The following is a 72,089-nucleotide window of genomic DNA, read 5'->3' as shown; positions in this document are numbered from 1 at the left end:
TTGGAAACCCATGGTTGGGATCATGATGTTGGTTATGAAGGTATAAATGCAGAAAGACTCTTTGTTGTTAAAAACAAAATTCCCATATCATTTTCTGGTCAGGTTACAAAGGATAAAAAGGATGCCAATGTTCAAATGGAAGTAGTCAGTTCTCTAAAGCATGGGGAAGGGAAAGCAACATCATTAGGTTTTGATATGCAGACTGTCGGCAAAGACTTGGCTTATACACTGCGCAGTGAGACAAGGTTTAGTAATTTTAGAAAGAATAAGGCAATGGCTGGTCTCTCAGTTACTCACTTGGGTGATTCGTTATCAGCTGGGGTGAAAGTTGAAGACAAATTGATCGTGAATAAAAGATTCAGAGTAGTTATGACTGGTGGTGCAATGACCAGTCGTAGTGATGTTGCTTATGGTGGCAGTTTGGAGGCTCAGTTAAGAGATGCAGACTATCCTCTTGGTCGTTCGCTGACAACTCTTGGGCTCTCTGTCATGGATTGGCATGGAGATCTGGCCATTGGGTGCAATATACAGTCCCAGGTACCGATTGGACGGTCAACAAATATGATTGGCCGCGCCAATTTGAATAATAGAGGGGCAGGGCAAGTCAGTATTCGTGTAAATAGCTCAGAGCAGCTTCAGTTAGCTTTAATTGGCCTCATTCCCCTATTGAAAAAGTTGCTGGGTTATTCACAACAAATGCAGCTTGGACAATGATGAAAGCTAGTAGGTTGTATAATGTCTTGCTGTAGCCTTATGGTGATAGGATAAAATGTTTGACACAGCCATTTCTTATGGTCAGTGAGTGAAAGTAAGAATCTGACTTCCTATTTTATTTTTTCTTTTTTATTTGTCTTTTATGGTTATAGTGATTGTAGTTTCTTTGTTAGATATTTGCATATGGTAATTTTTGTTCTCATCAAGCCATTGACTGAGAAATGCTTCTATCTATTAAGTCATGCCTCTTTTCAGTTTACTGTTTTTACCACTTTTATATGGATTCGGAAATTTATTCATGTGTTAGAAGTGCTAATCACTTGCTCCCAGTTTTTCTGTACTTGGTTTATAATAAATTCTGTTTACACATATAAACTGAAAGTCGCAGCTTATTTGATTCCCGTCACATTTTTTCGCATTACCTGCATCTACTCTGCTTTTATTGTTTCTGAGAGATCTTACAGTCCAGAGGTTTTGGATTTTGCCTCAATGCTCCTACTTCAGTTCTCTGTTTATGGTCCTGCTTTATCCTTTCAAATGTTCACAGAACTGTGACCTCCAGCTCTTTCCATGTGATGTAGGGACACATTGAACATATGCTTGAAATTTCATTTATAATCTTGAATATGTGGTTTGCTATCACAAGAGATTCATGTAGTGTGTGCATCTCAAGCTGTGCTTAACAGAAACCCCTTTTTTGTTCATTTATTTTCTGGTTATTGAAGAATACTTCATGCAGCCAAGTGGGATGGGTCTAGTCATAGATTGTCTGAATGTGGACTGTGGAGAAGTTGACTGTCAGGAGGGAAGCTTGTGGAGTCTAATGTGTGGCAGTTATTAGAATGCATGTGGCAATTAGTTACCTGGATTCTAGTGTTTATTTCTGTTGATTTTTTTTTTGAATTAGATTTCTGTTGATTAGTTTTGGCTATTATTAGGAATAATTGTGTTGCTGTTCAGCCTAGGTATATACTAAATTCACTGTTGTTGCTGAGTAATTTTTTAATTTTCATTTTGACAAGGTAGGCAGAGTCTTTAAAACTGAGATGCCTGTGCACAATGGTCTCTTGGTAGTTAAAAGATGAAGCTTTGATTGTGTTCAAAGACATTGACAATTGCTTGACTTGAAGTAGTTTTCCTTAGCATGTGATAAGTGCCTGGAAATCCATTTGCACTGTCTTTTAGCTTGTGTCCTTTTATGCTTTTGACAAGTGCCTAGAAATCCATGTGCAGTGTCTCTGAATCTCAAAAGTTGGTTTTCTATTTGTATCTTCTAATAATTAGATACTACCATTAGTTAATTTCTTCCTACTAAATGCCAACAATTTTTCTATTAAGAGTTTTACCATGCTTTGAACTATTGAACTTGCCTGTCTGACCTGTAAATTATGTATGAAAGAATAGGAGTTGCTGGTACTGGTGCTGAAATTTGCTTGACAAAATCCAACTTGAGAGTATACTATGTCAAACAGAAGACTTCAAGTACATGCCATCTGGGTAACAAATTTACGGCATGTTAGGCTTGGAAGCAAATTAGTTGAAGCGTATCATATTCGTGTGTGTGTGTGTGTGTGTGTGTGTGTGATAAGCGTCCGAAAGCACAAGCAGCCAACTAATGATTCAAAATACAATATATATTATAAACCACAAAATCGAAGTTCGATGAGATGGTTGAGGACAAGGGCGTTAAGTTGAACAAAAGGGCAAGTTTGCAATTACTGCAAACGATCAACAAAAAAATTCCTAGGTCAAAATTATACATCCACCTTAAACCAGGGACGGATGATGGTCCGCTTAATTGTACTTCTAAACACCACTTAAAAAAGCAAACATCTATTAACAACATCCTTTGGACTATCACATTAATTACAAAAATTTCATCCTGATTCGTCACCATCGGCATCAGAATCTGGATCCACATCTACAATATCAGGAAATGAATCCATCGATGAGTCATCATCCAAATCCCAAACAGGTTTCTTGCCTTTCTCAGCATATGATGCTGTGGGAGCATTTCCGCCTACCTTAGCAAACCCATCACCCTTGCCTGCTATGAAATCTTTACTAGATGCTGTTTCATGACTCTTGCCATCTAAACCACCTTCTGGTACTGCTACCTCAGTTTCCCTTTCAGCCTCAGTTTCCCTTTCAGGGAGTTTTAGATCACCTGCAACCGTAGAATCTATGACACCTTTTGAATATGGAAGTTCCTGAAAATGTTGTGACTCGACCATAGCTTCATCCTCATTGTTTCTCAGCCCAACACCTGCTTGCTCCTCATTGTTTCTCTCTGAAACTTTTGTACCAGGTGAACCAGCCACATTCTCGCCAGGGCCATGCACTGGAATCTCAGTGGGATGGCCATCACCAAACCATGTCTCATACAAGTCATCGTCGAAAGAGTCAGAAGCACGCTGTCCTGTTCCATGCATGCCACTAGTGCTTTGCTTCTGACCACCAGAGTGTATATTTTCTAGAATTCTGCAAGGAAAACGTTCCAGTGGAAGGAATCTAGGATGTATAAGCACCTCCAAGGCTAGTAGAGCACTGGCACAAAATCCAGCAAGCATTCTACCAGCTTGTTGCTTGCCTGCAGAAACCAATAACAAACAATTTGTGCTAAGAAAACTATGTTGCATATGGTAAACCCAAGAGAACGGAGCATGTGTAAATTGCCATTGTTGTTCCCATCATGATGAAGTGACGTTACCACATGTAAATTTCCAGAAAAAATTACCTTTTCCGAAAAGCTCAAGGGCTCTGCCAAAATGTGGGGGACGCATTCGAGCTGAGGAAAGGAGGGATGCCAAAAGTGCACGTAATGCTGAAAGCTGCAAATCCGCTAAGCTTATGATTGGATCATCGGGCAAGGCAGTACTATGACTCTCCTCATTGCCCCACCCCTCTTTACAATAATCTGTTGCTATGGTAATCAAAAGGAGATCAACAGTTGGTCGCCAGGATGCTGATCCCAAATCACCAGCCTGTGAAACATTAAAAAGTTCTTTAACTAATTAATACTTATGTTAGGTCAGAAACATACAAAAAAATGCAAAGTGCTTCATAAGGAATTTGATAATTTCCTTGTGTGGAGATAAGAGCAAAAATGATTATTTGAAATAATGCATTATTTTTCTAAGTTCATGCATAAATGACCAAGCTAAGACATAATCTAGATTATGCCACATTGCTTATTCTACTGGATCTTACAAAGCCTGCGAACAGACGACTGCAGCTTTTAGATGAGTGTATTATTGAGCTTTGATTGAGCTGCGCTCAATTCAATGATCATCATTCTATTACAAGATGTAAGGTAGCCTGAACACATACTTGGAACTGGTATTAATGTTGAGAAAAACCAAATTCCATATTTTTTGTCACTTCAAAGAAAGAAAACTCGTAGTTTGGAGTGAGAACAATGCATAATCCAACAAGATCAATCTTATATAAAATAATTCCATTTTACTACTGCTCATTAAATATGAGACTTTTTCTTTAAATTTATTTTATTATTATCATTATTATTATTATTATTTTGGGATAAGAAGAGGGTGGCTTAAATCTCAAGCAAAATTGATACATGAAGGCAAGAAATTCTCTATATCTATGCCTACTATATACATACCACAGTGAGAAGAGTTTCTAATGCCTCCAGTGCAGCTATCTTCAAAGATATTGGAGATGCAGGATGGTTTTTTGATACTCCCATGCCCAAACCAGTTATTTCAAGTTGCCCCTCAGAAGAACCAAGAGTAGCACCATGCTTCCTTTTCCTCCTAGATTGCATAGGTACCAACGAAGCAGCTTTCAAGGTTGGACTGGAAGTTGTGCAGCCATTCTCATCAGCAACTGGATTCAAATCAGCACATGCATCATCCACAACTACCTCTGCAAGGGGTAGTGCCACTCCTGATCAGAATACGAATGGGTTAGTAAGACCACCAGCTCCAATTTGCATGAGATGTAAGGAATAACAGGTAAAAGAAGTTCTATGCTCAAACAAAAGCAAGCTCAAATTAAACAGAAAGAGTAGGGTGCAAAGCTTTCGAATGAAAACAATAAGATAAGCATAACCATACAGCATATTATAAGTGAAGGAACAAGAAAACAGTCAGAATATATTTGTTTCGAAGAGAGAGAATTAAATATCACAGGTGGAGTGCTGCTATAAATCAAATGACCAAAAAGCTCATTTACAAACATGCACGAGCACCAACGTCAACAGAGGCCCAGACTTCCATTTTTTGACATGCAGCAAAAGAAAATAGATGCCAACACGATTACAAGTAGACCCAGCCAAAAACAAGAGGCTTATAAGTTAGAGCTCCCCATATCAAGTAAAATGAATAAACACACCATTTTCCAATTGACTTAACATTTGGTTCAGTGTGCTGATGAAATCATGGATTTTCAGCTTAGGTTAATCCCTCATCTGTTTGGCTTGACATGTGTGAACAAATTATTATTTTTTTTTTGGCCTCTTGAAAATGTGGTATTTGTTCAGATAATCAGCGCCCATTCGTCAAATACATAGAAAAACAGAGCTTCTAAACCAATATTCAAGTTAAAAAAGATCATACTCTTTTATGGTTAGAACCACTCCAAATAGTAACTTTTTCATAATTTAGTAGCTGTGTGCGAAAAGTAATAGTGATTTGTTCAATTACTATTATTATTTTGTCCATATTTTCCACTAAAAATGCACTTGTGAGTAAACCGCTGCAAAAATATTTAAAGAGATGCTTACATACCAGCACCCATGAATAAGAGCAAAAGTTTTGTAATTGAGTATAGCTTTCTCCTTAGCTCTGGCAACGCACATCTCTTAAAAAATTGTTTGACTAATCTAAGGATAAAAGCACCGTGTGGTAATAGTTGACTGCAAAAGTAAAACAAAGAATTTGGGTGAAGGTGAACCATCAAACTCTTTCAGCAAATTAACAAATAGAAGTGAAATATTAAACATTAGTCAATGATCAATAACCTCTATCTGATCCATTGTTATATTCATCAGTTAGAGATTAATCAATGACCACAAAGAGAGATTAATCAATGACCACAAAGTTCTCTGTTTAAGTCAATTGGTAATCAAGAAATGAACAATGAATTCAAGAGGGAGCACATGCAACGAGCAAACTTGAAATGCAACGTCACAACACTGAATTGCCGAATTAAAAAAATTATGTTTAGGCAAAACTGATCAAGAACAATGCTTGCAGAAAGCCTCAATAAAAGAATCTGGATCAATTTGTGCAATAAGAACAGGCTTCTGCAAAGAGACAATGAGAAACAATGGAAAACAAATACGTAAATAAGGAAACATGCTATAGCTTACCTGTGCATACCCTCTATAATTGCTGCCAGTAACTCCAAACTGTACAAGTGTAAAACTGGAAGTTCTACACAAGCAGATTGTTGTTGCATCACAGTCATAAAGGGCGACAAGGAACGAGGTACAGAACCATCAACCATCAACATCCTGTCAACAAGGGCTAATAATGGGCGAATAGGGATGTTCACCTATTAGTTGACCATTTAATATTCTCAGATATGTTAGGTTCCATTCACATTCTAAATATTTCGAAATATAAAAGAAAGGAAAATTCGGTAATTACATCAACAAATTAATAAAATATTCTCATTTATTTGGAAACACCAGTCATTACCCGAACAGGATATGAACTTGTAAGCATTGTAGAACAGCAAAATATCAGCATGGAGATACTGGAAGTTGTCAGCCGCTCAGACCTCTTTGCTGCATCATCTACAGCCTCTCCTAGCAACATATGGTCTCCCAAGGGAGGTGGAGGATCTTTACCAGGTGGGACCAATGCTCTAACAGCTTCAGTAACTTTATTTTCTGCAAGAATCGCAAACCGAGTTTCTAAGTAATTTATACATACACATATATATTTTCCTTCAAAAAAAACTGTAAGATGAATGTTGAATAAAAGAAAAGGACGTATAACGGTGGACCAAATTACTTGAAAGCATCCCCAGAAACAAGTATTAAAAGTTGTAGAAAACAAACAAAAAGTTTCAGCTCATTTTAGAGAATTTAAGACAGCCCAACCAAAACAGATCCAGAATAACCATTGACCTGATATTCCTTCCCACTTAATATGGATAAAGATAGAGATTTGCATCACAAATTTCAATTTTAAGGCTGAGAACCAAACTGAGACAGAAAGATGAATCAAAATGCAAACAGAGTTTTTACTGATTTAAATAAATGACAAGTTGTGATAAAATCATCAATATTAAATAAATCTTTACAATTATAACATAATTTCTGTTGTCTATTTTTTTTTTAAAAAAATCAAAATGAACAAAATTTTCAAAATATTAATCCATGAACTATATGCTTTCAATCTGAAAACGTTATAAACAATACAATGATAGGATCTATTAGATCCTTTGTCAATAAGTAACTAATATCACATACGAAGTTCAGATTATCAACATATATAAAATGCTAGCATATAAGTTGTGAGACAGTTATATTATCATGAAGAATTTTAAACTATTATGTACAAATGGATTGCAACAAAATAAGTTATTATTTAATGTAAAAGCAATTCAATCTAATAGTTTTTTAGAGTAGAATCACATAGGCAATTTCCAATAATAAATGAATTCTCTTGAGACTTAAGCATCAAAAAGACATATTAGTACAAGTTACATAACACTAATGGAAGCAAATAAAGTACCAACTACTATGTACCTTCTTCTAAACCTTGGAACCTATCATTCAGGTTACTGTTTATTAATAACAAGATTTTCTGCATCATCAAACACCAGCTTTCCTCATCTCCTTTGGCTTTTGGAAGCAATGCTAGGCAATAAACAAGTTTCTGAACATAGAACACCAAGCAGGAGACAGGACAAATTCAGCAAAGGTTCATATCCGCAGCATTCACTTGTTAGTTTTATGCCAGAAAGCTAGACCAGAAGAAGGAGAAGAAGAAGAAAAACACGTTACCTTCATCATATTTTCGCTGCATTTTCCTGATAAAAGTTTTGAAGCAATGGTAGCTTCAGCCTGTGAATAAGATGCCTTTGTCATTAACTAACAACCCAGAAGCCATCCAATCTAATGTGATAAAAGTTTTGAAGCAATGATAACTTCAGCCTGTGAATAAGATGCTTTGTCATAAAATTAGAAACCAATCTGAGGTTTCTAGAACAAGTGTCCAGTCAAACAACAAACCAAGCTTTTTAGGCATTTTGTTAGGCTTGTTTCTTATAGAGCAGAGTCAAATATGCCTCTGATGGAACACAAATGAAATATGTCCAGGGAACCATTGGTGATTAACCATTCAATTTTGATGATTTCCATGTGCTTCTATAATGATAAGCTACTCCAACAAATTTTACTTTCTGGGTACAGTGGTATTGTAGTCATTATTCAGCCCATGATGCCTTTTTTTTTTTTAAATTGCTTTCGTTAATCAAGGTTTTCTTTATAAGGTGCATAAAAACGATCCATTAAGAGGTAAAAATTCAACTATGGTGGAACCATGAATAATTTTTTGGAACTAAATATCATAACAAATTCTTCTTGTCGGCAACACTAGTTCATTGTTTGAAGAGATGTATAAAATCATACACTGTCAAGATACTGACGAACTGAAGCTGGAAAAGAATTTAAAATGGTGCAAAATAAATGAGCTGCTCCTTCCTGCAAGGCCAAAAGGTGGACCTGTTAGGCAATAAACTAGGCCATGAAAGAGATAAACAAAGCAGCAACAGTGAAAAATCTATCTTCATCCTATTTTGGACACCAATAGAGAAAACAATTGACTAACAACTGCATTGCACATTAAATTCGGCATGATACAAAAGATTGAAAAACCCTTCCAAAATCTGAAAGATAACACATATGTCCTAACCCTACCAATTTAAAAAGGGTACACATGGTTAGTCAAATGTGGAGTCGACATCATGCATTCACAATTGTGATTGTCTTTTTTCATATCTGTGTCTGAGAAAAAGAAAGTAAGGCAATTGGATGAAAAAAAGAAGGCAAGGCAATTGATTTATCCAATTGCGTTTCCATCAACGTAACAATATGATGCTCAACATATTTTTACAGCATCAAGAGCAGGTCAATAAAGGCCTCAAATAAAAATGAACTTGCCCTTTAGAATCATAATCTTCCAACAGAAAGTCATCAATCCATTTGCGGCAGCAATATGGAAAAACATGAATATGAAGAAAACACAAACTACTAGGAAGCAATGCGACTTTTAGATCTCCTAACAAAGTACTTTAGCATAGGACTTCAAGCCTGAATGTCCAAAAGTCATGCAAAATGACTGACAACATGAATTTCTATAATGTGAATGATAGAAAGCCATATTAGCAGTCATTTTTCCTTCAAGTATAGATTGATGGCCCGAGCAAAAAGTACACAAAAAAATCCTAATGAAAAATTTTATCAAACAAATATAAAAAATTGGAAATTACCCATACAGCTTCTGAATTATCCTCATTTAACAGCTTCAAAAGTGGTTGAATCAGTTTTCCAGCAAGAGAACTCCCATCTTTCTTCCCATTTGGTAATTTTTCCAATCTATTTCATGAATGAAATAATCCCAGGAGTCAAGTAATTAGATGTAACAGATGAAAACAGACTTAAATATTGGAAGGAAACTTTGAGCATTGCAAGCCATAATCCATTTGAAAGGAAGCAAATAGTATATTATATTCAAAATTAAGCAAATAGTATATTATATTGAAAATGAAGCAAACAAGAGTGGACCTGGTGTTCACAAAAGAATGCAAAATCAGTCCCTGCTTAGTGTCTAGATCTATCCCAAATATCTTTCTGGATACCCAGCTTCCATATTTACCTGTGCGGTGCATCAAGGAAGTTCCCGGACCTCCACATCTAATATGGCTTCCAAGAGTACATTTTGCCTTCAATCCTCAGTTGACATATTAGAGTTCAAATGCTAACACTAGGTCCTCACCTGTCATCTAAAATTTTTATTTTTTTTCCCTTTTTTTTAAGTAAATTGTCAAATCCAGTTGGGCCAAATGGAGCTCTAATTGAATCTCCTCATTATGATAATCTATTTATTATTTTAAGTCATGAGCAATGGATGAAAGAAAGAGCTTGAAATACTTTGAAACATAAGCCCAAAAGGATGCCGTGTAAATGTAAATCTCGTGTGAATGAATGCATTGAGAAGAACAAAGCAATCTAACCTTGTAAGCAGATCTGATATTGAGTGACAAGAAGCCACCTTCACAAATTGAGATTCTGATGATTGCTGATTGAGACAAATGACATCATAATGCCAGTCATGAGTTAAAGATTAGAATCGACATAACAATATTTCTTCGAAACAAACAAAGACACATCAAATTCTTTAATGCAAGCAAATTTTCATTAATAAATTGGTCTCATAAATAAGGTCCAATTTCTTACATCTAGCATTATTCAAACATTTACAGGTTCTAATATCCAGAAATCAAAAACTTCACCAGTTACAGGTTCTCATATCTAGAAATCAAAAACTTCACTAGTGGCATTTGACTTGTAGAAGGATAAAATAAGAGGTTCACATACCATAATGATACATAATAAAGGCAGAAGATGAGAACTACCCTATGTTTAATATTTCATAAACCATCTTAGAAGTTAGTGCCATAGTCAACGATGTTAATGGTTTATACAGTTTTGAGACTAGAACTATAGTATCTCATCAAATGTTGTCACTTCATACATTTACAATATTCTTAAAATTTAAATGCGAATAAATAAAGAGAATTTCAACTATTAAAAGTAAAAGGAACAATTATCTTTTTCCTCCATAAATAAGAAGTAAAGTCAATAGAATATACTTATCAAGGATATATCCTAAAAAAGCAAAGCAATTTTGCTGAAAGTTTATTTCTTTCACTAAATTAGGTCAGCACAAATCAAAGAAGGAAATTTGGTCCAATGAAATGTTAATTATCAAGTGATTTTCAATCATCATACTCTAGGACAGCCAATTACATACATAAAAAAAGAAGATCATTTATCATGCACAACAAGAAAAAAATAAATAAATTATATCACTTACCTGAATATGTAAGTAAAGCTTGTTAAACCAAACTGAGTACGATGCCAAGAAACGATCATAATTGCACTCTTGACAAGTCAATCCAAGCAAACAGATTCCAGTCCAACATTTATCAGGCTACGAAGACGTACAGATAAGCATTCAACAGAAGATTTTAAAGACAGAGAAACATTCAAGTTGCATTTGAATAATATTAAATTCAAAATAAATTCCCTGGTGCAACTCCAAAAATGGATTTAAAAGTAGAATAGCATCCCACTAAAAATGCTAACTAGAAATTGCAAAATTATAATAATCAGTGTATCCCTCTGCACAATATTAATTTTGCTGAATACAATGATCAGAAACTGTAGATAGTTAACTAACTCAGTGAAAATCAGTGTGGTTTTTGAAATTCTCATTTTTCATCTTAAAAACATATGATGAAGCGAACAAAAAAAAGATTTTAAGTATATAATAAAACAAAACAATGATTTTTACCATATTAGATGAAACAAGACTTGAAACTCGAACGACCCATTCATCAACAGCTGATTTCCAGCTATCAACAAGCTTCTTCTCCATCGAATCATTAGCAGATTCTGATAACAATTTGTGAGTTCTTATAAGAAATGCAATTTTTGACAGCTCGTATCGGATCCTAGTGGGTTGAGTTTCTTCAGGAAAATGCTCTTCGATCAAATTTCTGAGCATACGAGGCTTCAATTTGACATCGTACACATTCTTGAAATGATCCATGGCCGGCAATGTTGAAACTGAAGCACAGTCCCAGTTAGGGTTTTAGGGTTCTTTTGTTAAGCCCCATACCAAAGAAATTAACGGATCATCAATTTAGTTCAAACTAGAAAAAGGCGAATCATCAATTTAATAACTTATTTTAGGGTTATTTTATAGGGATACCCCTGTATTTGATTAATTATCATAAAAAGCCACGAAGTTTTGAAACTAATAAAGTGCTTAAAGGATGTGGATCTACGTGAGTATTTTTAAAACTAAAAGAGTCCATGTGATGATTGAAGTAAACATTATATGTCGTAGTGTCTTTTAAGGATATTTACATGGATACTCCTGTGCTTGATTAATTATCATAAAAACCCATCAAGTTTCGAAACTAATAAAGTAATTAAAGGATATGGATCTATGTGATTATTTCTAAAACTAAAAGAGTGGATGTGATGATTCAAGTAAATCTTATAGGTCCTAGTGTCTTTTTCCCTTTATTTATTTTTTAAGATATTCATTCAATTTATGGCTTGATTTTAATTAATTTGATTGGATTAGCATTGTCCTATTCGGAATTAATAATCTATCTCCATAAAATCAAGCTATCTTTTGGCTATTTTGGTAATACTATAACTTTTAAAATAATCGTAGAGAATTAATTAAATATTTAATAAAATTTATTTTTAAAAATATTATAAACTTTAAAAATAATCGAATTTATTTGATAAATGATGTAGGATGATTACATGAGACAAGTAAGATATTTTTTGGAGGTCATAACTTAGGTGTATGATATATTGTTTCGGAGCTTGCGATGAGATAAATCAAATCTAAAATCACTTACACTATTCCACCCCAAGGTTGAGATAAAAATTCTACTTCTTTCCTAGTCAATTTTAAGTCTTAAAATATTTTCTTATTTTTCCTATTTCTTTTAGGATTTTTATTTTTTATTTTTTAGATATCGAATTTAGGCACTGCTTTTTTTTGAATTTCTTATTTACATTAAGAGAATTTTATTCTTAAAATTATACTTTGAATTTGCCTATTTTGATAAATTTACGTTATTATAAAGGGCCCAAACCCTAGTTTTGGTAATTCAAACTTTTCTAACAAAATTTTCAATATTCAGAAACTTAGTTTCTTCTATCAATCAAATTTTAATGTTTTTTGCATCATCAATTGGTATCAAAGTAGTTCTATGCGGATTGCAAAGCTTTCTGAGATACCCATATCCATCCTCAGCAAATTCATCCCTGAAAAAAAAAAGCAAATTAAGAAATCCTAGTTGTCGCCACACCCATCACCATTGCTGCTGCCACAATTAAGTAACCGCTACCACTAACTGCTGCCGTTACCAGACTCACCATCATCCAACAACCAAAATCCAGCCACTACTGTTAGAAACCACTGCAATAAATCTTATTGTTAAACTATTATAAGAATATAAATGACTGAAATTGACATATTATTGAATAAAATTTATTTACACATTTATAAATAAATATATATATAAATAATATTTTTTACTGTATTTATAACAATTAATAAATAAATTAGATATTTTTATTTTATTAATTTGTTTTTTTATCTCACTTTTTGATTTCTCAAAAACAATCTCAAACGGGTCTTCTATCTATTGTGGTCAAACTACTATTTTTATAATAACTACATGCAATTGCAACCGAAGACTTCATCTGTAACACCCCAGCTCGAACTCTGAGGGCAAATCTAACCACAACTCACATATGAATTTAAATAACTCTTACAACCGATAAAATTCAAGCCTCAAATACAAAAGCCAGCATAATAACTTAAAAATTTAGCCAAACCATCTACCATCCTCAATTCAAATCCATCTTCTCACTCATCACGAATCAATCCTAACTTCTCGAAACTGAATCACAAGAAACTATAATGAGTACAAGACCCAGTAAGCAAATTAATTTTTCTTATACCAAAATATATACATATTTATACATAATGCAAATGGATGATATGTCATAATCTTTTGGAAATACTGTAAACAAATTCATAAAAATCTCTTTCTGTCGCTTTCAAATTTTCTCATTTTCTTTCAATGAAATACATATTATGCAGTTGTGGCACTTTGCGCTGTGCGTGGTACTTTGCAGCGCTGTGGCCCTCAAGAGGTAGCCCCCGCATAGTCTCAAGAGGTGGCCCCACACAACTTCAAGAGGTGACCCCCAATGCAAAATCTCATAAAACCGAAATTCAATTTGCTAAAACCCACTTTCTCATTCATAGAAAACTCAATGTATTTTCATGCTTATGCCAATGAACTATCACACATACATATGCCCATGTACATAATCACGCCCAACACATAACAACACATCACATAAACACATAAACAGATACATAGAAATCCATATATGTAAATATCAAAAATAGATTTTTTACAAAAGTCAAACATATATATTGTTTATTGTGATTCATTTAAAAGTCTAGTTTACTTACCTCTTGGCATCCTCATGTAACAAATGCATACTGATATCATCAACCTAAAATCATCAATAAATTTCTCATAAGATATAATCGAGTCTCAATCATAAACTCTAATGTCCTCAAATATCTACATCAATGTTCTCAATAATCGACCTTCAAAACATAACAGTCCATATTCTCCCATTTTTTTTAATAAATTATTCCTGCATTGGAAAAATCTTAAATTTTACAGACCTTATGCTGACACATTGAAAGTTCATTGATAAAAATTTCATAACATAATTCCTTCAAAAACTATTGAAAATAATTGACGTTTCAGACATCATCAATACAGTCAAACAGTTTTATGTTTTGAACACACTTACTTTACAAATACAAAACAATTTATTGCTTCATCATAAAATCATGAAAATTTACAGAATCATACTAGACATATATAAAAAGCATTGGTCCAAATTTCATAATTTTGGAAGAAGTCTAGCTATGGTAAATATAATTTCGTAATTCACGTTATTCACTGAAATCATAAATTTCCAGGTTATCAGACTTGACTTTGACAAATCATAATTAATTGAAATCTTATCCGATTAACTTGAAACAAGTTTCAATTCTAGACGATGTCTAGTTTAACATACCAAAAATCAGAATCAAAATTAATTTGTACAAATTACTATGATTTTCGTAATAATTCACTGTCAGCATATTTATGCAAAATCTTAGTTTTCTACTTTTATTGCAATCGTGCTTCCCCACAACAATTTAATAAAAACTAATAATTAAAACTTACCTCCAAAACTTCTCTTAACAATTACAACTTGATCCCATGTGTTGCCTATGGAAGAACTAATAATTTTTCTTTCCTTTTCTCTCTTTTCCCTCTATCTCTCTCTCTCTCTCTCTCTCTCTTTTTCTTTTCTTTTCTATTGTTTTTTTTTTCAACCGATCTCTCTTTCCCTCTCTCTCTTATAATGGAAAAGATATCTTATTCTATTTATACTAGGGTAAAAAAGATCACTAAAAACTAAAAAGACTTAAATACCATTGGGAGAATTGGGGTATTACATCATCTAACTTACCAATCCTTGACTCGCTTGACTCAAACTCAATTCATAGACTTATTATTAAAAAAAAAAGATGTATTGAAAAAACAACATAAAAGGCACGAAACAAAATACAGCTTACAAGGTTATTACAAGTGAATGAAAGCTACAAATTTTATTTCAAAACTAAGTTCGAATAATTAATTCAAGAGTAAATGTTTAATTTTCTGGACTAAAATGCCCTTTGTAATTTCTATAAATTGGCTTCCAATTTTATTTGGAAAACACACCAAAATTCAAGCGATATTTTTGCTCTTCTCTCTCAAATAAATTCTCTCTAACTTGAGACATCAGTGTGATAGAGTCCCAGCATTAGTTTGAAATTCTTCGGAATAGTAAGGTTATGCTACCAAGACTATTCGACCTTGTTATATCTTGGGAAACAAACGTCAATAGAACCTAAGTATTATTGAGAAAGTGGCGAATCTATTTTAAGGATTAATTAGATCTATAGATGCCTACTTTAGTTAAGTTCAAATTGATACCTGTGTTCAGAACGAAGGTCCTTTGTCATTGATTTCTTGTTCCACAACTCGACTAACGACATTAGAAAAGTCTTTTATTTATGCAATGAGAAGAGTTGTTAGCTCTTTAAGTTCTCTAATCTCTTCTGAATCGTCATTTCTTCCCCTTTTTCTTGATGAACTGTTTAAAGTTTTGGATGCTTTGATGAAGCAAGTGAGAAAGACACACTATCATCAACATCATCTCTCATATTTAATTTTCTCGTTGAGATTCATTCTATCCTTTTAACTTCCTCCACAACATCTACATGAGCTTTTGTATTTTTTCTAATTGCATGATCTTTACCATAGATCATACATTAATCCTCATAATACGGGAATGCTTTATTCTTGAAGTTTGTTGCCTCTTTATGACTCTGTAACAATAGATGAAATAGTGGAAAACAACAATAATAAACATAACCAGTGTTGTAAAAAATTTTAATATACTCGCAAGTGCACGAATTTAGAAATAGAATAGTAGTAACGAGGTCGAACCCACATGGATTGTTATAAATTGAAAAGTCTAATTTAAATATAACCTAGTTGACCAAATTGAGTTTTAAAGAAAATTAAACCAATTAAACTAAGAAAGCAATTAAAACAAAGGAGAATTTAATAGGACAAAAATTACCAAGGTTTCAGAATCCACCACTATTCAACTAGTAATTATCTAATTATTAACTAATCCCCAATTTTAGAGTGACAACTCGAAATCAATCTATGTCATCTCATAAATATCACAATTAAGCCCAAATAAAATTAATCTTGTGTAGGTTCTTTTTCTAATTAACAATATGATATCTAAGAATACCATGTAAATATATTGAATAACAAAGAGTCAAAGTTTTCCTAAGCACTCTGTGTAAACAATTTAATGAAAGACACAAAATCAAAGATAATTATATAAAAACTTTATAGATTCGAGCATAGATTTAGTCAAATATCAATCATAACAACCAATAATACATGATAGAATTGGTGAAAATATTTAATAACACCCAACTAATTATGCGAAACAAAAATCATAATCATCAAAGAACATATATAGGGAATTAATTAAATAAAAAGATAATTATTTCATTGAATAGGACTTCATTCTTAACCTCAGTATAAAAAAATTAGCTAGATATACTTGAATTAGGAGCAACAAAATAAATAAATTCAGCCATGGGAAGCCAAGGCGAACTGCGGCTGCTATTTTTCTTCTCTCCCAGCCTTGCGTTTGCACTTTTTGCCTTCTCTGGCGGCTGCCCTCCCCAAAAGCCAAAGTTTAGCTTTCTTATATAGGATCCACCTATGTTGCAACAGTTGCAACATACCACACTTTTTGTCTTTATTCTAAATTACCGTTGGATGTAAACTAAATGAATCTAATGGTTGAAATTAGAAAGTAGGTAAAGGTCTATGGCTGGTTGTTGAAAGAAATCATAAAAAAAATTATTAAATAAAGAAAGTGTACAAAAAATATGTTAAATAAGGGTCCATGTATATACTGACTTTGACTTTGTTTTGGGAGGCCGTCGTTGAAAAATTTTTCACACCTTAGAATTTGAGATCATCAAAATCTTTTCAACCCCCAGAAAATCCGATCATCGAACTGTTTTCCACCCCAGAATTTGTGATTAATTTCCCATAGAAATAGCTATCATCAAGTTTCAGATGTAACTGATAGCATATTGCAGGAGACCTTTTCTAGTGAGTAACCATCTGTAAAAGGAGCCAAATTTATCATCGACTCGAATACTGGCCATACTAAAGGTTACGGTTTTGTTAGATTTGGTGATGAAAATGAGAGGTCAAGGGCCATGATCGAAATGAATGGTGTGTATTGTTCAAGTAGGCCCCAAAAAGGCTTCTGGATATCAACAACAATATTCTTCACAAGCTCTTGTATTGGCTGGTGGACCTGCGTCAAATGGTGCTAGGGTCCAAGGATCTGATGGCGAGTCCAATAATGCGACTATATTTGTTGGGGCACTTGATTCTAATGTCAGTGATAAGGATCTCAGAGAGCTTTTTTCTCATTTTGGTGAGATTCTCTCTGTTAAAATACCCGTTGGTAAAGGATGTGGTTTTGTGCAATTTGCAAACAGAAAGGATGCTGAGGTTGCATTGTAGAAGTTACAAGGCACCGCTATAGGCAAGCAAACAGTCCGTCTTTCTTGGGGTCACAATCCTAGGAACAAACAGTGGAGAGGAGATCACATTAACCACTGGAATAGGGCACACTATGGAGGTCAGGGCTATAGTGGCAATGGATATGCTTTTCCACCAAATCAAGATCCAAACATGTATGCTGCAACAACGGTTCCCGGTGCTTCTTAAGAAGTATAAGGGTAGTACGACACCGTGTAATTTGAACTTGCTGAACTGGCTGAAATTTTACCCAATGAGATCTATGAACTAAAGTAGGATGGATTTTACTGCTGAATATGTAACTAAATCTGTAGTTTGTAGAATTTTGCAGCTGGAATATACTTAATAGCTTGGAGATGTGTGAGACTTGTATTATTATTTTTCATTCTTGAGGAGTCTGTTTGAGAGGGATTGTTATGTTTGTGTTTCTAAACTAAACTCAAGAGGAGAATGCCAAGAATAGAACCATTGAATGGCTCCACAGTATTTGTCAAATGAAATCAATTACACCTACTGCACAAACAAATTCACCATTTAATTGCTATGCCTTACAGCCCCAGCCCAAGATGCAACATACGTGAATAATCGAAATTTTCTCCCCAAGAAATTGGGACAAATTTTGTTCGATTTAGTTGTCTCCAGATTGATTCTCAACCACAATCCATTAAAACCTAATTTCTATTTTTCATACATAAAACATAACTGGTTTAATCAGATGAATTTTGAGCAATCGGTATCAACGGTTCCCGGTGTATACCTCATTTATCAACCATCTAATTTCAACCTTTCGATTCATTTAATTTATATCCAACGGTAGTTTAGAATGAAGACAAAAAGTGTGGTATGTTGCAACTGTTGGTGGATCCTCTTATAACGTTTTAAAATAGGCTCCACCGACTTTTTCCAACTCATAAGCCAAAGGCCAAGCCTTTTAATTTGCTTTGGCTTCACTCGTGCTGGGCACTTAGAATTGCTATAGGATTCATTTTCCATTTATCAAAGCCAAGTGCGGGTCCCTTCTTAAAGCTAAAATCAATTTCTTTCCTTTGTTTGCATGTGCATGATGAATAAACTTGTTGAATTCAGTTCCTTGGCTTGATTTCCACATGCAGGTATGTCTAATTGCTTCTAAAAATCAATTAATCTTTAATGTTTCTAAAATTGAGCTCTTTTATGTCATTTTTATCCATAATATTAAATTAATTCTCTATTTAATAAAATAATACAATTAATTAAAAATAAGAAATAAAAATAACTAACAATTAAATAATTAAGGATAAAATATATATATAAATTATGCTTATCAACTAGCGTGTATAACAGCAGCAAATGGCAAGTGAAACAACAAAAAATAGTAGTAAAAATCAACAGTAAAAAATAACATGTAAAACGAAAGCAAAAAGTAGTAATGAACAACAGAAATAACAAGTAAAATAGCAGCAACTAGGGAGTAAAATAGTGGCAAACAACAAGTAAAACAGCAAAAACGGTATTAAAAATCAGCAACAAAAGATAACAGGTAAAACAACAGTAAACAATAGTAATAAACAACAAAAATAGCAAGTAAAGCAACAGTAACCAATAAGTGTAACAACAACAAATAGCAAGTAAAACAACAAAATATAGTAGTAAAAATCAGAGGAAAACAATAACAAGTAAAACAACAGAAAACAGCAGTAATAAACAACAAAAATAGCAAGTAAAACAGCAGTAACCAACAAGAAAAATAGTAGCAAATAGTGAGTTAAACAGTGACTAAAACCGCAGCAACCAACAAGTAAAATAGGGAGTAAAACAACAAAAAATAACAGCAAATAGCAAGTGAAACAATGGCTGAAAATAGCAAAAATCTACAGCAATAGCAGTAAAAAATAGCAAATAAAACAGTGAAGAACAGTAGTACAAAACTCACATACTAGAATATAAGTATCCCGCACAGCCTTTTCTGCAGTTACAATTTTCTTTTCTGGCTCCCAACTAAAGCCACTACAATTAGGTCCTATTTACATTTCATGTCCTGATCGAATAATAAAATAAAAAATTGGGAACCTACCAAAAAAGCATTTGTTTTGTATTTACATATAACCGAAAATCAAATGCTGAAATGCTTTCTCATCACTCATATTCCAATATATGAGTTTTTTACAAATTCCCTGTCACAGTTACTAAATTCCGCAAGTACACATATGGCCCCTTATTAATTGTATAGTTATAAGAAATATAGATGGCCGGATTTGAATGAGTACATAGGGATGGCAAAAATCCCCACGGGGACGGATACCCTTGGGGATTTTCCCCATTCGGACAGAGTATGTGGATAATTTCATACCCAATTTCTTATTCGGGGAAGGGACGGGGAAATTATTTTACCCAATTTCTTATTCGGGGAGGGGATGGGGATGAGGTGGAATCCTCATCCCCTACCAATTTCCCCATTTTAATTTTTAATTTTATTTTAATTTTTTAAAATTACTAGTAAATAAATAATAAAATTTAAATTATAAATATTGGTAAAAACAAAAAATATCAAAATATTTATATTATTAAACTTTTAGGCATAATTAACTAATTAAAGTCCTAAATTTTTATTTAGGACATTAAAAAGATCGAGTAGATTCTATTAGCCCAATTGTTTTTAATTTTAATATTCTTTAAATATTTTAAACTTAAATCTATTTTTTATTTATTTTTAAATGTTATAATTGCCCATAGCGAATCACAATTTTAATATCTAATCTAATTTAATCTAATATTTGCTCTTGATTTGCTCCAATTTAACTATTGTGTTGTAAAGGGAATAGTCCACATTTATAAAGTGTCCACGCCACCATTAAAAAAGTTAATTTTGAATCTAAATTCGATTTTATTTATAACAATTTTGTACTAGACTACTAATTTATTCATGATAGTTTGTAAAAGAAGTTTGTATCCCTTGCATGTTGCGTTACTTACTAATTTAATATATGTGATTTTTGTAATGGATATTAATGTAAGATATATTTCGAACTTTACTTTATTTAAATTTTTTATTTTAATATGATTAACTCAAAATCGAAAACAAAAAAAATATTAGTTATTCAGGGATCGGGGACCCTCGGGGATCCCCTATTATTATTCGGGGAGGTGATGGGGATTCTCTCAAGTAATTCTGACGGGGACGGGGACATACGCAAAATATCGGGGATGGGTACGAGGAGATTGGTCCCCTCCCCTCCCCTCCCCATTGCCATCCCTATGAGTACATGCTAACTTTTTTTTTTTTATGAGTACATGCTAACTTAAGGGAAATAAGATACTCTCCTAATTTGAGCAAGTTTTTTTAAAGATTTACTGCCATGCTTAACAAAAAAAAAAAATCCTGACATGTACCTTTTAGTAATAATATATAAGTAAGATTTAATTTTTTATTTTATATTTATTAATTATCAGTGAGCACTTATAAATAAGATTTAGTTTTATTTATTTATTAAATACCGATTTAGCACTTATATCATATCTTTGAATTTAAGAACCAGCCAATCTGCTTATGCTGCGACGGCCTCTCGAAGTTGTACACACCGTAGCAAATAAACAAGTTGACGCCTCATTGTTGACGAGCCTACATGTACATGATGATGAAAATTGTATGGGAAAACCAACTTTGTGCCAATACAGAAGTACATTTCCATATGGACAAATAACGACCATTGCAATTTTGTTGGTTCTTTTTTTCCCCAAATCAATTTTCAATACTATGCATCAGCCTATGTTAGTGGCACAACTTCAATTTTCAATAAAATTTATTTTATCAATCTTTTCAAGGAAAAAAAGTTTAATGCTTTTATTATCTTAAAAAAATTATTCTATTAAATTATTAATATTAAAATTGACTTTTAGTAATCTTTTAAACTTTAATTAAAACCTCAAAATCAATAGACATTGAATCAACAATAATCTCCACTATAAATTTTTTTGATCTCTTTTCTATAATGAAAATCATTCTCTACAAAATTCATTTTCATCATCTAATAATCATATTCATCTCAACGAGTCAACTTCTTAGGTGCTATTATTAGAATTATTATATTTTAACTTATTATTTTTCTTTTTTTAACAAATTTAATTTTTTTAATTTTTTTTCTATCATTATATACTTTAGAAAAAGTTAAATTTTGAGATATTTTACTTTCCTTTGATAGTAGATGTTGTTGAATGGATGGATTTCTTAAAAAAAAGTTCATCTAGGCCCTTGAATACTTTAGGGTCGGTACTAATATAGTAAACTGTGTATTTTTAAAGTTAGATTAATTTGATCTTATACTTGTACAATGAAAAACCTATAATATTTTTATTGAATCAAATTTATAATTTAAAAGTCATATTTAGCACATATAATCTGTTTTAATTCATAAGCATTATTATTATTATTATTATTATTATTATTATTATTATTATTATTATTATTATTTTGTTACCTTCATAAAACAAGCCTAATTTTTAAGGGAGAACCTAGTTGGGTTGTCTTTTGAAGGAAATGTATTCAATTAACTTTTTGAAGCAACAAGAAGGCTTGAAAAATTTTCAGGTTGGATTTTGTTACCTTCATGTGGATATTCTTTCTTTTCGGGTAGTTTTGACCTTTAGCTCGCTAGCTCTGCTTTTGGTTTTAAACCTTATCAATTGAGGGATGCTTTGGATACTCAAATTAGGAAGAGTTTGCAGATTATTTGGCCTCCCTGTGGGCCAATTCATTTGGTTTCTTGGTTGAGGCTGCCACTTGGGGTGGTAAAGTTGAGTGTAGATGGCTAACCATCTACATTAGGGAGTCCTAGTATGTCTGCTGGTAGTGGTGTTCTTCTAACCACTGGGGACTAGTGTTAGCTGCCTTTGGTTCTTTTTTGGGACACTAGTCTATTATGTTTGCTAAGGTGATAACTATTCTTGAGGGTTTGGATCTTGCTGCTCCGCTTGGATTTTTGTTCTTAAGGTGGAGTTTAATTCAGCCATCACAGTTTCTTAGGATATTTCTCATGGCTCAATGCGATGGGATTTTGCATGTATCATTCGCTAAATTTGTGCTTTATTTTGTAGTCCTTTTGTTAGGAGCATTTGATTTATATATCCCTCCTTATGTTTTTTTTCCCCCTTATTTGAGTTACATAACGGTGGAGATCTGGCCTAAATGTCCACCTTCTTGGTGGTTTAAAAAAAAAATATTGGAGGGTATTTTTATATTGTTGAGGCCAATGGCATATAGCCAAGAGTGAGTTTGATAGCGGCCAGCACTAATATATTTTTCTAAATCGAAGGACTATGCACATTCATAAATTTAACCATACCTAAGTGAGTCGTTACTTGAATTAAGAAGTCAATTTTAAATAGTAATGATGGAAATCCCAAAATTTTTTATCCCAAATTTCACCCTAAAAATGACGTCTCATTCATTAAGTGGTTGATAGTCTTTCTAATATCTAAGTGAATTGATTGTATTATCTTATCAACCAATTGATGAATGCCACATCATTTGCGATAGTGTTTGAGATAAAAAATTTGGTATATTCACCCTAAAAATGATGTCTCATTCATTAAGTGGTTGATAGTATTTCTAATATCTAAGTGAATTAATTGTATTATCTTATCAACTAATTGATGAATGCCACATCATTTGCGATAGTGTTTGAGATAAAAAATTTGGTATATGTAGCACTACTCAATCTTAAAATTTGATAAACTGCAAATTTTGCTAATGAAAATTGCTTATAGTGCTTTCGTTGTTTGAATGAGAAAATCTAATAAATGAAATAAAATTCAATAACAAACTCTTTTACGGTTTGTAGAAAATGATTGGGGAGAGTTTATTAATTTCATTAAGAGAAAGAAAAAATACTATACTATATAGAAATTATATATAACTACTTATAAGGGGTAAAAATAATATCCCTAGAGGCAATTTTAATGTTAATTAAATGCAGGATTTAAGTGAAATTTTCCAAGGTACCTAGGCAGCACTCTCTATCGTTCACCTTTGGTTAAGACATTGACAGAGTTACACTCTTCTTTAAACTTATTTTATACAAACTGATATAATATATATTTATTAGTTAGATGAAAATATAAAATAATAAAAATAAATCAAGTAATCCAACCTGTTTAATCATACCACGTCAATTTATTCAAAATAAGTTTGTATAACAGTTTGTTGCTTTGTGAATGTTGATTACTCATAAGTAAAAGAGAAAACACTTATGTAGGAAAATGTTTATTTTTCAATCATCCACTAAACCAAAGCAAGCCGTTATCATTCTAAGGGAGAGAGTAGAAAGTACTTTTAAACTGTTAAAGAATGGTTGGGAGAGCTAGAACTCAAAATAGGACGAGGATTTTGGGATTTACTTTTAAGAGGAATTTGAGTTTACAAAGTACTAAAATAGGAAGCATGCGATGAGTGAATCTCAAAGGCTTTTTAGGTACTACAAGGGTGGCCACGGGCTTCCTTGTTGTAAGGACAAATATCTTCCTGTGTATTAGTGGGAATAAATTTCAAGTTCATTTTTAATAGATTATAGACCAAAATTCAAATTACATCTACCTAAACTTCATATAGATTTTTTTTTTTTTAAATCTTGTTGGAGAATCAATAGATTGTTGATTAATGCCAAATGCATAGGAATGTGGTCAGATACCTAGATTATGGAAAAATAATGAAGTTTAAAATGATACATCAGATTGCTGAAGTATTATTATTATATCGAAGTCCAATATTTGGCCACCGGCAAGCACATAATATATAAAAAGGATTAAACACGCAAATTGTTGGAAATGGACACACACAAGCAGCTACAAATTAAGTGGAAACAAAACTCTTCTCCTTGTTGTGTGATTAAAATGTGATGTGCACCACAAATTAATAAGGAAAAAATTAACTAGCACAATCTAAAGAAATAAACCAACCATAATAAACATAGATTTTTACGTGGAAAACCCAAAGTGAGAAAAACCACGGGACCATAGTTTGATATTATTTTTCACTATATTAATAGGACTGCAATGCAATTCTTCTCTATATAACACTAGAGGCTAACAATATCAAGAATCTCAATAATTTTGGCTTACAGTAACAACCTAATATTTGTCTCTCCAACACGTGGGTAGCTCAAATAACAGCCAATGAGAGGATAAAACAAAAATCAAGCCTAGTAGGATAGCAGAGACCAATGTTAGGGACTTACCCTCAAAATTTAGGAAAATAAGAGTTAAAATCGACTTCCGATTGTCCAATCAAAGATTGAAACCCTTGCTCCCAATTCTAAAAGCACGCCATTGTCTCTCTCTTTCTCTCTCGTCTTTTTTGCCATTATGTTATCTACGGCTACTTCTTTCACTTGCTTTTATAATACATTGTTTTAGTTAATTTCATCTAAGTCTAAAATCTAATAATAATTATACATCAAGAAAGAGTTTTGGACTATAAAAAGAAATAATAAAACTAAACGACTGAGCACTTGTTTGGAAAACGTTTATTCGTCAATCCACTACTAGTTAGACAAAAAGCAAGCCACTGTCATGCTAAGTAAGCATGTATGACCAAATATATTCTAAGTAAACATATATAACCAAATAAAAGGTCGGGAATGTTGGATCCTTAATCCACTGTTGGGTTTATATGTGAATAATTATGTGTTGCAAATTGTCATATAAAGTTAAAACACAATTAAAGATGATTTATTAAGATTTTTTATAATTTGACCTTTAAATATGTAATAGGGTATGCCCCTTTAATGTGTAAAGACTTAAGGGTAAATTTTTATTTTTATGATGGGCTAAAAATAAGAATACCTATCTATATCAGTATTTATGGTCCTTAGGTCACATGTATCTTTCAATCTTTTTCTGACATCCCATCATTAGAGAAAGTGCATAGAGTAACTTAAAAGAACTTTCAGGAAAATGTGTTGATCTGGAAGGCAAATCACAGAGCTCTGGAAAGTGATTGCACACTATAGATTCGACTATGCTTTCACATATCCTGTTATTAATTTTTGATGATACAACATAAATGTTTTTGAAATTTAGATGTCGATTTTCACTAAAGGGTTATTTTCTACCAAGGAATAATTTTTCAATTCTCGAACTTATAATGTTGTGATTAAATCAGTTCAGGATGTTGTATATACATGAAGAAAGAAAGTTCTTAACATTATAAATCGGATCCCGAACAAGCTGACTCAACCCACTCAGTTTAGTGAATAACTGTAACATTGTATCCGACAATGGCGTCACCACTTTTAAGATCCATCCAATGCGTCTGAGCAATTGCATATCCGCGAGCCAATCGGAAAGCGCCAGTGCCGCCAACAATCGGCATCTCACGGACAGGATTCATTGCCCTGTTGTTGCCAAGGAGGCTGATACTGCTGCCATTATAAGAACCATCGACGAACACAAAGCTCATGGACATGATGAGGCCTAGTTGATCCTGAGAAGCCGACCCGTAAAGCCCTTGAGCACGGCCAACAAGCTTTGATTTAGGATCTGGGGTTTCTGTCAACGGATCATCCGCCATCATCAGGACGCCGAAAAGAGTTGGTGATTTGTCAGTGTCAGTGGCTTGAGCAATCCTTACAGCACTAGGGTTTTGCCCACTGAGTGTGTCGTGAAAGTAGAATTGTAGGTTTGTTGTTGTCTCTTTTGCGGATTCAAGCCTTGTAGCCCAAGTCTCTGCTTGTAATGCTGCTGGTGCCACCAGGCTAATGATGAGCAATGAAACAACTGTTGATAACTTTGCCATAGCTCTAAAACAAGACCTAAAATTAAACGGAAGAGAATAGAAAGCATTTGACGGAAAGAAAGAAAGATGATTCGTCATTTAAAGAGTAGCAAACTGTTATGATCAATGACTATTCATAGGCAGTTTAACAACAACGGGAAAGTACGAAGAAATTTTGACATATTTTTATATTAAGCTAGCTGCCGCATGTATATGAGGGGCTTGACGTATAAAGAGGGAACATTAATTACTCTTGGCTTCCGATTAGGAGAAAAGAAAGGAAAGCTTTACTATGTATACCATTATGGGGCAGTTTGTTAGTGCTGCATATAAAAGGGAGAAAGGGTCAATTCAATTGCCAGGGCTGGCAAGAAATGGCCCATCCGCCCATGCTTGTTGATCATGCATACCCCAGCTATGTTTTGAAAAGCTGACAAAATCTTGGGAAAAATAAATAACAGAAGTACTTATCGTTGGAAAGCATGACCCTACTACAACAGAAAAGATGCACCAATAGTTTTCTCCACAAAAATATAGGGGCTGGACCCCAAAATGGCGCCTTAATCATGTGGCACAAAACGAAAAGCTTTAAGGCAAAAGTATCACAAAAATAAATAAATGTCCAAAAATAATTATTCTTTAAGATCTCAGGGAGATTTTATTTAAGTTTGTAAGCATCTACCTATTATTACTCCCTTCATAATTATGTAAAAATTAAGGTTTATTTTCTTAACATAAATATTTATTTTTTTATAAAGATTACATTTTTTATAATCTTGGGCATAAGTCATGATTTTAGTCATTAAATCTTTATTTTATTAGTCTTTTCAAGGAAAAAAAATTAATACTTTTACTTTCCAAAAAGAAAATTTTCTATTAAAATTATTAACATGAGAGCTGGCTTTTAGAATTCCTTTAAACTTGAATTAAAACCTCAAGACTAAAATTTCAAAATCAATAGAAATTGAATCAACAACAGTCTCAGTTTAAAATTTTTTTTGCTCTCTTCTCTTAAAAAAAAATAATTCTTTGTAAAATCTATTATCATCCTCTTATAATCATATTCATCTAAACTAGTCAACTTTTTAGATGCTATCATTCTTATTATTATATTTTAAATGATTATTGTTCTTTTTTTTTTACAAATGTAATTTATTTTTTATTTTCAATTGTTATATGCTTGTGTATTCTTGAAAATATTTTTTGAGCTATTTTATATTTCTTTGAGAGTTGATGTTGTTGAATGTACAAATCCCTAAAAATAATTTTTTTTAAAAGTTCATCTATGGCCTTGAATCCCTTAGAATCAACCCTAACATTGTAAACACTTACCGTTATAGTTTGAAAGTTAGGTTAATTTGATTCCACACTTGTACAATGAAAAATCTATAATACTTTTACCAAATCAAATTTATAATTTAAAAGTCATATTCTGCACATATCATTTATTTTTATTTCATAAGCAGTTTTTGTTTTTGGGTATCGTTTTGTTCAAGACAAAACGGGCCTAATTTTTAAGGGAGAACCTAGTCGACTTGGCTTTTGAAGGAAAGGCATCGATTAACTTTTCGAACCAACATTTCCTGACACGACCCGCCCCAAACTACATGTCTGATTTGAGGCAAATCATGCAGACTAATAACTAAAACTTGTGGCACAAATTTAATTCATGAAAAAATGTATATAATATGGCATTTCCTATAAACACATAACAACCTCTGTGCCTTTTCTGAAATTATATAATAATATCACGACATTTTATAGATCATGTGTAGACGTGGCTGACCTCGCAGGAGATCTGTAACGGATCTGGGTTCACCTCCACAACCAGAGAATAGAGAGGAACCTTTAAAAGAGACATGTAGGTTGGGGCGAGTAATGTCAGTTTGGTGTCAGAGCCTAGGTTATAGATTCTGCAGACTATTACATGATGCATATATATTCATACATCATATAATAATATCATGACATTTTATAGATATCAGCATGCGTAGACATGGTCGACCTTGCACGAGATCTATAGTGGATATGGGTTCACCTCCACAACCGGAGAATAGAGAGGAACCCTTAAAAGAGACATGTAGATCGGGGTGCGCCGTGTCATTTCCTCACAAGAAAACATGGTTCAATTTGATCAATAAAAAAGAAATATCCAATATTTACAATTGATGGAGATTGATACGATCTAATAGCTGATTAATTGAGAGTGAAATAATGCTTGACTCTCGTTAACATGTTAACTTAGAAATCATGTAAGATATCTTTTAACATAATTATATAAAGCTATATGAGGCTCTACTGTTAATATTTAATAAGGTTATATCTTAAATATGACACAAAGCAATACACTACAAGAAAACTGTTAATAGATGTCAGACAACTTATGACAGATTCTGGGTATATCATAAAATTATGATAGACTTGTGACATAATTTTCAATCTATCATGAATTAATGATGGCTTTGTGATAGAATTATTTTCTATCACGAATGAATGATGGTTTTATGATAGAATTATTTTTTATCATGGATTAATGATGGGTTTGTGATAGAATTATTTTTTTATCATGAATTAATGATGGTTTTATGATAAAATTATTTTTATCACAAATTATTATTTTTTGCTCAGCCACGTGCTGACTTATAATTCGTTACTTAATATGTGAATAATTACACTATATAATTTCTAAAGTATAAAATGAAAAAGTGAACCCTAAATCTAATCTAATTAAACACACTACTTGTTAAGTTGTTGCCACCGCTCCCCTGCTGCTCTTCGATTTCGCTGCCCACTGCTCTGCCGTCATCAAGCTTCAGCCACCAACTAACAAACTCTTCACCATTCTGTACGTCGCTAACTTGTTGCCGCCACTCATCTTGGTCTTCGTTGTCGCTCCTCTGCCATCACGTCAAGCTTCAGCCCAGCTAGCTGTCATTGCTTTACCACCACTATGAGTTTACCGCGCGAAATCAATACTGTTCCTCAACGGCCTTTCAGAATTTTCCTTTCACGCTTTCCACGCTCGCTATTCTCCTTCTTCACTAACATCACTTGTGAGAACGAGATACCGAAGGAGTTGCAGTTATGTTGTTGTGCAGGTATGCTTTTCTATGAATTGACTCTTCCAGTTTGATGAATAATGATAAATTCAGTTGACACTTATTACTGTCAAACTTTAGTTTGTTCCGTTTGATGATTTTGTTATATGTATGTTAACCTATTATGCATGTTATATTAAGGGCTTTATGTTGTGCTATTTCTCTGTTTTTTGGAGTATGAGAAAGCCAGTAGTCCTGTGGTATAACTTTGAGTGAACTGTTCTTCTGTTAGCTTTTGGGATTTAATTATTACTAACTGTAACTTCTCTTTTTAATGTCTGAATTTACTGGATATAGAAGGAAGACAACATAAATCTTCTTTAATTGCTTTTTGCATTGGAATGTATAAATTGTTGAATAATAGAAGCCTTCTGTAATTCTTCACAATTCTATTTTCCCTCTGTTAATTACTAATCTGCATTTCATATTGTAGTAGAAGATAAATTTGGAATGTCCGCTAAGGTTGTTAGGTCAAATACTCATCAAATTTGTTATGTTTGGTGCTATAAAAATTTATGAGTGTTCCAGTGATATTGTTGACCAAGTGGTATTGTTGAAAACTAAGAAAAGGTTGGTTGGTTCTTAGAAAATTTAAATTGATTGGTTGTAGTCAATCCTACGCAAACACATTTAGGAATTTTAGTAATTTTAGGTCATTGGTTTTGAGCTCTTCTCATCCATGTATCTGAGAGTGCTATTAAATTTGGAAGCTAGAAATATTAATTGGCTAAATATTATTTATTTCCTTTTCAACCCTGATGAGGAAATTTATTAATTGTACTCTTATTGTGTTTTTGATGCTTTCATTACTGCTGCATTATGACATTCTCTATTGATTTTTTTTTGTAGGTACTCTGGCAGGCAGGAGCACGAAGATGACTTGGTGGGCCTTGTCAGTACTAGTTTGTGTATGCTAGTTTGTTTAGGTGGTTATGATGAAAACTTGGAGCTATCGTAGAATTAGTTATAACAGTTAAATCAAGTACTATATGTTGATGTGGGAATTTCATATTGCTGTGGAATTATGGTTTTGGTTTTGCTTTGTTTCAGGTTACTTGGTTGAGTTTGTTTTTAGAAATAACTTTGGTTAAGAAGCAGTGAAAGTTGTATCGATGGCTAAGAGTATCGTTCTTGTCACCGGTGCTGGTGGTTGAATCGGTAATTTTTTACATTTTATTTATTTATTTTTCTTAATTATGTGATTATCCAAATTAATTATCATTTTTAAGCTTGCTATAAAATCCTATATTTTGTGATCATTTTTCGTTGGCGTTAGAGTGCATAAGCTTTTCTTAATTCTAAATTTTCAAATCTAATGAATACAATTGAGTTCATGAATTAGGAGCCTAATTGTTATGTTTAATAGACTGTTTAGTACATGATTGCAAAACAGTGACTAAGCAAAATTGCTTCCATAAATTGAAATTTGCCCAACATGAGCTTGTTAGTTACCTACTCAATAGTATGAGATTTTTTGTTTTTTTTTTCCTTTTTCTTGATTCTATGCTGAATTTTTGATGAGTTAAAATTACAATTAAGGTCTAAATATGTAGGCAGGTTATAGGCCAAGAATTGGTGCCGTTGGTTGAGATAAGCTTGTAAAACTTGGTTGTTTGGTTTTCGTTTCATTGGTTGATCAGTTCTGCTAGATTTGGATGCATTGCTTTTTATGACTTTATGATCTATTTTTGTCTCCTCACACTGGTCTATTGTTGTGGCTTCCTTTGAATTTTTGGCTAGCTTGCTGATTTTGAAGAATTCTCATTCACTAAAAGTAATTTTAATCCATTGAGTATGTACATTTTGCAGCCTTTTAATTTTCCTTATTCTACTTGGTGTTTGAATCAATTTTGTTCACAAGAAGCTTGCAGGTCGCTTTGTAAGTTTCAATTTTTGTTTAGAGTGCTATCAGAAGATAGTATTGTTGCTAGAATTTTTACAGGAAGTCTTGCTAGAAATCTTATTGTTGGAGTACTTGCATTAATCTTTGGAAGTTTTGCTGGGTAACTTGGCTTGGTGGTCGGAATTCTTATTGCTTTTCTTAGAGTTTGATTGGAATTTGACTGCAATTTTATACTTTGGGATGGCTTTTACAATTTGGGATGTTTTATTATGTATTGGTGGAGATCACATTGGATATTAGATGTATTTCCTTTTAAATTAATTTTTGGATTGAATGAATGTTAACTTATATTAATTTTTTATATTTTTTATTAATTAATTAAATTTGTAAATAGGAATTCATCAATAAATTATATTTATAATATAATTTTAGAAAAAAAAATCAAAACTTTATGATGGAAAAAGCCATCATATATTCTATCATAAATGATTTCCCGCCAAAATTGAATAATAAAATTTCAAATAATAATTGAATTTCCCACTAAAAATTTAAAAAATGGCATGAAAATTTAAATAAATTTAATTTTTAATGTAATTATTTTTTACATTAAAATATTGTGTGACAGATAGATGACTATGAAATGCTATAATGAATTCATGACGGAAAATATTCTGTCATAAATTAATGACAGTGACATAAATGACGGATGAACTGTCTATCATATACCCCATTTTTTACAGTTATTTCCCGTCATCTGTTGCCCGTTTTCTTGTAGTGATACTGTTGGAAGGTATCATTATATTGTGAAGGTAGAAGGCGTATCAGCAAGAGTTGATTTGATAGCGGCTGAACTAATATATTCTTTTTCTAAATTCAAGGACTATAACATTCATAAATTTAATCATACCTGAGTGAATAGTTACTTGAAATTAAGAAATCTTAAAATTTGATGAAGTTCAAATTTGCTTAACAAAATTTTTATAGTACTTTTGTTGTTTAGATGGAAAAGTCTAATAATGACATAAAATTGAATAACAAACTCCTTTATCGTTTGTAGAAAATGATTTGGGAGAGTTGATTAATTTCATTAAAAGAAAGAAAAGTACTATATTATATAGAAATTATATATAATAAGGGGTAACTATAATATTTCTAGAAGGCAATTTTCACATTAATTAAAAGTACATCTTAAGTGAAATTTTCCAAGTTACCGGGGTAGCACTCTCTATCCTTCACCACTGGAATTTTTTAGGTATAAATTCATCAGTTGGATAAAAATACAAATAATAAAAATAAATTATGTGCGCTAAGAGATATTTAATCCAACTAATTTAATCATGCCACATTAGTTTGTACAAAATAAATTTGTATAGTATATAACTCTATGAATTACGATTACTCATCAGAAAGAGACAAAGCACTTTTGTAGGAAAAAGTTTATTTTTCAATCATCCACCAAACAAAGCAAGACGTTGTTGTGCTAAAGGAGAGAGTAGAAAGTGCTTTTAAACCGTTAAAGAATGGTTGTGAGAGTTGAAAGACTAAATAGGAAGAAGATTTTAGGATTCTTTTTAAAAAGAAATTTGAGTTTTCAAATTCTTAAGAAAAGGAAGCGTGGGATGAACGAATCTCATATGATTTTTAAGTACTGCAAGGGTGGCCACTAGCCTCGTATTTTATAAGAACAAATATCTTCTCGTGTGTTAGTGGGAATAGATTTTGAGTTAATTTTTTATTAATTCTTGATTGAACTACAAAGTATATGTACCTAAACTTCAAACAGATTTTCTTTTCCCTTTTTGGAGAACCAATAGACTGTTGATTAATACCATTTGCATAGGCATGTGATAAGATACCTAGATTATGGGAAAATAATGAAGTTTTATATGATAGATTAGATTGTTGAAATTGTTTAAGTATTAACATTATATTTGGTTACCAGTTAGCACATAATATGTGAAACATGTTAGTTATATTCTGTTAAAAATAATAATGCTAAGGTGGCTTGGTGAGCTGGCGAGTGGGATCCTATGGTAGTTAATTCCGTTATAACAATCCTACAAGATTCTGGATTTAGTATATAAGAAGCAAAGCTGGCCAGTGCAGCACCCGGTGAAGAGATTTCGATTAGTATTAAGTAAGAATTAGAGAATTCTGTGATAAGGAGATTTGTTCTTTGTAATCTTAAGATTTGTTGTAATCAATCTCTTTAATAAAAGCGTCAAGCCCTAAGGGTGTTATCAGTCATGGATGTAGGTACCTTGGTATCGAACCACATTATCATGTTGTGTTTTTTCTCACTGTATTCTTGGTTCTTTTCTTTTTTTTCTTTCAATCTTTATGTTCTTTGTTCTTGGTTTCTTGGTTAAAGCCATTAATTGTTTGAGCAATTAATCAAGATTGCTTAAGTTACTGATTGATCAAATGAAGGAATTAACAGTGGTTACGTTTCATAACAAACTGGTATCAGAGCCTTAAAGCTCTCTGGTTCTGATCTTCAGATGGCGACAACTAGATTTGACCTAGACAAGTTAAATGGTGAAAATGACTTCTATTTGTGGAGTCTGAACATGAGGACAATTTTGATTCAACAAGGGTACAATGTTGCTCTTGAAGATGACGAAGATCCAAAGGCCAAGAAAGGGAAGGAAGAAGGCTCGTCCAGTTCTTGTGGAGACATGAAGACCATCAACAACAAGGCTCACAACACTATCATCTTGCATCTATCAGATGAAGTGCTGAGAAAGGTGGCTAAAAAAAGGACAGCTTTTGCTTTATGGGCAAAACTAGAAGAACTATTCTTAAAGAAATATTTGGCCAAGAGATTCTATATGAAGAGGAAGCTGTATACGTTTTCAATGAAGGACGAAACAACTTTGAATGATCATTTGGATGAGTTTAACAATCCGATTCTGGATTTTAAAACTGTAAATATTGTTCTTAAAGATAAAGACAGAGCTCTGATTTTGTTAAGCTCTCTTCTAGATTCATATGAGCATTTCGTGGATACTTTATTGTATGGAAGGAAATCATGCACGTTGAAGGATATAAAAATGCACTAGAATCTAAAGATTTGAAGAAGAGAACATAAATAAAAGATCAGAATCTTGGAGAAGGCTTGACTGTCAAGTCCAAACTAAAAAAAAAAGGAATAAAGAGAAGAAGAATAACAATCAAAGGGACAAAGCTAAGAAGAAGAACAAGAAGAAGAAAAGAAAATGTTATTTCTGTCATAAAGAATGACACTACATTAAAGACTTTTTTGAGAAGAAGAAGCTTGAGAAGATTTATAAGGAATCAACTGGGAAGGTAGTAGTTGCATATGAGGATGAGGGAGATTCAGAAGGTGCAGATGTCCTTGTACGTAGGTGCTGATAAGCATCCTACTGGTGAGTGGATACTAGATTCAAGATGTTCTTTTCATATGTGTCCATGTAAAGATCTCTTTATGACCTTTGAAAGTATAGATGGGGGCAAAGTCTTGTTAGGTAATAATCTTGCTTGTAAGGTTGCTGGAATAAGAACTGTCAATATTAAGATGTTTGATGGAGTAACCAGGGACCTTGAACAATTTACATATGTTCCAGACCTTAAAAAAAACTTTATATCTCTGGGGATGTTAGATCAGTTAGGCTATAGCATTAAAGCTGAAAATGGGTAAATGCAGATCATAGATACGTGTGCTGTTGTCATTAAGGGAATTAGAATAAATGGTTTATATGTCTTAGTGGGGTCTTTGCCAAAGTTAAGGGTGAATGCTAGTGTTAGCGGTGATAAGACCAAACTTTGGTACATGAGGCTAGGGCATATGAGTGAAAAAGGTCTGAAAGAACTAGAAAAACAAGGATTATTTGGTCATGATCACATTTCTGATCTTGAGTTCTGTGAAAGATGTGTATTTGGTAAAGCCACAAGGTAGAAGTTTAATAGAAGGAAGCATGAAACCAAAAAAACACTGGATTATGTTCATTCAGACATTTGGGGGCCTTTACAAGTTCCATCTTATGGTAGAGCAAGATACTTTATCACCTTCATAGATGACTTCTTTAGGAAACTTTGGGTTTATGTGTTGAAGTAGAAAAGTGAGGCCCTAGAGAAGTTTAAAGAGTGGACAACCCTGATGGAGAATCAAGTTGGAAGAAAAGTGAAGAGGCTAAGGATAAATAATGGCCTGGAATTTTGTAGCAGTGAGTTTGAGGAATTCTGCAAGAAGCATGGTATTATGAGACACAAGACAATGAGACACACACCTCAACAAAATGGTCTTGCTGAAAGAATGAACAGAACACTAATTGAAAATCTGAGATGCATGTTGTTTAGTTCTAATCTTTCAAAACATTTCTAGGCTGAAGCAGTCTGTCATGACCCAACCCAGACCTGGCAAGATATTGTCCGCTTTGGGCCTTAACAAGGCCCGCACGGATTTGTTCTTGGGGCGCCCATACACCCCAAAACGCGTCTTGCCAATTAAGGTGTGGATCACCCCTTATAAACCCAGCATCTCTCCCGTGCTTTGCCGATGTGGGATTCGCCTAGGGTGTTACATACACCCCCCCTTGGGGACTCAGCGTCCTCGCTGAGGTTTGCCCCACCATCGCTCAAGAGGACACGCGGAGCCGCTCTGATACCATAATGTCATGACCCAACCCAGACCTGGCAAGATATTGTCCGCTTTGGGCCTTAACAAGGCCCGCACGGATTTGTTCTTGGGGCGCCCATACACCCCAAAACGCGTCTTGCCAATTAAGGTGTGGATCACCCCTTATAAACCCAGCATCTCTCCCGTGCTTTGCCGATGTGGGATTCGCCTAGGGTGTTACACAGTCTCTGTTGCTGCATATCTCATAAACAGAATCCCCTAATTAGCCTTGGACTTCAAAACCCCTTAAGAAATATGGCCTGGTAAATGTTGAGTGTTAGAAAATGCATATTTATAAAGGAGAAAACCGTCATTTTACATTTTAAGTCTTACTAACAACCCTTACTTTTATATATTTAACCTTCTTGTGATTTAATTACATGTGTTTTATTTTAATTAAGTATTTGATGTATTTTAGGGGCATTATAGTCATTTCACAATAAAGGAGAGATCAGACGGCAAAACGGACATCACTTTTGAACTCAGGACGGTCAAAAACCTTAGGAGGAGCATAAAAGGAAAAATGATACTATTCACATGTACGGTACTATTCACATGTACGGTACTGTATATGTTACTGTTCACGACACTGTTCACATAGACGGATGATGACGTGGCATTAACCGATGATGTGGCATTGACTGATGAGGTGTCACGATCCTGTTGGACTAAAATTCTTATGTACTGTTGATGGTGACGTGGCAGCATATCAGTGGACGAAAAATCTCGCGTACGGTGCATGCATCACACAGGATTATTTTCAACCAAACCGCGTTACTGTTCATCCGGGTCAAACCGCGTTACTGTTCAAAGTCGGGTCAAACCGTGTTACTGTTCATCCGCGTGGTCAAATCGTGGACTGTTGACTGATGACGTGGCGCAATCCTGAGCGTCCAAACTGTTTTTAATCCGATGACCATGATTTACTTCATGTATCTATAAAAAGGGGGCCTCCTCCCCTAATTTGATATCTCTGAATCCATTTTTGGGATCCATTTTCTGTAATTCTCTCTCCATCTTGTATTTTCTATGTATTTTAATAAATTTCCATTTTGCCCCTAGTTCAATTATGAGTGGCTAATTTTCTTTCAAGCTTGGGTTGAAGGTGAAGTCTCAACATGTGTCATGGGCTTAATTTGGTAAATTTACTTTCTCTTCCCCTCTAGTTTTTGTGGATGTTTTGACTTCTCGTCGACAAATAATACTAATCTTGTCTAGTACCGCCTTGGTTACACCGGCTCTCTAGTATAAGGTTATTATTATTTGGCACGATAAGCCCTTAGCACCATATTGATTAGAGCGTGGTTCATGCGGTGTGGATTCCCCCCTCATGATTTAATTGGTATTAATAAGGAATATTTAGCCCATGATGCATGTTGATACGGATCCAGATATCCAAGTACGTCATTTCAATAGAATCCTCTTCAATTCATTCTCGCCATTTTAATTCCAGTTTTAGAATTTATTCTCGCCATTTTAATTTAAGTTTTAGCATATTCCAAATCATTTCCACCATAATTCCAACCACCCATTTACAAAATTAATTCTATATATAATTAAAATCCACCTCCTCGTGGGATCGACACTCGTCACCATTGATCTACACTACAATAGATTCGTGCGCTTGCGAGTACATTAAAATTTGCACAACAGTAAACCTCCAGATATAAGCAATCTGAAAATTTTTGGATGTCCTGCCTATGCACATGTAAGCGAGGGGAAATTGGAACAAAGGACAGTCAAATGTTACAAGATTTGGAGTCTTGATGGGAAGCCATCAAGGACTTTTATCAGTCAACATGTTGTCTTTAATAAAGAGGCACTTTTATAGTCCAATGTAGCGATAGAAATTCTCACTCGTGATTCTGGTATTAAAGAAAGTTCAGAGTTGGAGGTGGAGTCTGCAGATCCTAAGAAGTCTAGTGAAGTAAAAGATCAAAGTAAACATAGACAACAGAGTTGGAAGGGTATCAACTGGCAAGAGATAGAGAGAGAAGAGTTATAAGTGTGCCTAAAAAATATGGTATTGTTGACCTGATCTCATATGCTCTTATGGTGGCTGAAAATGTGAATGGAGGTAAACCTACCAGTTATAAAAAGGTTGTGAGAAGTAAACAAAAGTCAGAATGGCTTACAACCATGAAGGAAGAAATAACATCCCTTAAAAAGAATGACACCTTGGTTGTAGTTGATAAACCTGCAAATAAGAAGCTGGTTGAAAGGGGTCTCTAGTGCAGAACAACCTAGGTTCAAAGCTAGATTGGTAGCAAAAGGGTTCACTCAAAAGAAAGAGGTGGACTTTAAAGAGGTTTTCTTACCAGTGGTTATGCATAGCTCAATAAGGGTTCTATTGGCTATTACTGCATCCTTGGATCTAGAACTTGATCAGATGGACGTTAAAACAGTCTTCTTACATAGAAATCTAGATGAGGAGATTTTTATGAGTCAACCAGAGGGTTTCATAGAAGAAGGAATAGAAGGTATGGTTTGCTTATTAAAGAAAAGTTGTATGGTTTGAAACAGTCTCCAAGGCAGTGGTATTTAAGATTTGATGATTTTATGATTACTCATGGATACCTAAGAAGCTAGTATGACAATTGTGTGTACTATAAGACTCTATATTTCTGTGATGCCATCTATCTCATTCTTTATGTTGATTACATGTTTATAGCATGTAAGCTTAGAGAAGAGATAGAGAAGCTCAACGATGAACTAAGTGCTGAATTTGGAATGAAAAACTTAGGTCCTGAAAAGAGAATTCTAGAATGAAGATTGTTAGAAACATAAATAAAAAGATGTTTTTCACACAAGCAGATTATGCCAGAAAGGTTTTTGACAGATTTGGGATGCTCAGCTCTAAACCAGTTTCCATACCTCTTAATGCACATATCAAACTCTCAAAGCAACAAGAACCCACAAAGGAAGCAGATGTTGAGTACATGATGATAATTCCTTGTTCCAGTGCAATGTGGAGTATTATGTATGCTATGGTATGTACTAAACCTGATGTTGCTTTTGGAATTGGTGTTGTCAGTAGGTATATGGGAAATATAGGGAAAAGTCACTGGGAAGTTGTTAAGTGGATCCTCAAGTACTTAAATGGTACTATGAATCATGGTATCATGTTTGGAGGAATTAATAATGAGACCACAGGCAAAGTCTTGGGCTATGTAGATTCAAACTTTGTTGGTGACTTGGACAAGAGGAGATTAGTTACTGGTTTTGTTTTCACCTTGTTTGGAGGAGCAGTGAGATGAAAATCATCATTGCAATAAGTTGTTGCCCTATCAACAACTGAAGCTGAATACATTGCACTCACAGAGGCTATAAAGGAAGCAAAATGGCTTAGAGGATTGGTCTCAGAACTAGGACTATGGTGAGAGTTAATTTCCATTTACTGTGACAGTTCAAGTGCAATACATTTGAGCAAAAATCCAAAAAACCATGAAAGAACAAAGCATATTGATGCTAGGATGCATTTTAACAAAGAAGAAATCAGTATTGGTGTGGTGGATGTTGTCAAAATCTCCTTTGAAATCAATCCTGCTGATATGCTTACAAATCCTTTACCTGCTATCAAGTTCATAAACTCTTTGAACTTGATTAGGGTTGTTAGCTTGTGAGTCAAGCTAACTAGTGCTGACACTGAGTTTAAGGAGAAGCTTTAACAAAATACAATTAAGCTGGAGATTTGTGAAACATGTTAGTTATATTCTATTAAAAATAGTAATGCTGAGGTGGCTTGGTGAGCTGGCGAGTGGGACCCCGTGATGGTTATTTCCGTTACAAAGATCCTTCAAGCTTCTGGATTTAGTATATAAGAAGCAGAGCTGGTCAGTGCAGCACTTGGTGAAGAGATTTCGATTAGTATTAAGTAATAATTAGAGAATTCTGTGATAATGAGATTTGTTCTTTGTAATCTCAAGATTTGTTGTAATCAATCTCTTTAATAAAAGCTTCAAGCCTTAAGGGTGTTATCAGCCGTGGATATAGGTACCTTGGTACTGAACCACGTTATCCTGTCGTGTTTCTTCTCACTGTGTTCTTGGTTCTTTTCTCTCTTTCTTTCAGTCTTTACGTTCTTTGTTCTAAGTTTCTTGGTTACAGCCATTAATTGTTTGAGCAATTAATCAAGATTGCTTAGGTTGCTAATTGATCAATGTTGAGTGTTAGAAAATACATATTTATAAAGGAGAAAACCGTCATTTTACATTTCAAGTCTTACTAACAACCCTTACTTTTATGTATTTAACCTTCTTGTGATTTAATTACATGTGTTTTATTTTAATTAAGTATTTTATGTATTTTAGGGGCATTATAGTCATTTCACAATAAAGGAGAAATCAGACGGCAAAACGGACATCACTTTTGAACTCAGGACGGTCAAAAACCTTAGGAGGAGCATAAAAGGAAAAATGACACTATTCACATGTACGGTACTGTATACGTTACTGTTCACGACACTGTTCACATAGACAGATGATGACGTGGCATTGACCGATGATGTGGCATTGACTGATGAGGTGTCACGATCCTGTTGGACTAAAATTCTTATGTACTGTTGATGGTGACGTGGCAGCATATCAGTGGACAAAAAATCTTGTGTACGGTGCATGCATCACACATGATTATTTTCAACCAAACCGCATTACTGTTCATCCGGGTCAAACCACGTTACTGTTCAAAGTCGGGTCAAACCGTGTTACTGTTCATACGCGTGGTCAAACCGTGGACTGTTGACTGATGACGTGGCGCAATCCTGAGCGTCCAAACTGTTTTTAATCCGATGGCCATGATTTACTCCATGTATCTATAAAAAGGGGGCCTCTCCCCCCTAATTTGATATCTCTGAAGCCATTTTTGGGATCCATTTTCTGTAATTCTCTCTCCATCTTGTATTTTCTTCGTATTTTAATAAATTCCCATTTTGCCCCTAGTTCAATTATGAGTGGCTAATTTTCTTTCAAGCTTGGGTTGAAGGTGAAGTCTCAACATGTGTCATGGGCTTAATTTGGTAAATTTATTTTCTCTTCCCCTCTAGTTTTTGTGGATGTTTTGACTTCTCGTCGACAAATAATACTAATCTTGTCTAGTACCGCCTTGGTTTCACCGGCCCTCTAGTACAAGGTTATTATTATTTGGCACGATAAGCCCTTAGCACCATATTGATTAGAGCGTGGTTCATGAGGTGTGGATTCCCCCCTCATGATTTAATTGGCATTAATACGGATTATTTAGCCCATGATGCATGTTGATACGGATCCAGATACCCAAGTACGTCAATTTAATAGATTTTCTCTTCAATTTATTCTCTCCATTGCAATTCCAATTTTAGAATTTATTCTCGCCATTTTAATTTAAGTATTAGCATATTCCAAATCATTTCCACCATAAATCCAACTACCCATTTACAAAATTAATTCTATATATAATTAAAATCCACCTCCTCGTGGGATCGACACTCGTCACCATTAGTCTATACTACAATAGATTCGTGCGCTTGCGAGTACATTAAAATTTGCACAACAATCAAGATAAAGAAGGAGTTAACAGGCGCTGCGTTTCATAACATAATATTTAAAATGATTAAGAAACACGTAAACTAATATAAAAAGGCACTACAAAAAATTTGATTTTTTAAGACAACTTCTTTTATGAGTTTTACAGATTTTGCCATAAAATTGTATTTATTATGACGATTTTTTAAAATCGTAGCCAATAATCTCATCTTGGCTCATGTTATATTTTGTAATCAATAATATTTATTTTAAGACCCAGTAATTAGTCATCTAATCAAATGTTTTGCGACAAACATAAAATTAGTCACAAAAGGACATGCGTTTTTTTGCTTAAAAAAGTTCCCCCAAAATTGATCATTTTCTGACAAAATATCATCTTTTATGACAAAAAAATACAGTAGCAAAATTTAATTATAGGTGACACAATTATTTCCTAACTGACGAAGAGATGTGAAATTGATCAAATAATTTGTGACAGAAAAATATTAGTCTCCGAAATTAACACGGTTTTGATTAATTTTAAGACCCTTTTTTTGTCATAGGTAATTACTTACTGTAACAAAACTAAAAAATAATAGTCTAAAATTTTGTCTTGAGTAATATTGTATTTCATGACCATTTTCTCAGAGACAAATTATTTAGTATCTAATTAATTTTTTATGACAAAAACTACGTCACTAACAAAAAAAAAGAGAATAATAATCGATATTTTTTCTTTTTCAGAGACACATTATTGTTTAACTTTATACAAATTTTGGTTAACAATGTTAGATTAATAAAAATTAAAATAATAGCCTTAAAATAATTAACTTGGATTAATAAAAAATGATGATAGACTTTTTCTTTCAAATCATTGATAATAACCTTATAATTGCTTCTTTTTTATTTTTAGAAGAACCTTATAATAGTTATTTAAGTTGGATATGTATTTTAAAAAAAAAACTTAAACAAAACCTAAATCTTCTCCCTCCTTGGTCACTTCACGTTAAAAATTACCCAACTTTATCTTCCCACCCCCCACCCCCTCTTCCAATTGCCCCTGTGTGTGAATGATTATTTCAAAATTAGTTTAACAAACAGTCGTCTTTACCTATCTTGTCTTGTCTTCTACTCATGGTAATTTTTCACTTTTCCTTGCATTTTTTGTTTTATTTTCTTACCTGGGTGTTGTTTATTGAGTAAAAGATTTTATTTTTGTCATCAGATTTGTCTTGTTCCCCTTTTGATGTTTTTTCTTAATCCAGAAATATGTTGTTTGTTTGTCGTTTGATACGTTCAGTTCGGGGAGGCAAAATCTTAACTCTACCTTAGCCACCGTGCGGGCCATTAGAATCACGCCCTTTGCTACCGCCCAGAAGGATGCCACCCCTCACTAGTCCACTCATGCATGCCAAAATAAGCCACTCAACAAAATTCACTCTCATCTCTCCCAGTACTTTGAAATTGTAAGTATCATTTATGAGCTTAGCTATTTAATTTTGATTAGTTTAGTTGTGATTGGATTATGTGTTTGGTGAAATTAGAGATTAAAATTCTTGGATCTATTATTTGAATATTTTTATGCTTATCATGTGTTTGATAAAATTCCTAATATAATCTAGTAAAAGAAAAACATAAAATATACAAATAAATGAAGGAAATTGGAAACGAAGTTTAGCCGTTTTTGAGAAACGTTTGCAAAATTAGGATATTAAGATGAATTTGCTTTTCAATTTGGGCAGTGGATTTAGGAATTAGGTTTGATGACATTAGATTCCCCCCCCCCCCCCCCCCCCCACCCAACACCAAAACAACAAAAAAATTTCTTCATAAGAACTTTAGAAAATTGGGATATTTCTATTATGGTTCACTTTATCTTGGAATGTAATTAATCATCTTTCTTTATTTTTTAAAGAAAATTTTAGCTAGTATTAATATAATGAAAAGAGTTAATAAGTTATTCAAGTCCAACCAATAATTATAAGTTAGAGTTATAGAATATTTAGGCTATAAAATTTTAACTATAAAATATTACAAAGCTTTGATATGTTGGTTTGAAGGATGGTGTTGAAGCTTGGGTTGGTACAATTTGCTCAAAATGTTGTTGAATTTGCTAGGAAACATTTATGAAGTGATTAAATAAACTAATAAAGGTCAACTAGCCTTGGTTTTTTTCCCCCAATGTGGTTGTTGTATGTTTAATTAAAATTAATGTATTTATCTTCTTTTATATCGGGGTAATAAAAAGTATGGAGTCTCTCCCATATTACTTTGTTTCAGAAGATGTATTAAGGTGGGCGTGAAAGGTTCAAGTAGTTTCCATACAAAATCTAAATGTGTAAGCTATCTTATGAGGATGATGATGATGATGATGATGATGATGATGATGATAATAATAATAATTATTATTATTATTTACTCAATCTCTTATTTCTTTCAACTTCATATTTATTGTAAATATTGATTCATTGACTACTTAATAATTTAATTTAGTTCAAGTTTGACTCCAACTATTTGTAGATTAATTTAAAGAGTTTTGGATGCAAACTTTGTGCAAGTGAATCGAGGATGATTATGTGCTTGTAATATTTTGATTATATTATTATTTTGAAGTAATATATGATCGAATTTGCGAAATAGTTTTGGGGAAATCGTTAAAAAATTAACGATTTAAAATGATAGGTACCTTCAAAGTCATCATCTACCACAACATTGACTCAACAAAACAAGGATCAACAATTAAAATTAAGGAAGAAAATAGAAAATCTAAGGAAGTTGAAGAATACATGAAACAACTATGGTTTACATATCTCTCCTTTTTGTGTAATGTTACTTTTATTTTTCTTCTACAATGTAATCATATTTTTGGACATGATTTGTTTTTATACATTTTAGATTTTAGATTTCTTTGTCATGAATTATATTTATGCTAATAATATTTTTCACTTAAAGTTCTTTTGTGATTGAATTTTGATTTCCATAACTACATATTGTTATTAAAATTTATGTGAGACTATATAAATTGCCTTTATAACAAATTTGAGACTAAATTAATTACCAATTGTATATTGCCGCAAATGTCACCTACTTGAGACGATTATGTAACGTCACGATAAGTGAACTTCAACAACAGAAAAATAGTATTGCTAATTGTATATTCAAACCTCTAAAAATGATTTTTAATAATTATTGAGACTCTATTTACATACTCTTGAGACAAATACTATAGTCACCATAAATCAACTATTGTGACAAATATGAAGTGTCATTAATTGCTTTTTTGAATATCTAATTCGATTATTTTTAATACTGTTTGTGACAATTTTAACTAAATTTTAAGGCAATAATTTTTGTCACAAAATCATATCTTTAATATGACGAAAATAATTCTAGTCGCTAAAAGTTTTTAAGACGGTCTTTTCACGACTAACGTGTAACGATATATTTTTTATCATAAAAAATATAAGATGACTAATTTCCTATCTTTAATGATAATTTTTTTTGTAATAAAATATCATTTTTCTTGTAGTGAGAAATAATAGAACTAAACGACAAAGCACCTGTTTTGGAAAAGTTTATTCTTTAATCCACCACTAATTAACAAAAGCAAGTCACTGTCATTCCAAGGAAACATACATAACTATTCACCTACTCAGGAATAATTTTTCAATTCGGGAATCTTGAAGTTCTTATAAACAAATCAGTTTACAATTTTATGAGTACGTGAAAAAGAAAGTTATAACATTGTAAATTGGTTCACGAACTAGATGCTGACTCCACCTACATAGTTTAGTGAAATCTATAACATTGTATCCAACAATAGCATCGCCAAATTTAAGATCCATTCAATGCTTCTAGGCAATTGCATATCTGCCAGGCAATAGGAAAACACCAGTGCCGCTGACAATGGGCATCTCGTGGACAAAAATCATCAACCTGTTGTTGCCAAGGAGGGTGATACAACTGCCATTATTAGGACCATCAACGAACACAAAACTCATGGACATAAGGAGGCCTAGTTGATCCTGACAACCGACCTGTAAAGTCCTTGAGCACGACCAGCAAACATTAATGCTTGTTGTAAATGTTAGTGGCCATCATTACAACGCCGAAATGAGTTAATGAATCATCTGCCATCATTACAACGCTGAAATGAGTTAATGAGTTGTAAATGTCAGTGGCTTGAGCAATCTTTTTGCCACTAAGTGTTTGTCGTTGTCTCTTTTGCATAATCAAGCCCTGTAGCCCAAGTCTTTCTACTTGTAATGCTGTTGCTGCCACCAGGCTAATGATGAGCAATAAAACAACTGCTGATAACGTTGCAATAGCTATGAAACAAGACCTTAAATTAAAAGGAAGGCAATAGATAAAGCACTTTTGAAGTTAAAAAAGATTAATGATTTAAGATTCATTTAAAGGGTTTATGAAGTGTTGTGATCAATGAATATTCAAAGGTTGCTTAACTACAAAGGGGAAGTGGGAAGAAATTTTGACATATCGTTATATTGAGCTGACTAGCACATGTATATGAGGGGCGCCACTTGTACATATAAAGAGGGAAGATTAATTGCTCCTGGTTTCTTATTAGGAGAAAAGAATGACTTGCTTAAAATATAAGATGTGGTTAATTTCATTTAGGGACATGGCTCATAGATAGGTATGACAAAAAAGTCCTAGTTTCGCACATGAGGGCCTGGACAAGGACTTAGGAAAAAATGTTCGAGCCAAGTCCATGTCCTCTATTTTTTTGAAAAAATAAATTTATAATTTGGAATAATAAATTCAAATTTAAAAATAATGAAAAATTAGAACAAAGTAAGCTTAAATTCCTAATTCATATATCAATAATGAATCAAAAAACTTAAAATTATAATACTAGACTCTGTTTTAAGTGTTAGTTAGTTAAGAGAGTGCTTGAATCAGAGAATCCAGTACTAAAAAATTATATCTCTAAACTTTTATTTATTTTATTTTATTTATTAATTATTTTATTTTAAAATATTTATTTTCTTTAATTCAATATTAATTATAACAACTTGATTATTATTAACTCATTTCAAGTTTACAACAAATTTTAAAAAATTTTAAAAAATAAGTAAAAGCCCAAGCCCAGCCTAAGCTCGCAGCGGGCCTAGCCTAGGCCCACTCCTTGCATTTCTTATCTAATGGGCTTGGGTCTGGGCTTAAAAAAACTCCCTTAATTTGCCAACCCAATTTGCCAACCCTACTCATAGAAACATCTTTATATATTAAAAAAAAAAAGAGAAAGAAATCTATTAATAAATTAAACAAAAGATAACACTAAAAATGATAAAATTAATTAAATATAGATTGATATTATCTTCATAATGCAGCAAGATATTAAAATCAATAGGTAATGCAAACAAATGAAGCGTAGTTTATTTAATACTCGTCTATGGAATCTTAAGTCTATTTGCTTTTAGGGCGAGGTTATTGGATCATTTGAAAAAAAAAATCCTCATTTATTTAAATCTTATATTACTAAGCTATCTGATTTAATTTAAGGGTAAACTTCAATGTTTCCCCTGAGAATCTTCAACTTACCCTCATTTACTGTTAAGAACACCAATAAAAAGTTGATCAATGTACCCTCGTTTATGGTTATCATCTAAACAAAGGTTAGAGTAGATTAAGGCTTCTATACTTTTGGAGGATAAATTGAAGATTGTTATTGGGAGGGGATGAATTGAAATTTACCCCATTAATATAACAAAAATTTTATTTTTGACACGTATTCGCCTCATCTACTAAATGTACAATCATCTTTCTATGATTAGATGAATATTTTGATGATGTTCTAAGAGACCCATTTGCAAATTGCATCCAAAGTGAAAAAAAATCATTTAAATAAAGAAATGAACAATTCGTTAGCTAGTTACAATTATTAAAGAGCAGAACACAAGTCACAGTATCATAGTAATTAGAATTTTTTATTTCATCATCACATGAAAATAGAAAATATTGTCATTTTAATTTATTTTATTTTATTTCAAAAATGTTTTGGAAATTATAAAATAGTCTAAATATCTATTTTTAAAAGCAAATGTGTATTCTTTTATTTATTTGAGATAGTTAGCTTGACTTTAACTTAATAAATGTTTTTGTAACTGAAATTTAGACACTAATTTATTTTTTTCCATTTAGCTAAATAATATAATATTTATATTTAATTGATGACTTAAAATGTGTTAATGTATTAATTTGTTAAATTTTATGTAGCTTGTAAAATAAGAAAAAAAATTTGGTAAGAAAACAATGGAAGTAGCGATAAGAATTAAGATTAATAATGAAATGATGCAAATTATGGACATCATGATGTTGGATCTGACAAATTCAAGACTTGGATGTGGTTATCACGAAGAATAACATGTAGGATTGATTGGTCAAAGGAATCTTAATCAATGTTGTCCGTTTTCAGCTTTTCTTGTTTTGTCTTTCTTATGTAATGCTCTTGAGACATTGTGAATTAAACAAATACAAGTTCCCGCTTATGCACTCTTTTCATATAGGAAGCATCATAAACAAAAGAAACAAAATTCTCAAATTGGGTGACCAAAAATACTTGAAACAATAAATCAAGTCTTTTGAACAAGTAAAGGATTCAACACTATTGTGTGGGTTGAATAGAGAAATAAGAGCAAATAGAAAACTCAACATAAGAGGCACGTAACAAAATATGGCTAAAAGATTGTTACAAGTGAAAGTTATAGATTTTATTTCAAAATTAAGTTCAAACTATAAATTCAAGAGTTAGTGCTTAATTTTCTAGACGAAAATGCCCTTCATCAATTTCATTTGAAAAACACACCAAAATCAAAGTGATTTTTTTTGCTCTCCTCTCTCAAATAAATTCTTTCTAACTTAGACTTCATGTAATGGAGTTCCAACACTGGTTTGAAGTTCACCGAAGTAGTGAGATTATGTTACCGAGACTATTTGGCTTTGTAATATCCTAACTGATGTTAATATAACCTAAGTACTACTAAAAAAGTGGCGAATCTGTTTTAAATTGTAACTACTCATCCTCAGTTTAATTTATGTTCTTATCTTTTTCGTTAATATATACTAGGGAAATTACCTCTGCACCACTTCTGTTTTGTTATATGTACATCTAACCACTACAAACATTTAACGTGTTCTTTGCACAACCCTTGATTCTAAACTTGTATCAATCAATTACTTTAACACTAAGGTTTAAATAAAATGCCCATTTTACTTCTAAATGAATTAAAGAACCATTTTATCCAACAAAATTTTTAAAAATAAAAAATTAATTAAAAATATACCAATCTATTTAAACTTTTATTATCAAAGTGGTTGATTGATATAAGTTTAGAAACAAATTGCTGTAAAGAATATATCAAAAATTTGTGGTGGCTAGGCATATGTATGACAAAACAAAGGTGGTACAGGGATAATTTCCCTACATACTATTGTAATAAATTAACGTTATTTCAATTATTATTATAACCTTATGACAAGTGTGAAATATAAGTGTGCAACTCAAGAGGGGGGGTGAATTGAAATTTTAAAATTTATCCTAACAAATCCACACAACAGGCAATCTAATGTCTTAACAATAATTGAAAACAATAAGTTCAATAATAGCACAATAATTAAAGAGTAAGGGAGAAGAGAAACAAACACACAAATTTTTACGTGGTTCGGCAATCGTCGCCTACGTCCACGCCTCCAAGCGATCCAAGCTCGAGGATTTCACTATCCAAGCCTTTCCAAGGCTTCAACGATTACAATTGACTTCGAGGTGTCAATAAACCTTTACAACAAAGAGATTATCTCCCAATCTCTTCACTCAAGTGTCTCACGCACTCAAACTCTTACAAATGACTTGAAGAAATGAAAATTACAATGAAACTCACTCAATGAGTAGATATTTAAAGATGAAGAACAATGAATGATTCAATGATTTGTGTTTTGCAAGTTGAAGGCTCAAGATATCACGTGTGCTTTTTGTTCTTGCTTGTTGGAGAGCTTCAAAATGAGTTGGATTTGAGTTCTTATAGTTTGAGCTCAAAAACTAGCCGTTACTCACATTCCAGGCGTATCCGGTTTGCCGTTTATGGAATCAGGTAAGCCGGATTTATATTACCGTTAAGGTAAAATTTTGAATTTTGCCTAGCCGGCTTGCCGGATTCGGAATCCGGTAAGCCGTTTTCGTTCTGGATGTTTGCTGCCCGTATCTGGATTTTCGGTTTTCAGAATCCGAATAGCCGTTTGCTACAGTAACCTGCTACAGTGAAAATTTTTCCAAATTTTTAGTTTGACCCCAAAACTTTATAAAACTGTAGTATGACCCAAAACGTTATGAAACTTTACAAATAAGTCCAATTTCAGAATTTCTAAATAATTCTTCGTTAATCCCAAACTTTCTGAAATTATGATTTCGCCCAAACTTGTGAAATTATAGAATGACCCAAAAACATTTAAATAGTTTCAAATAGGTCTAAATCTGAAATTTAAAACACTATCAAAGATTTTGAAATTACTTTCATTTTAGTCCAAAATGCTTTAATTCCATAACATCATTTTCTTATTATAAAAGCACAATTCATAAATCTTTATTTAATAAATACATGTGGTTTGTTATCATCAAAATCAATATTTATAGCCATATAGGCTAACAATCTCCCCCTTTTTGATGTTAACAAAGCACATTCAAAACTTTAATCTTGTTATGAAAAAGCTCCCCCTTAAAAAATGCAAGTTAAAAAATGATTTGAAAATAGTTTAACAAAAACTCCCCCTGCATACATGCTCCCCCTAGATACATGCATATTTTCATAACACATATTAAATCGTTCTCCCCCTTCATCATCAAAAAGAATAAAAGGCTCCCCCTATCAATCATCAAAATCGCAACATAAGCACATTAGTAAAAAAAATATCCATAAGCATAAGAAAATCTATATGATCCATAATAATCACTCAAAAACAAATCCATAACATCCAACATAAATAGTCACAACAAATCGATATCATCCAAAACAAATACATAAACCGAAAAGCATAATAACCATCCATAGAGTCGAAAATAAAAGAACACACAATGCAGTAAATGAAATGTAGGTGTGTCCAAGTACAAGTATAAGATACTACTCAGGTGGTGAAGATGGAGGTGGAAACGGATATGGAATGCCGAAGTGCTCGAAGAGGAGGCACTGTCCATGAATGAGCTGCTGCTGCAGCTGCCGCTGCTGCTGCTGCTCCTGCTGAAGCTCAGTCTGCCGCACCAAAAGTGTCTGCACCTCATCCATAAGCTGCTGAAGAGAAACAGCTTCAGAGGTAGGAGGAAGTGGAGGTGATGAAGCGGATGCAGATGCTCTAGGAACTGAAGCAACCGTGGAAGAAACTCGACGCCTACGCTGCCCTCGAAATGAGAGTGAGAAAACTGAAAGTTGATCAGCTGGAATCACAGCATTAAGTGGCCGATCATCACTTGGGGCTAGAAAGGTAAACTTGTTATCACTGTATTTGACCCAAGTGCCATCCTTCCACTCAAAGCCTAACCCAACAATAACCTCATCCCCAATACCCTTGGACGGCCCACAAGATGGTTCTAGAATTGACACTTCAAAGAATTTAGGAATTCGGGTAATGAAGTGACCATAAGGAAGAGAGCAGGTAATCAAGGTAGGAATGCTCAACATGGTGCGGATGATTGAATAGCCCAAGTCAACAGGGCGACCTCTAAGAATACAGTCAATCATGGCAACATTCATGTGAGAAATCTCATCCAAATGTCCTAATCTAGGAAGTACAATGGACTGGATGATACGAAGCAAAAAATGAGTTTGAAGACAAAGACACTGAGTACAGAAATGAATGGTACAGTCTTCAACAGAAAGATCACTACGTCGACAAATATTACGAACAGCATCAACATGAACATAGTCATCAATATCAAGAGGTTTCCTAAGAGAAAAAATGTCCAGGCCATCATCAGAAGATCCTAGGTTGGAGTTCAACTCCAAATCATCAAATTCAATCAAAACTCCTCCAACTGGGGTGATTACTCGATTCTCTTTCTCCGCGGAACAATCCATATTCGAGTAAAATACTTTCACCAAGTCGGGATACACATTCTCCTCAATCAACAATGCATCAATCCAACCAACATCTCCCAATAATTGAAATAAAGTTCTATGACTAATCTGGAGAGTATGCAAAACATCCGGTAAAACAAAGAAAGTATTGAGTACCTCACGAGTCCGAAAGTTTTGTTGGAACCTTTTGATTAAGTGTTGCTTGTTCTGAAAATGAATGGACTCAAAGGTGGATTGACTGGAGGTGCCCCTTGCTTCCCGTGGCCGTGTGGATGGTTGAACCGGTTCTTTGCCTTTTCTACGAACCGGCCGAGAGCTTGACATGGTGATTTTGTTGGATTTGAAGATAAGAACGCCAAATAGAATGAAGATGATGAAGATGGAAAGTGATTTGGTGAAATAAATTGGAGCAAAAAAATGGCTTGAGAGTGAGAAATCTAGAGAGAGAAAAATCGGCCCAAAACCTAGGTTGAAATTCGGATCTAGAGTTTTGGATGTTGAAAATGGAGTTTAAAGATTGTTTTGAGTGAATGAGGTGATGGGGAATGATTTTCTTGACTCAATTTGATGTGGAAATGGAAGAAAAAGATGGACTTTGGAGTGAAATCAAGAGAGAATAGAATCAGTTTTTAGAGAGAGAGAAGAAACGGAAGATCGAATGAGGAGAAGATGATGAACATCAAAGATAAATCTCGAATCCGGCTTGCCGGATTTCATTACCGGCTAGCCGGTTAATGGGCATAAGCACACGATTCACAAATGGTTTGCCGGTTAGCTCGGGAAGCAGAAAATCTGGAAATTCGGTTCTTGGTCAGAGAGTTGAAAGCCGAAAACGGCTTACCGAAAAAGAAATCCGGTAGACCGGATATGGACCCGAGAGCTATAACCATGAATTCGGCTTGCCGGTTTCCTTAACCGGCTGGCTAGTTTCGAGATTCTTCAAAAAACAATCGGTTTTCCGGATGTCTTGAACCGGAAATCCAGTTTTGTTCCAGCAAAGCATGCACGCGAATTCGGTTTTCCAGATTGAAGAACCAGTCATCCGAATGTTGTCCAGAGACCAACCAAAGCTAATCCGGTTTCCGGATTGAAAAACCGGTTGTCCGGAATTTGTCCCGAGAAAGAGATCAATAACGAAAAAAAAATTTTTTTTCCGGATGAATAGAAAGGGAATATTTGCTAGCTCTTATACTTGTACTACACACACCATTTTATTTCCGACCTTAAAAATTGATTAATTTTAAATCATTTTGAGATTTAAAATTTTTCAATAAGCTATTTAATGCATGAAACACAAAATCATAAAATCATAAATTACAAGCATATCATGCTATCTAATCCATGAAGCATAAATCCATATGATAACAAACATATCAAGCCATGTAGAGAAACATGAATTAAGATTCAACATTCATCATTCCAAGCTCATGTCTTATCTTTATAAAATGCTCTTCGCTAAGAGGTTTTGTAAAGATATCCGCAAGTTGATTTTCAGTGGAAACAAATTTAATTACGACATCTCCTTTTTGAACATGATCTCTAAGGAAATGATGTCTAATTTCTATATGCTTAGTCCTAGAATGTTGAATAGGATTCTTAGAGAGATTTATAACACTAGTATTGTCACATAAGATAGGAATTTGATCAAGCTTAATACCATAGTCTCTAAGAGTTTGTTTCATCCATAGAATTTGTGCACAACAACTACCTGCGGCAATATATTCTGCCTTGGTGGTTGAAAGCGCAACTGAGTTTTGTTTCTTACTAAACCTAGGGACAAGTGAATGGCCTAGGAAGTGACATGTTCCACTAGTACTTTTTCTATCAACCTTATACCCAGCAAAATCGGCATCCGAATAACAAGTTAAATCAATATGAGTTCCTCTAGGATACTAAAGGCCAAGATTAATAGTGCCAATTAAATATCGAAAAATGCGTTTGACAGCAAGCATGTGAGACTCTTTAGGACAAGATTGAAATCTAGCACACAAGCAAACACTAAACATAATATCAGGCATACTAGCAGTCAAGTAGAGTAAGGATCCGATCATACCTCGATATGTCTTGATATCAACTTCCTTACCTTTCTCATCTTTGTCCAGCTTGATGGTAGTACTCATAGTAGTGCTTTTTGCTGTTCCATTATCATAGCCAAATCTTTTGAGTAGATCTCTCACGTACTTGGCTTGATTTATGAAAATTCCTTCCTCGTTTTGTTTGATTTGAAGTCCAAGGAAGTACTTTAACTCTCCCATCATACTCATCTCAAACTCTTTACTCATACCTGATGAAAAATATTTACATAACAACTCACTAGTAGAACCAAAAATAATATCATCAACATAAATTTGAACAATAAGTATATCTTGGTTCTTATGCTTAACAAATAGAGTTGTGTCCGCTTTTCCCATCGAAAAATCCTTATTCAACAAGAAGTTTTTAAGCCTATCATACCAAGCTCTAGGTGCTTGTTTTAAGCCATACAAAGCCTTGGATAACTTATACACATGATCTGGAAATTTTTCATTTTCAAAACCAGGAGGTTGTTTCACATAAACTTCCTCCATAATGTATCCATTTAAGAAAGCACTCTTGACATCCATTTGATACAAAATAAAATCCTTATGACATTCATATGCTAACAACATCCTAATGGATTCTAGCCTTGCTACAGGTGCAAAAGTCTCATCAAAATCAATTCCTTCTTCTTGGTTGTAACCTTGAGCCACTAATCTAGCTTTATATCTTACAACCACCCCGGATTCATCCATTTTGTTTCTAAATACCCATTTAGTACCTATAATGGATTGATGTTCCGGATTAGGAACTAACTCCCACACATTATTTCTCTCAAATTGATTCAACTCCTCTTGCATTGCCATAATCCAAGATTCATCATTTTCTGCATCCGCAAAGGATTTTGATTCAATTTGAGAAATAAATGCAGCATGCTCACATGTGTTTCTAAGAGATGATCTAGTGGTAACATCTCGTGAGGGACCTCCTAAAATTACATCCTTAGGGTGAGAAGATACATACCTCCACTCCTTGGGGAGTGTTTGTGAAGTACCTTCATTTTGCTCTGCATTTGGTTCTTCATGATGTTCCTTTTGAATTCCAGGTGGTGCGTCTTCTTGGTTGTCATTTAATGCTTCTTCTTGTTGTTCTTTTTCTGCATTATCATCAACAATGCCTTTCTCCGTAGAAGAGGGGTTAGTCTCATCAAATGTAACATGCATAGATTCTTCAACAACTAAAGTTCTTTTGTTATAAACTCTATAAGTTTTGCTTGAATTTGAATAACCAAGAAAGATACCAACATTAGATTTTTGATCAAATTTACCAAGATTATCTTTTGTGTTCAAAACAAAACATTTGCATCCAAAAATTTTAAAATAACCAATGTTGGGTTTTCTATCTTTCCAAAGCTCATATGGAGTTTTATTAAGATTAGGTTTAATCGACACCCGATTTAAAACATAACAAGCGGTGTTGACGGCTTCGGCCCAAAAATACTTAGGCAAAGAGTTTTCATTCAACATGGTCCTAGCCATTTCTTGAATAGACCTTTCTCTCTACTACTCCATTTTGTTGTGGAGTCTTAGGTGATGAAAATTGATGTTCAATGCCAAAGTCATTACAAAAATTTTCAAATGCATGATTTTCAAATTCTTCACCATGATCACTTCTAATACAAGTAATAGAGTAACCTTTTTCATTTTGAACATTTTTATAGAAAATTCAAAATACATCAATGGTATCATCCTTATTAGCTAAGAACAATACCCATGTGTATCTTGAATAATCATCCACAATTACAAATGCATAAAATTTGCCACTTAAACTAGCATATCTAGAAGGTTCAAACAAATCTACATGAAGCAATTGAAGTGGTTTTAAAGTAGAGACATGATTCTTGCTTTTGAAGGAAGTTTTGATTTGTTTTCCAAATTGGCATGCTTTACAAATTCTATCTTTTTGAAAACTGATTTTTGGAAGACCTTTAACTAAATCATTTTTCACGATTTTTGAAATCAAATCCATGCTTGCATGACCTAATCTTCTATGCCATAACCAACCATCATCATGCAATGCGGAGAGACATTTTTCATGTATAGATGCACAATCTATATTAATGGTATAGACATTAACACATCTATTTCCTACAAACAAGACTTTCCCATCACATGCATTCTCAATAACACATTTTGATTCATCAAAGATAACTCTATATCCTTTATCACATAATTGACTAATACTAAGCAAATTGTGTTTCAAGTTTTCAACCAAACACACATTCTCAATGAGAGTAGAGGATACATTACCAACATTTCCAATTCCAATGATTTTTCCTTTTGAATTATCCCCAAACGATACATCTCCACCATTTTCGATCTTGGTAAAGCTTGAAAACCAAGAATAATTCCCTGTCATGTGTCTTGAACAACCGCTGTCCAAGTACCACTTATTCTTCTTCTTCTTTGAGCCCTCATCAAGTTCATCACATGATTCTTCCCCTATGGCCATGAGAGCTAAATTTGTCATTTCTTGTTGCTCATCATCATCACTTGTTTCCTCATCGCTATCATCCCATATGGCCACCATAGCCTTCTTCTTGAATTTGTTGAGAAGAGGACATTCCGGTCATATGTGTCCGGGCTTCTTGCATTCATAACAAGTGATTGGCTCATTCTTCTCATTCTTCTCATTCTTATTCTTGTAGCCTCTGAACTTTCTCTGCTCATTATTCTTCTTGTAAAATTTTCTGAATCTTCTAGCCAACATAGCCAGTTCCTCATCATCCATTTCGCTTTCCTCATCACTCTCACGTTTTGAAGCCGTGAGAGCAATGTTCTTCTTCTTTTCCTCATGCCCTTTTTCAGCATTCAAATCTTCTTCATATGAAATAAGAGAGCCAATTAAATCATCAATAAGTAACACATTTAAATCCTTGGCTTCCTCAATGGCAGTCATTTTTGGTCTCTATTCCTTAGGTAGTGACCTAATGATTTTCTTGACTTTTTCGCTATTTGAAAAAGTCTTTCCTAGGGCTCCTAGAGTGTTCAGTATGTCCGTGAATCTAGTATACATAGAGTACACATTTTCATTTTGTTCCATTTGGAACAATTCGTATTGTCGAGTGTACCTACTTATTTTAGATTCTTTCACTTGGTTCGTGCCTTCATAGACAACCTCAAGTTTGTGCCAAATCTCATTAGCACTTTCGCAACTAGACACTCTATGAAACTCTTTCTTATCTAAAGCACAAAACAAGGCATTCATGGCCTTAGAATTTAGAGAAGCTTTTCTCTTTTCGAATTCATTCCAATCCCGTGAAGGTTTTGAAATATCTTCTCCAATTTCATTTTTAGTCAAAGGCATGAAAGGACCATCATTAACGATTTCCCAAATCTCATAATCTAAGGCTTGCAAGTAAATTCTCATCCTAGTTTTTCAATATGGGTAATCGTTTCCATCAAAGTAAGGTGGTCTAGTGGTGGACTGTCTTTCCCTAAATGTGGAATCATTTTGAGTTGCCATTGATCTTTAACTCTAAATGGTTAAATCTAAATAAGAGTACCAAGCTCTGATACCAAATGAAATATAAGTGTGCAACCCAAGAGGGGGGGTGAATTGAAATTTTAAAATTTATCCTAACAAATCCACACAACAAGCAATCTAATGTCTTAACAATAATTGAAAACAATAAGTTCAATAATAGCACAATAATTAAAGAGTAAGGGAGAAGAGAAACAAACGCACGAATTTTTACGTGGTTCGGCAATCCCCGCCTACGTCCACGCCTCCAAGCGATCCAAGCTCGAGGATTTCACTATCCAAGCCTTTCCAAGGCTTCAACGATTACAATTGACTTCGAGGTGTCGATAAACCTTTACAACAAAGAGATTATCTCCCAATCTCTTCACTCAAGTGTCTCACGCACTCAAACTTTTACAAATGAATTGTAGAAATGAAAGTTGCAATGAAACTCACTCAATGAGTAGATATTCAAAGATGAAGAATAATGAATGATTCAATGATTTGTGTTTTGCAAGTTGAAGGCTCAAGATATCACGTGTGCTTTTTGTTCTTGCTTGTTGGAGAGCTTCAAAATGAGTTGGATTTGAGTTCTTATAGTTTGAGCTCAAAAACTAGCCGTTACTCACATTCCAGGCGTATCCAGTTAGCCGGATTTATGTTACCATTAAGGCAAAATTCAAAATTTTGCCTAACCGGCTTGCTAGATTCGGAATCCGGTAAGCCGTTTTCGTTCTGGACGCTTGCTGCCCTTATCCAGATTTTTGGTTTTCAGAATCCGGATAGCCGCTTGCTGCAGTAACCTGCTACAGTGAAAATTTTCCCAAATTTTTAGTTTGACCCCAAAACTTTATAAAACTGTAGTATGACCCAAAACGTTATGAAACTTTACAAATAAGTCCAATTTCAGAATTTCTAAATAATTCTTCGTTAATCCCAAACTTTCTGAAATTATGATTTCGCCCAAACTTGTGAAATTATAGAATGACCCAAAAACATTTAAATAGTTTCAAATAGGTCCAAATGTGAAATTTAAAACACTATCAAAGATTTTGAAATTACTTTCATTTTAGTCCAAAATGCTTTAATTCCATAACATCATTTTCTTATTATAAAAGCACAATTCATAAATCTTTATTTAATAAATACATGTGGTTTGTTATCATCAAAATCAATATTTATAGCCATATAGGCTAACAATCTCCCCCTTTTTGATGTTAACAAAGCACATTCAAAACTTTAATCTTGTTATGAAACAGCTCCCCCTTAATCAATGCAAGTTAAAAAATGATTTGAAAATAGTTTAACAAAAACTCCCCCTGCATACATGCTCCCCCTAGATACATGCATATTTTCATAACACATATTAAATCGTTCTCCCCCTTCATCATAAAAAAAGAATAAAAGGCTCCCCCTATCAATCATCAAAATCGCAACATAAGCACATTAGTAAAAAAAATATCCATAAGCATAAGAAAATCTATATAATCCGTAATAATCACTCAAAAACAAATCCATAACATCCAACATAAATAGTCACAACAAATCCATATCATCCAAAACAAATACATAAACCGAAAAGCATAATAACCATCCATAGAGTCAAAAATAAAAGAACACACAATGCAGTAAATGAAATGTAGGTGTGTCCAAGTACAAGTAAAAGATACTACTCAGGTGGTGAGGATGGAGGTGGAAACGGATATGGAATGTCGAAGTGCTCGAAGAGGAGGCGCTGTCCTTGAATGAGCTGCTGTTGCTCCTGCTGAAGCTCAGTCTGCCGCACCGAAAGTATCTGCACCTCATCCATAAGCTGCTGAAGAGAAACAGCTTCAGAGGTAGGAGGAAGTGGAGGTGATGAAGCGGATGCAGATGCACTAGGAACTGAAGCAACCGTGGAAGAAACTCGGCGCCTACGCTGTCCTCGACATGAGAGTGAGAAAACTGGAAGCTGATCAGCTGGAATCACAGCATTAAGTGGCCGATAATCACTTGGGGCTAGAAAGGTAAACTTCCTAAGAACTTAAATTGTGTATTTTTTTCAAATATTATGGATTGTTTTATGTCATTTACTAGTAATAATTTTCTTACGTATACTTCCAAACTTTACCATTATATAACTTTAAGTTCAAAGGACTTTGGAATCAACTCACTTACCACAATCTATGTAAAGTGATAATGATACCGAGAGCATATATAAATAAAGACAAATCAGCCGAAATGAAGCTGTCTTCACTTTAACTGGGTCTTTACTTTTTAGGTACGACAAAGGTGGGCATTGGCCTCTTTTTTTATATGTACCAAAACATCGCATAGATTTTTATTTGTTTCCCTTTTTGGAGTACCAGTAGATTGTCAATTAATGCCAAATGCATAGTAACGTGGTCAGATACCTAGACTATAGAAAAATAATGAAGTTTAAAATCATAAACCAGATTGTTGAAGTGTTAACATTATATTGAAATCCACTATTTAGCTGCCAGCAAACACATATTATATAAAAATGATTAAATAAGCAAACTAACATAAAATGAAATAATAAAACTAAACGACAGAGCACATGTTTTGGAAAAGTTTATTCTTCAATCCACCACTAATTAAACAAAAGCAAGTCACTGTCATTCTAAGGAAACATACATAACTAGTCACGTACTTAGGAATAATTTTTCTATCCGGGAATCTTGAAGTTTTTATAAATAAATCAGTTTACAATTTTATAAGTATGCGAAAAAGAAAGTTTATAACATTGTAAATTGGTTCACGAAGTAGAAGCTGACTCCACCAACATAGTTTAGTGAAATCTATAACATTGTATCCAACAATGGCATCGCCAAATTTAAGATCCATCCAATGCGCCTGAGCAATTGCATATCTGCCACCCAATCGGAAAATGCTAGTGTTGCCATCAATGGGCATCTCACGGATAGGAATCATCAACTTGTTATTGCCGAGGAGGCTGATACAGCAGCCATTATTAGGACCATCAATGAACACAAAGCACATAGACATGATGAGGCCAAGTTGAACCTGATAACAGACTTATAAATCCTTTGACCACGGCAAATAACTTTGGTTGAGGATCCATGGTTTCTGTCAATGGATCATTCGCCTTAATACAATGCCGAAACAAGTTGCTGGTTTGTAAATGTCAGTGGCTTGAGCAATCTTTTTGCCACTACGTGTTTGCTGTTGTCTCTCTTACAAAATCAAGCACTGTAGCTTAAGTTTCTCTACCTGTAATGCTGTTGCTGCTGCCAGGCTAGTAACGAGCAATAAAACAATTGCTGATAGCATTGTAGTAGCTCTATAACAAGACCTAAAATTGAAGGAAGCGAATAGATAAAACACTTTTGAAGGTAAAAAGGAATGACGATTCGAGACTCATTTAAATGGTTTATGAAGTGTTGTGATCAATTAATATTCAAAGAATGCTTAACTATAAAGGTGAAGTGGGAAGAAATTTGACATTTTGTTATATTGAGCTGTATTGGAAAGTAGAATCCATATTATTCATTGCATTGAGCTGTAAATATATCTTTCTAAAATTGCAGTAGACTTTGATTGCATAGCTTAATTGTAGGGATCCTAACTTAACTATAGGAACTGATGGTCGTGTATAGCAAGTCAGCTATCTGTGTATATATACTTAATCAAATGTCAATAAAAATCATTCGGCCTATTATACTTTTCTCTCATATTTAAATGGTCTCAAAGCAAGGACTCGGTGCACTTTAATCTCTCTTGTAGCATCTCTCTTTCAGCCATCATGGCCCTTGAAGATATTCCTAAACCTAGTGGTTTTGCTCCACAAAAATTAGAGATTTCTGCAGATTCCTCCAAGGCAGATCTCTCAAATCCCTACTTCACTCACTATTCAGATAATCCCGGATTGATTCCCCTCTCCAAACCTCTAAATGAAGATAATTACTTTGGTTGGAAAAGGGCTATGGTTCAAGCTTTAAACTCCAAGAACAAGCTCGGATTTGTCAATGGTTCTATCAAAGTTCCTTCAGAAGAAGCTGATCTTGAAGGCTATGCGACTTGGTTGAGATGCAATGATATGGTTCATTCCTGGATTGTCAATTCTTGCGATCTAGAAATAGCAGACAGTGTGACTTATTATCCTACTGCTCATGAGGTTTGGGAAGGTCTCTATGAACGTTTCTCTCAAGCCAATGTGCCTCGCATCTTTGAGATACAACGAGATATTGCTTCTCTTCGACAAGAGTAACTCTCTGTCTCTGCTTACTATACTAAGTTAAAAAATTGATGAGATGAATTAGCAACACATTTGGACATAGCACAAGCAGATCGACAGAAATTGATGCAGTTTCTAATGGGTCTAAACGAAACTTATAGTGAAATTGAAAGTCAAATCATGCTCATGAATCCTTTTCCTTCTATTCTCCAAGCCCACTCTTCAATCTCCCAAGAGGAGAAACAATGCCTCCTCAGTTCTGTGCATACAATCATCGATTCAAGCAGCAACACTGCTGCCAGGGCTGTATGCAGCAAGCTAATTCTTTCGGCAGCAGGAAGAACAGAGCAAACTCACTCTCATGGGTTCCCAGATTATCGTGATCAATCATACTCTCAGGCACAGGAATTTACGAGACCTCAAAATGGAGATCGACGTCAATCTGGCTCTGGGAGAGGTAGGCCTTTGTGTGACCATTGTGGAAATTTCGGCCGTTGGATCCAGAAATGTTATAAGTTGCATGGATACCGACCAGGCCATTTTAAAGCTAAAATGAACTTAGGCTAAAATTCAAATAGGCATAAAGGTATTTCTATGGCTAATCAAATTGGAGAGGGGTCAAGCACATATGAAGGCTCACTTATAATATCCGACGCTCAACTCAAGCAACTTTTGTCACTCCTGAATAATCAAAATAAAAGTTCTCACTCCAAAGCAAATGCGGTAACAAAGCTAGGTTTGTCTAAAATTGCTTCCCGAAATTGGATTATTGATAAGGTGTGACAGATCATATTACTTTATCATTTAATTTATTACATAAAGATAACAATTGCCCATTACCGCCCGTGTTGTTGCCTAGTGGAGAAAGAGCGAAATTGTTGCAAAAGGGTTTTTACCTCTCAATTTCATCTATTATCTGGATGATGTGTTATCTGTGCTTCCATTTAAAGTTGATTTGATATCAGTTAATTGTTTGACAAGAGATTTGAGTTGTTTAGTGACATTTTTCTCTTCTTGGTGTATTTTGTTGGATCTGGCTATGAGGAGGACGATTGGTTTGGGTAAACAACGAGTCGAGCTATATTGTTTTATAGCATTAGCAATGAAGCAATTTGTGACAAAACCTTCCTCACCAAATAACCGATTAGCCTACAATCTCACCATCTCATCCACCAACATCTGGCATAATCGCTTAGGCCATGCATCACCTTCTCGTTTAAGTTTTATTGCCAAAACCTTTTTAAATTTTTCTGTTGAGTCCAATAATGCTTGCCTCATATGTCCTTTGGTTAACCAATGTCGTTTTCCTTTCAGTAACAATGTTATTTCTTCTACAAAACCTTTTGAAATGATTCATTGTTATATTTGGGGTTCTTATCGACACCTTTCCTATATCGGAGCTTATTCGTTTCTCACTATTGTTGATGACTATACTCGTTTCACATGGATTTTTTTATGCAACACAAAAATGAAGCACAATCTCTTTTTAAAATGCTTTTTCAGCTATGTTTCCACCCAATTTGAACGTCGCATTAAAACATTTTGAAGTGACAATAGTGTAGAATTTATCTCACTTCGATCTTTCTTTCAAGATCATGGTGTTGTTTTCTAAACTTCATGCGTTTATACGTCTCAATAAAACGGGGTTGTGGAACGCAAACATCCCCATATCTTACAAGTAGCCTGAGCATTAAAATTCCAAGCACAACTGGCAACCCAATTTTGGGGTGAATGTGCACTCACTGCTGTACACATCATTAATAGGTTACTTTCATCGGTTATTTCTTTCAAAACTCCTTACGAACTTCTCTATTCAAAACTGCCTTCCTTTTCCCATTTTCGCATTTTTGGGTGTTTGGCCTATGCCACTAATGTTCACACTTCTCACAAATTCGACTCTCGTGTCATACCATCCATCTGCATTGGTTATCCCATCGCTCAAAAGGGCTACAAATTATTTAATTTATTGACTAAAAAGATTTTTACAAGCCGAAATGTAAAAGTCCATAAAAACTTTTTTCCTTACTCATCCGTCCAACCCAAATTTTCTCTTCCCCAATTCCTTTAATCACTCCCACCCTTGACCCATCATTTAACTCTAATCTAATTCCACCATCTTCAATTTCTTCTCCCGATCAAATTTCCTCTGCTCTTCCCACGGTAGCGCGCAGTCTTCCCCTCCCCAAGCCATCCTTCGCACTTATTCTTTTTGTCCTAAACCTGTTGCCCCACTAGTCTTAAATGACCCACCTTCTCCGATCCCTGCCACCCAAATAAACTTCTCTGATCCATCTTCTTCGGGCCTACAATCATCGCCTCCTCCATTCTCTGAACTCGCTGTACCACAAACACCCGAACTCACACTTGAACTTCGTTGCTCCTGCTGCAACACCGGTTCACCGGTCAAGTTCAATGACTGCGTCTGCTCACATGTTTACTCTGACCAATCGACCTTTTTAATTCCAGGTCCGACTAAAGCTACACGATATCCACTGTCTAATTATATTTCATATCACTGATATAAGCCTGCTTATCAGTCCTTTGTTGCTCAAATCAGCAATCTCATAGAACCCAGGTCTTATTCAGAAGCCGCCACTCTCCCCGAGTGGCAAGCGGCCATGCGTTCCGAATTACAGGCACTGCAGGCCAATGGTACTTGGTCTCTTACCCCTTTTCCGGCTAGTAAAACTCCAATTGGCTGTCATTGGGTTTACAAGATAAAACACAAGTCTGATGGATCCATTGAACGGTATAAGATGCGACTTGTAGCCAAGGGTTTCACTCAATTGGAGGGATTTGACTACCATGATACATGTCTCTGTCACCAGGGCTTCGGCGACAGAGGGAGGAGAACTTGGTTTGTCGCCTCCACAAGTCATTATATGGGCTGAAATAGGCATTTCCTCAAGGGTATGCTAAATTCTCCGAGGCCATATGTTCAGCCAGATATGTACAATCAAAAGCTGACTACTCTCTATTCACCAAGAAGCAAGACAAGTCCTTTACTACCCTTTTGATATATGTTGATGACATTTTAATTACTGGCAATGATTCTGTGAGTATAGCCGATATTAAAAAAATTCTTGGATAATCAATTTCACCTTAAAGACTAGAAGACTTGAAGTATTTCCTTGGTATTGAGATTTCTGCATCTAGGAAAGACATTTTTATTTCTTAGAGAAAGTATGCGTTGTAAATTATTAAGGATGCATGGTTATCAAGGGCAGCTCCCATCGATACTTCCATGGAACATGGCTTAAAGTTCTCTGATAAAAGTGAGCCACTCAAAGATCCAAGGCGATATAGGAAATTAGTTGGGAGATTAATATATCTCACAATTTCGAGGCTGGATATCACGTACTATGTCCATATACTGAGTAGATTTATGCACCAACCCCGGAAGGATCATTGGGAGGCAGCCTTACAGATTGTGCGCTGTTTTAAATCTGCTCCTGGCCAAGGCGTTTTGTTCTCCTCAATTAGAGATCTTCATTTACGAGCATACTGTGACTCGGATTGGGCAGGATGCCCCCTTAGAAGAAGATCTATTACGGGGTATTTTGTGTTCTTGGGCCCTTTATTGATTTCGTGGAGATCGAAGCAGCAGAAAACCATCTCCCTTTCCTCAGTCGAAGTAGAGTATCGTGCAATGACTGAAGCTTGTTGTGAATTGACATGGCTTCGTTACTTACTTAGAGATTTGGGGATTTTACATCAAGAGGTTACATTGCTATATTGTGACAATAAGGCTGCATTACATGTAGTAGCTAATCCAATTTTTCATGAACGCACAAGGCACATAGAGATGGATTGGCATTAAATAAGAGACAAGATACAAGATGGTTATATGATAACGAGATTTGTGAGTTCCGTGAATCAGCTTTTTGATGTCCTGACCAAAGCTTTGGGAAAAGAAGTTTTCATGCCTATGGTTCGCAAGTAGGGAGTGCTAGACGTTCACTCTCCAACTTGAGAGTGAGTATTGGAAAGTAGAATCCATATTATTCATTGTATTGAGCTGTAAATATATCTTTCTCTATGTATTCCAAAATTGCAGTAGACTTTGATTGCATAGCTTAATTGTACGAATCCTAACTTAACTATAGGAATTGATGGTCGTGTATAGCAAGCCAGTTATATGTGTATATATACTCAATCAAATGTCAATAAAAATCATTCAACTTATTCTACTTTTCTCTCATATTTACAGGCAGGCTAGCATATTTATATGAGGGGCTCCACTTGTACTTATAAAAAGGGGAGCTTAATTACTCCTGGTTTCTTATTAGGAGAAAAAGTGGCTTGCATAAAATATAGAATGTGGTTATTTTCATTGAAGGGCTTGGCTCATAGAAACATCTCCGTATATTAAAAAAAAATATAATAATAAACTAAACCAAAAATAATGCTAAAAAAAATAAAATTAATTAACTGTATATTGAAATTACCTTTATAATGCAACAAGATATTAAAATCAATAATTAATGCAAACAAACGAAGTGTAATTTGTTTAATACTTATTTATGGAATCTTTCAATTCCATTCAAGCCGCTACAACTCGTTTTTCAATATTCATTCAAATAAATAGAGGCTTATGCCTTTCTGATTCTAACACATCTCTTTTAATTCTAATTAAGCTATTTGAAATTCTCTTAAGAAATTAAAAAATTTTGAAGCCTCTTACTTTCATAATTTTGGCCTTGCTTGTAGTGGCAAACACAAAAAACATGCTTATTTCAGCCAGCAGAACTAGCCAAGGATCTATACCAAATGCTTTATTTCTATTAATCCTACAGCATCACCTAACATTGTTGATTGCTCAAGGCTTAGAAGTGAAAAGTGTTTGATTGAGAAGTTTAAGAAAGCTCTTGAAGACTATTGATACCCCTGACTTAAGGCGGGATGCAAATTATATTGTTAATAAGCTATTCCTTTTATCTTGTAGGAGTGCTTTTGTAATAACGATCAATTATAGTGAAATTGAATCCTTGTTTTTAATAAAAAAAGAAATTAATCCATTATGCATATGTAATGTTATGTCATATGTTTTTTTTGTGTGCATCTTTTGCTGCTTTGTTATAGATGCATTGTTGAGTCAATCTTCGAGAAAGCAGTTTGTTTAAATAATAACAATTATCAACCAATCAAAATTAATATGTTGGCACCATTTGTAATATTTAAATTTCAACTCTGTTTACTTTTAGGGTGAGATTATTGATTCCCAAGAAAAAAAAAAGTAGACCCTCATTTTATCGAAATCCTATATTACTAAGCTGTCTGACTTAATTTAATGTTAAACTTTAATTTACCCCCTGAAAATCTACAAACTTACCCTCATTTATTGCTAAGAATACAATTAAAAAGTTCATCAATGTAACCCCCCCCATTTATGCTCATCTTCTGAACAAAAAATAGGGTAGATTGAGATTTTCATGCTTTTAGAGGGTAGAGTAAAGGTTGTTATTGGGAAGGGATGAATTGAATTTTACCCCAGTCAGTATAAGAAAAATTTTCATATTATTTTTGTCATGTATTTGCCTCATTTGCTAAACATACAATCATCTTTGTATAATTAGATGAATATTATGATGATACTCTAAGAGATCCAGTTGTAAATTGCATCTAAAATGAAAAAAGTGCGTAAATAAAAAAATGAACAATTTGTTGGCTAGTTTCAATTAGTAGGTAGCACAATGCAAGTCATAGTGCATAGTAATCAGAATTTTTATTTTGTCATCACCTGCAAGTAAAAAATATTGGTTTTTCTAATTTCTTCTATTTTATTTGAAATAGGTTGTTGGAAATTACAAAATAGTTTAAATAATTGTTTTCAAATGCAAAGATGTATTCTTTTATTTTATTTGAGATAGTTAGTTTGACTTTAATTTAACATATGTTTTTGTAATTAAAATTTAGATACTTCTTTTTTTTGTTATTTAGTTAAATAATATAATATTTATATTTAATTGATGACTTAAAAAGCGTTAATGTATTAATATGTTAATTTTTCGCAGCTTACACAATAATAATTTTTTTATAGGAAAATAATGCAAGCAACAATAAGAGTTAAGATTAATAATATAATGATGCAAAATATGGACATGTTAATAAGTTGGTACAAGGAATCTTAATCAATGATGTCCGTTTTCAGCTTTTCTTGTTTTTTCGTTCTTAAGTAATGCTCTTGAGATGTTATGAATTAAACAAATACAAGTTCCCAATTATGCACTCTTATTATATAAGGATCATCATAAACAGAGGAAACAAAATTCTCAAATTGGGTGGCCAAAAAGACATGAAACAATGATTAATGTCTTTTGAAGAAGTAGGGGATTCAACGCAATTGTGTGGACTGAATAGAGAAAACTCAACATAAAAGCACATAACAAAATATAGTTGCAAGGTTGTTACAAGTGAATAAAAGTTATAGATTTTATTTCGAAATTAATTCAAATAATAAATTCAAGAGTAAGTGTTTCATTTTCTGAATGAAAATGCCCTTCACTAATTTAATTTAAAAAACACACCAAAATCCAGGTAATTTTTTTGCTCTCTTCTCTCAAATAAAATCTTTCTATCTTAGACTTCACATGATGGAGTTCCAACACCAGTTTGAAGTTCATCACAGTAGTGAGGTTCTGCTACCGAGACTATTTGACTTTGTAATATCCTAAGGGATAGATGCTAATATAACCTAAGTGCTACTGAGAAAATGGCAAATCTTTTTTAAGGACATTGTAACTGCACATGCCTCAGTTTAATTTATGTTTTTCTCTTTCTCATTAATATATACTAGATAAATTATCTCTATACCAACTCTGTTTTGTCATATATACATACAACCAGCATAAAATGTTAACATGTTCGTTACACAACCTTCATTTCTAAACTTGTATTAATTGACTAATTTGACAGTAAGAATTTAAATAAAATGGCCATTTTATTCCACAAAACTTTTAAATAAAAAATTGTAATTACCATTTAATTAATTGATACAGTATTATTGAAAAGACCAATGTGCGAGTACTATTTAATTAATTGATAAAATATTAATGATTTTTTTTGAATTCTTTTGACCTGAAAAATGTGTAATTCTCATCTCAAAGATTTTCCTATTTTTATCAATCGTATAGTCATAATTATCAAACAATTTTCATTGTTAGATTAATCACCAAAATAATAATAGTCTAAGCTAATTTTGAATAATAAAAAATTATAATTTCTTTATAACAAAAATTATAATTTCATACAAAATGTATCGAGTAAAAATTATAATTATAAAAATTAACATCTTAGATTTTGAGATTTATTTTTCTATAAAAATAAGAGGTATTCTTGTAATTATAATTTCTTTATTTTAAAAAATTTTGTAGGATAAAATAGTCCTTCAATTTATTTAAGGATAAAATGATCATTTTATTTAAATTCTTACTGTTAAAGTAGTTGACTGATAGAACTTTAGAAACAAAGTGGTAAAAGAACATGTTAAAAATTTTTGGTAGTTAGATTTACGTATGACAAAACAGAGGTGGTGTACAGATAATTTCCCTATGTACTATTGTAATATATTAACGTTATTTAAAAATTATGTTACTATAAACTTATGACAAGTGTATAGCTAGTTTACTAGTAAACTTAAGCACTCTAGAAAGATTCTACAACAAGAGTACTACCTGAAAAATCTAGATTTTAATTAAGTTCATTTATCTTTTCATACACTATGGATTGTTTTATGTCACTTATTAGTAATAATTTTCTAAAATATACTTCCAAACTTTACCATTATATAGCTTGAAGTTCATAGGACTTTGGAATAAGATCATTTACAACAATTTTTGCAGGGTGATAATGATGTAGAGAGTATATATAAAAAAAGACAAGTCAACCGTCAACTTAACTAGGGTCTTCACTTTTAAGGCACTACAGGGGTGGCCACTGCCCTTGTTGCTTTTATGTACCTTAACTTCATATAGATTTATACTTTTTTCCATCCCCTTTTTGGAGCACAAGTAGATTGTCAATTAATGCCAAACGCATAAGAATAGGGTCAGATACCTAGATTTGGAAAAATAATGAAGTTTAAAGTGATACATCAGACTATTGAAGTATTAACATTATATTGAAGTCCAATATTTGGCTACCAACAAGCACATATTATATAAAAACAATTAAACGCACAAACTAACATAAAATGAAATTATAGAACAAAACAACAGAGCACATGCTTTGGAAAAGTTTATTCTTCAATCCACCACCAATTAAACAGAAGCAAGCAACTGTCATTGTAAGTAAACATACATCAATCACCTACTTAGGAATAATTTTTCAATATGGGAATCTTGATTCTTTCATAAAGAATTAGTTTACAATATTATAAGTACTTGAAAAAGAAAGTTTATCTTGTATGAGTGTTTTTTGCATTACCGATCAATTGTAGTGAAATCGAAAACTGTGTTTTAATAAAAGAAGAAATTAATCCATTTTGAGCACATAATATTATGTCGTATGTATTTTGTGTGTGTATCTCCTATTGATTTGCTGTATACATATCGTTGTATCAATCCTCGAGAAAGCAATTTGTTTAAATAATAATAATGGTCAGGCGATCATAATAACTATTTTCGTAATGGTTGCATTATTTAAATTTTAAGCCCATCTACTCTTAGGGGTGGTTAATGCATCTGAAGAAAAAAAAATAAAACAAACCCTCATTTTATCGAAATCTTATTTTACTTAGCTATCTGATTTAATTTAATGTTAAACTTTAATGTAGCCCCTGTGAATCTTCAACTTACCTTCATTTATTGTTAAGAAAACAATTAAAAAGTTTATCAATGTACCCATCTTTATGCTTATCATCTGTGCAAAATTAGGGTAGATTGAGATTTTTAAGCTTTTGGAGGGTAAATTGAAGATTGTTATTGGGAGGGGATGAATTGAAGTTTGCCCAAATTAGTATAAAAAAATTTCATATTATTTTTTACATGTATTTTTCTCATCTACTGAACATGCAATCGTCTTTCTATGATTAGATGAATATTATGATGACACTATAAGAGACCCATGTGCAAATTGCATCCAAAATGAAAATATCATGTAAATAAAGAAATAAACAATTTGTCGGCTAGTTACAATTATTAGGTAGCACAATACAAGTCATAGTTTCACGCTAATGGGAATTTTTACTTCGTCAACAACTAAAAATTAAAAAATATTGGTTTTTTTATTTCTTCTATTTTATTTAAAATAAAGTTGTTTGAAATTACAAAATAGTTTAAATAATTGTTTTTAAATGCAAAGGCGTATTCTTCTATTTTATTTGAGATAGCGAGTTTGACTTTAATTTTATATATGTTTTTGTAATTGAAACTTAGATACTTCTTTATCTTTGTTATTTAGCTAAATAATATAATAGCTATATTTAATTAACGACTTAAAAAGTGTTAATGTATGAATATGTTAATTTTTTGCAGATTGTAAGATAATAATTTTTTTATAATAAAATAATGGAAGCAACGATATGAATTAAGATTGGTAATTTAATGATGCAAAATATGCACAAAATGATGTTAGATCCTACAAATTGTTAACCAATGTTCTTCGTTTTCGACTTTTCTTGTTTTTTCTTTCTCTTGTAATGCTCTTGAGATGTTATGAATCAAATAAATACAGGTTCTGAATTACGCACTCTTTTTATATAGGGAGCATTATAAACAGAGGAAAAAAATTTCTCAAACTGGGTGACCAAAAAGACTTGAAACAATGAATAAAAACCTTTTGGAGAAGTAGGGGTTTCAACACAATTGTGTGGATTGAATAGAGAAACTACATCAAATAGAAAACTCAACATGAAAGACACGTAACAAAATATAGCTAAAAGGTTGTTCCAAGTAAATAAAAGTTATAAATTTTATTTTGAAATTAAATTCAAATAATAAATTCAAGCGCTAGTGTTTCATTTCCTAGACGAAAATGCCCTTCACCAATTTCATTTAAAAAACACACCAAAATCCAAGTAAATGTTTTGCTCTCCTTTGTCAATTAAAGTCTTTCTAACCTAGATTTCGCGTGATGGAGTTCTAACACCAGTTTGAAGTTCATCGGAGTAGTGAGGTTATGCTGCCTAGACTATTTTACTTTGTAATATCATAAGGGATAGATGCTATTATAACCTAAGTACTATTGAGAAAATGGCAAATTTGTTTTAAGGACATTGTAACTGCACATGCCTCTGTTTAATTTATGTTCTTATCTTTCTTATTAATACATAGTAGATAAATTAGCTCTGCATCACCGCTGTTTTGTCATATGTACATCCAACCACGACAAAAGTTTAATATGTTCATTGCACTACCTTTGATTTGAAACTTGTATTAATCAACTACATTGACATAAGAATTTAAATAAAATGGCCATTTTACCCCTAAATGACCTAAAAGACCATTTTATCCCAAAAATTTTTAAATAAAAAATTATAATACCATTTAATTAATTGATAAATATTATTGAAAAAATCAATGTCTGAGTATTATTTAATTAATTGATAAATATTATTGATTTTTTCAATTCTTTTGACCTAAAAAACATGTAATGCTCATCTCAAATATTTTCCTTTTTATCAATCCTACAATTGCAATTCTCAAACAATTTTCATTTTTTAAATTAATCACCAAAATAGTAATAATCTAAACCAATTTTGAATAATAAAAAAATTATAAAG

The 72,089-nt window shown here is 33.3% G+C and overlaps 4 protein-coding genes, 1 long non-coding RNA gene and 1 pseudogene across 7 annotated transcripts in view; 3 read left to right on the top strand and 3 right to left on the bottom strand.

Moving 5' to 3' along the window:
- LOC18035429 (translocase of chloroplast 132, chloroplastic) overlaps positions 1–968 on the top strand; it is a 3,660-nt gene extending 2,692 nt beyond the window's left edge. Inside the window, exon 3 of the mRNA XM_006423566.2 lies at positions 1–968. This exon is cut by the window's left edge and continues 1,668 nt beyond it. Within this exon, the coding sequence (XP_006423629.2) occupies positions 1–714 (714 nt within the window). The 3' untranslated portion in view covers positions 715–968.
- A 1,437-nt stretch (positions 969–2,405) lies between these two features.
- On the bottom strand, positions 2,406–11,661 carry LOC18034603 (proline-, glutamic acid- and leucine-rich protein 1). 2 transcript variants are annotated; one of them, XM_006423564.2, is made up of 13 exons: positions 11,271–11,661; positions 10,791–10,907; positions 9,928–9,992; positions 9,184–9,289; positions 8,324–8,395; positions 7,697–7,756; positions 7,439–7,568; positions 6,381–6,574; positions 6,050–6,234; positions 5,466–5,593; positions 4,340–4,623; positions 3,452–3,698; positions 2,406–3,304 (listed from the first exon to the last, which is right to left on the bottom strand). In XM_006423564.2, the coding sequence occupies exons 1-13, from the start codon at positions 11,526–11,528 to the stop codon at positions 2,592–2,594; spliced, it is 2,559 nt and encodes an 852-aa protein (XP_006423627.1). In that variant the 5' UTR covers positions 11,529–11,661; the 3' UTR covers positions 2,406–2,591. The 2 variants fall into 2 exon arrangements, with proteins under 2 accessions (XP_006423627.1, XP_024034729.1); XM_024178961.1 differs by lacking the exons at positions 9,928–9,992; positions 10,791–10,907; positions 11,271–11,661 and adding an exon at positions 9,479–9,916.
- Positions 11,662–25,913: 14,252 nt separating this feature from the next.
- LOC112096236 (dirigent protein 23-like) lies at positions 25,914–26,551 on the bottom strand. Its single transcript, XM_024179498.1, has one exon. The coding sequence runs from the start codon at positions 26,489–26,491 to the stop codon at positions 25,943–25,945; it is 549 nt and encodes a 182-aa protein (XP_024035266.1). The 5' UTR covers positions 26,492–26,551; the 3' UTR covers positions 25,914–25,942.
- Positions 26,552–42,523: 15,972 nt separating this feature from the next.
- LOC112096239 lies at positions 42,524–44,353 on the top strand. Of its 2 annotated transcripts, none has more exons than XR_002904329.1 (3): positions 42,524–42,685; positions 42,849–43,014; positions 44,231–44,353. It is a non-coding gene; the product is annotated as an uncharacterized LOC112096239 (long non-coding RNA). The 2 variants fall into 2 exon arrangements; XR_002904328.1 differs by having other exon boundaries at positions 42,814–43,014.
- Positions 44,354–45,261: 908 nt separating this feature from the next.
- Positions 45,262–46,282, bottom strand: LOC112096323 (annotated as a pseudogene).
- Positions 46,283–60,937: 14,655 nt separating this feature from the next.
- On the top strand, positions 60,938–61,402 carry LOC112096322. The gene has a single exon (XM_024179748.1). The coding sequence runs from the start codon at positions 60,938–60,940 to the stop codon at positions 61,400–61,402; it is 465 nt and encodes a 154-aa protein (XP_024035516.1).
- The last annotated feature ends 10,687 nt before the right edge of the window (positions 61,403–72,089 follow it).

The sequence above is a fragment of the Citrus clementina genome, unplaced genomic scaffold (assembly GCF_000493195.1).
Source record: "Citrus clementina cultivar Clemenules unplaced genomic scaffold, Citrus_clementina_v1.0 scaffold_8, whole genome shotgun sequence".
NCBI classification, from domain to species: domain Eukaryota; kingdom Viridiplantae; phylum Streptophyta; class Magnoliopsida; order Sapindales; family Rutaceae; genus Citrus; species Citrus x clementina.
Note: the sequence above shows the minus strand (reverse complement) of the source record. Positions and strands in the feature narration are given on the sequence as shown.

What these genes read in the sequence shown, in the direction of transcription:
- LOC112096322 (XM_024179748.1), top strand. Translation starts at nt 60,938, where the DNA reads ATGGCCCTTGAAGATATTCCTAAACCTAGTGGTTTTGCTCCACAAAAA.
- LOC18034603 (XM_006423564.2), bottom strand. Translation starts at nt 11,528, where the DNA reads ATGGATCATTTCAAGAATGTGTACGATGTCAAATTGAAGCCTCGTATG. An exon ending in ATTATAGAGGGTATGCACAG is followed by an intron (nt 5,594 to 6,049) that starts GTAAGCTATAGC and finishes TTACTTTTGCAG; the next exon opens with TCAACTATTACCACACGGTG. An exon ending in TAGAAACTCTTCTCACTGTG is followed by an intron (nt 3,699 to 4,339) that starts GTATGTATATAG and finishes AATGTTTCACAG; the next exon opens with GCTGGTGATTTGGGATCAGC.
- LOC112096236 (XM_024179498.1), bottom strand. Translation starts at nt 26,491, where the DNA reads ATGGCAAAGTTATCAACAGTTGTTTCATTGCTCATCATTAGCCTGGTG.